Genomic DNA, 72,089 nt, shown 5'->3' with positions numbered 1-72,089 from the left:
ATCACCTTACTTGTGAACATATGTATATATACATATATATATGTATGTATTTATGTATACATATATATATTACACTACTTGCTTCATTAAATTACTTATTAGTTAGTTTAATATGACTAACTATTTAAATTTTTTTATATCGATATAATAATTTATTTGTATTTTCTATATAAAGACTTACATATGTAAATGTATCAACCATAATTTATGTAAGAATTATGAAATATATCTGGATACTTATAAATAATATCGTTATTTAAAATGGTTATTGTCTATACTTATTGTCAAATTCAGGATCAAATTTGAAGAATTCGGATATCAGTATTCTAACATTAATATCCGGATTATATTTAAAATTCTAATCTGTATGTAATACTAATTTTACTTAAAATTAATTATTATATAAAATTAATTACCGAGTTTTTAGTAATGATTTTTACCTTTAAGTATGCTAAAATTGATTACGACTAATTATTCAAAATTATAATTAAAACATGCTTATTATATTCGTAGTAATTTCAATATTGATATAATGTAAGTAGATCGTAACATAATTATTAAGAGAAGACACATTTTTATTAAAAAGACGATATTTTGAAAACTTTTCGTTTATTTAATTTGTAATTAATCTATGATGTATGTACTTGTATAATATAGCAACTTATAATATAATACACTTTATTTATTTTGCTTTTTCTTTTTTTATCAATATGTTTATTAGCATTAAACGTTTTCGAAAAATCTAATCTTTCTTAGTATAACTATTTTATGAAGATTACGAGAAATATTAATATTTGGATTGGTTTTTGTATTTTCTATCGCACTATCATTTACATTTTTTACTTGACTTCGAGTAACACAATTCACAAATATTAATGAATAAAAAACAATTAATAAATATTTAATAAAAATATTAAATAATATTTTTCGTTTTTGTTGCTGTGGAAATAAAAAGTCGATAATATTAAATAAAAAACTTATTTACAGTTAATAATAATTAATAAAATAAATCAACATTAATTTAACGTGCTATTATAATTAAAAATATATTAATTATGGCAAATAATAATATAATAAAATAACTTGTAGTAATTACAATAGTATTTAATAATATTATTCTATAGACTTCTTAATCTTCTTTTTTTTTGTATCATTACCATAAAAATTCATATAAATTTTATATGGTGGGGTTATTAAGTTCTTTTTTCTCCATGAAACGCATTATAGATAAGCTTCAGAGAAATTTCATACATCTGCTGCAACAGATCCAACTAAATAACAAAGTCGAAAATGAAAACGTCTTGATACTAAATATGCATACCAAATCTAAGTAAAAAATAAAAATCTTATCAAATTAAGAACTCTACTGCAAACGCCAAAACTTTATGAAATTGATAAACAATTACCTGCCTTTAAATATAAGGAGCTTCATATAATGCTTATCGCTATGTAATATTACACATGTGCTCGTCAACGAACATTCTCTGCGTTCTATAATTAAAAAAAACCGTAAATATCGCAACAATCATGTACAAATCGTTGCAAAAGGTATAATGAAAAAGTGGTGAAAAGTCTCTTACTATTGCAAGAACATCATTAAAAATATCAAAATATAATTTTACAATCTGTCAAAATTAGCATTTTAAACTCCTTGAAATAGATTTCTGACCTTACTAAAGTCTTATTATATTCATATGCATGTAATAAGGCCCAATGTCAGAGTTTAATAAAATTTTTTTTTTCGCGTTCATTTATACATATTATATAAATGAATATAATATATTCTATATAAATAATATATTTTATTTTTAGGAGTGAATGAAATGAAGATTTAATTCTCACTTAGTTTATTTCAATATCCTCATAAATAAAATTAAAAAAAAATAAAATAAATTAGGTGGGCCTTATTCGGCTCAGGTACCTTACTTACTAACTCGTAAAAATGATTAATTAATTATCGTCGTGCATACTCATTACCACATGAGATCAGACATTACTTTGCAAAACATGATCCTATTTGCAATATCATGAAATGGTATTAAAACATGATCCTATTTGCAATATCATGAAATGGTATAAGACACGATATTAATATCATATATCTTAATAATACATACTTCTTAATAATATAAACTTTTAATAATGTATACTTTTTAATCATACTTTCTTCTCTTTATATAAGAAAAAGTGTTCTATCAAAACAAAGTATTAGTTTATATTCCTACTTTAGAATAAGTAAAGACATATGTTATACAATAAGCCCTGTGTTCTTTGTCACTGCACTTGATGCACTAAAATTTTCTTTCTCACTTTCGTCAGATTTCAAATATATATATCTATTTCATTTTATAACAAGTGTTCAATTATAAAGAACAAATCTAATATAAATTGTCGATCGTGTCGCAACATTTAATGAATTGTTTCTAGTTACAAATTGTAAGAATTTATTAATCGCGCGGATTGATACACGTTGCTTATTATTAATACGTACAAGAAGTGATCAAATTCTGTCACTTTTGCAATCACGTTTCGAGGATTAATAACTTGATGACACACTGAACTATTCTCGATGCTTCCTTTTAGTTAGATTATCGAAATACGAATGATAACGCGGAGTCATCATGTAAAGAATAGTGTTGCAACTGTTGTAATGCGCAAAAACAAACATCAAGGCTACGTGCCAGCAAATGTTAAATAGCATGTTTTCATTTATATTTCGAGACTCGATATAAGAAGCAGTAAGAATCACTCTGCATATTGTTGCATTATTCTTTGAAATGCGATTAATCATTTCATATAAAAAATTAGTGACTGTCAGTTTGTGTAATTAATTAACTCTTATAATTAATAACGTCTATTCATTAAAGCAGATCATTACTCATTATTACTCATTAGAAGTACCAAAACATTAGATTATAAAATACTATAATTTTGTTACTTATAGTTAGTTAGACTAACTAGATCCAGTTTAAAATTCGATTAATTCTATTTATACGACGAAATGTTTTGGAGTAAAAATATTGCTACTTGAATTCTATTTAATTAATAAAAGAATTTGCTTCTATACATATATCTAATTGATATATATTTTTATGTTACAGCTTAACTTATTATATGTGAATTATTTAATTTTTTCACAATTTAAATTGAAATTAATGTATTTAAAAATTATTAGATATATTATATGGAAAATAAAACTTCACAAAAAATATGTTTGGCACGAGACGCTACCGCGTCTCTTGATTTGGAATTCAAAGAATTTTTCAGCAGAAGTGCTATTATAAATGCTGGTCTACGACTATCACATTTTACTTTTAAAAGCAAGTAAGCGAAATTTATTTTCCTCCTTTCATTCAAATGAAATGTCAAATCCTTGACGAAGCGAGGAAATACAATGGCAGAGATTTGAGGGAAAATAGAACGAGAGGTATATCTAGAAAGGAACACATGGAGTCGAGACACGAAGTGCCAGCAAGCGTTACTTGCGAATTTAATTCTAGCTTTACAAATCCTGAGCATGCTGTAGACAATTACGAGATAATTGTTAATACGACTTGCAATTTGCACTACGGCCAGTGCCGCGCCTCGTTTAAACTCTCGTGTGCTTAATTAGTTCCTATTTTGTCTGTGAAACGTTACGAGTTGCATATCTCGACGCATAGAGCTGCACCTCGCGTTCGAGTACGTCTGAGGACGTCCTTTAGTACTGCCTTCACATTTTACAAGGGTCGTTTCTCTCAATTTATATTTCTAGTCATGCCTTTCTGACATCAAAACAACAGAGTGGAGTTTGTGCTCTTTCATAATTTATATTTTATAACAAACTTTAAAACGATCACGAGGGAAAGTACAAAAATTAAATTGACTGTTAAATGTTTTATCATAAACGAAAGAGCGAAAGTATTTAATCGCATTACATATTTTACGTAAAAAGTTATTTTTGATAATTCTTCTCAATTTCGGTAATATAACTAAAACTTAATTTTATAATTGAAACATCTATATAAATAATTAAAAATCAGTATTAACATCATTTTTATATGGCTTAACATCATTTTTATATAATTGAAACATAAATTTAAAAAAAATTATATAACGTGTAAGAGTTAAGAAATTATATTATTTCATGATACATTTACCTTTATTATAATATCATTGTGACCGAAGAGATTTCTATATATAGCTTGCTTCGGTTTCTGTGATGCCTATTTTTAAATAAGATCAACGCTCGAATTGTCGGGAGCTCTAAATGTATGTTTGCGGTAGTTAACCTCATATATACACGTATATCAACTTTTTTGTAACTAAATTGTTTGCAATTATAATACATTATCCCGTAATTAAATAATTCAAATTTAAAGTATAAAAAATAGTACCCCATGTAACATTATAAAAACCGTAAGTACAATTGCACCAATAATTTCAACGCGGAAGTTACAATGTTAATACAAAACTAATTTTAATTAAATAAAAATGAAATTATTGGTGCAATTGTACTTACGGTTTTTATAATGTTACATGGGGTACTATTTTTTATACTTTAAATTTGAATTATTTAATTACGGGATAATGTATTATAATTGCAAACAAATGATCTATTTATACTTATAAATATACTCACTAGACGAAATATTATCAACATTACATATTATTATGTCACATATTATTGTAAAGTAACAAATTGTTGTTAAGTAGAGAATGATGTATGTGATTTTTATAAACCTAAAGTTCTACAGGATGCTTCTTCATATAACACAGTGTTATTGCTTATTTCGTTCCGTCACAGTGACTTTCTCATTATAAAGTTGAAGTACGGTAGACATCGCGAACGACATTAAACTAATCTTTAAAAGATGGAGACGACAGCGCCCTAGGCGGGCGGCAAAGATTTGTGGGGAAAGTTTTGCAAAATTGAGACCACGCGAGGCTTGATGAGCGCCATGATTTATGCTCTTCATTTCTCAGGTGAGACCGCGAGACCTTATATTAAAGAACGACTGCAGAAAAGTTTCACTCCCGCGCTCTGCATCCGCGCGCAGAAATCATATTGTCGTTACGCCTGGCGTTGTTGACGACGGTACGTGATAGCGCGATTTGTGAGTTACCCTCTAACGAGAAGCGATAGATTTTTTTGCGATAAGTGAAACGAAATTTACATAACATTTGCTGAATTTTTTATCAAAGATTTAGTTAGTAATTTATATCTTGAAATAAATAAAATTCACGTTATTTATTAATTTTAATGATGAATATGTATTACATATTGTAATTTTATTTTCATAGAAACGTTATAAAAAATAAAATTTATCTGTAATCGAATGATATAAAAAATAAGAGTTACCAAAAAATATAAAAAATAAGTTATCATTCGTTAGAGAAATCTGCATATGTGATATATTGTGTATTAAAAATTAATCCTAATATCTCTCTAAATGTAGGTCGAACAAAGATATTTTTGTAAGCGACATACAACTACATATTTGTAATTACAATTTATTATAATTTATGATTTGCATATCGTTCTCTTGCTTTAGAAGTAATAACTGAAAAAATGTAATCTTCAGTTATAATTATATTATTGATTATAAATGAATTAAGTAAACATTACTCTATGAATCATTGAAAGTAAACTAATTTAACTTCTCAGTCCGTTCTCCAAATAACGCTTGGTCATTTTTAAGGTTTCCAAAAAGATCATATCTTCTACAAAAGTGACACATTTTGAATTGTCATTTTTGTAAATAAAAAAGAAAATCTTCTACAGAGAACATTTAAATTTAAGACAGTTTCGATGATCAAAATTTGAAGAAGAAATTGTTTTATTTTGAATTTAATTATTTTAGCTGATCAAAATAAATATAATCTGTTGATTATATTTCGAATAATATCACTTTTGATATTAAAGATATCAAAATTGTGACAATTCAAAAAGGATGGTTTTTAAGGTTGTAAAATAAAAATGACATTTGATTTGTTTCTACAAATATTCTTTTTGCCGATATTGTTTAATTAAACAATAATTTTTCTAAAAAATTCAATTTCTTAGTTGCGTTACTCTTGAAGTAAGGGAACAATATTAATTTTTATACAATGTATTAGGTCTTTCTTAAATTATAAATATAAAAGTAAGAAAATGGCCCAATAATTTCAAATCAATAATAATAAAATCGAAGGGTTACGAACCACAAATTTAAACTTTAATATTCAACGAAAAATACAAACATGTTTCGACACCGATCTGATCATTATCAATGTAATAAATATAAATATAAAAACAAATTTTAAACGAATAATATACTTTGACGGTTATAAAAATAGAAATGATTGGAAATGCTGTCTATTCGTCGATGATACATAGTATTCAAGTATCCTGTTTCATGTGCAACGTTAATATTAATATTAGTCATGTGCGGAATTTTCTGTTTAATTCATGTCTGTGTGATGGGAATCAATTCTAAAAGTAAGTCAAAATTGAGCTGTACCTTTCTTTCTTAAATAATCCATATCTGTGATTTCTTGGACGAAGACAGGAACTTCCATTATACATATCTATATCATAAAGATCGAACAGATAACCTTGATTATACGAAAAAAAAAGAAAATCATCGATACTCACCGGTGAAAATAGCGCCGGGCAGCAATGCACAGATGCTCAAGTACACCAACAATACTCCTCGAGCTTGACGCACCTTCTGGCAGCAATCCAGCTTTTTCCCGCTCGGTAGGCCACCACCGATTCTTCTTGGCCCCCTCATCGTACCGCATAGTTTTCGTTCCGACCACGTAAACCACGCGCGTTACACCCGGATTAGAGCGCGAGAAGTTTAATAATGCCTCACGTGCTTCCTTCCTTCCTTCCTTCCTTCCACTTTCGGTTCTCGCACACGTGACGCGAGATTTCGTAACGATCTTAACGCGCGTGCCACGGATGCGAACTACATTCATTAATAGAATGCGATTGCATCGGGCGCGGCGAGTTGCATTGTGCGCGAGGCCGACTTGCGGACGACATACGTTGAAACGGCTCTCTTTTTCACAATAAGAGGTTGTTTTATCGTAGCATTTTTTTATTTCCTGTTATACGGGGAGATTTCATGCCTAAACGAATCCAATGAAATTTTGGCGATTGAAGTTGTACCACCAAATACTAGTTTGCATACGAAAGTTATTTCTTCCTTGTGGCAACATTCTGTATTGTGATATTGAAGACGCGATTAGAATAAGTAATTAAAAGTAATTATAGAAATAATTCTAATTGGTCATATCAAACATTTGCTCTGTTCAACGCTGTATTTATTTTGCAATATGGAAGTCATTTTGTTTACGTATTTTTAAGCAATTATCTCATTAGTACCTTTCTTTCATTTAACTCACGTAAGTCTTTTAAATTGTAATTAAAAATTGTCTTTTAAATTAGTACTTTTAAATTAGTATAAAAGTGTATAATCAAATAAATAATTGAGTCTTTTTATTAATGTTATTGAAATTTTGGGGACTTACGGATAAATTTACCTAGGGATGCACTTTAAAATAAACGTTTTAATTTTCTGCTAACAAAATCTTGCATTTTCAACATAAATATAAATATAAATATATTATAAAGTTTTCAGATATATTATCTTTTCTAGCATAACAACTTAGACAATTGCACGTACCTATCTTTAATTTCATTCGCAGTTAAGATCAACCAGTTTAAAATTTGTAATTAGAGATATTTTTATTAACAACATGAAAGATCAGCCTTCTGAATAAATATTAACTTCTGCATTATAACAACTTAACAAACTGAAATTAATGGATAATATATGAAAAAACTTTGCGTAGCGCGCATTCGAAATATAATGTGAATTAAAGTAGAACTCGAAAACGCAACCGTTATCTCCGAGATTATCTCTTCGCGAAAGATCGAAATTTGTCGGTGTGGCGCGATGGAGAGACGAGATGCGTGGAATGTGGCACAAGTTGCCGTACACTTTTCGCCGCGATAACTAATTAACGAACTTCCGTCTCGCTATAGTACCTGGAACCGCATCATTAATGCTAAATTTAACGCGCTGTCACTCAGCCAGCGCGGTAAGACCTGGCAGCATGATAAATGGCATCCGTTTATGCGATTTCAGCATGCCCCTGGCATTTGATACTAAGATTCGGATACGATGTATTATATGCGCGTTCATGCGAATGCATTACGTTTGTCATAAATTTTGGCAGTTAATTTTCGCGATTATTCGCGTTCCGCGCAATAAAATGGATCAGCACGGAGTTAAATGGCGGAGAAACGATCATCTTAATTTCTGCACTGTGCCATCATTACGAATGGATAGCAGTAATTTATAGCGCTTAGCGAAGTAATTTTGCAATTATTCTGTTTATAATTATGTAGATAACGAAGACAAAGGATCTATGGAATTTCTAAAGAAGCATTAAACTTATTCTTCAAGAAAATTAGGTGTATCTGAATAAAATCAGAAATTTTTAAAAACTACAAATTCCATTCGCGTTTCAACTCATAATAAATGCTCTTTTAAATGACTAAATTAATGAATGATGAAAATTAATCGAAGAGATGAGAGAAAGGAAGAGCAATTTTTGTTTTATTAAGAAGTGTCTTCACGCGATTTATATTCTTTACCATAGGAGGACATTTTCAATTTGTAAGAAGAATTGACTAAGTTTAACTTAGATTAAATGAATAAATCAGCTCAATGCTGACGGCTTTTATTTCTAATAAAGATAATAAATTTTTTTATTACACAATATTTATAACATGGCTTTGTATATTAGCCGAGATGAGTAATATTACTTAATTTTTATAATCCCATAATTTCTTCTCTCCTTTCTCTTCCATCCATCTTCTTTTTGTTTCTCCCTCTTTTCCTTTGATCCATAATAATTTTTTATGTAAATAATTAATTTATATATCAGTGTAATGAAAATAATATTATGTTCAAAACTCATCGTTCAGTGGGAAACGAAACACTTAAATAGAAAATAATGTAATAAACAAACAGTATACGCTTAAATATTCGTTTATTCATTGAACAATATCGATTTTATGAAAAGTAATACACTCAATCTTTTTATAATCGATAATGTCAAGCGTTAAGTAAAATCGAGCAATCCCATAACGATCATAATAATTCCAACGTGATACGTGAACGGTAATGAATTCACATAAGCATTAAAATTTTGTTCAGTTTTAATTAAAATGTTTAGCTATTTCGGTATTCAGTAACGACGCCGCTGAATTTTATCAGCATGTAGGTTAATTGGGGGCAGATGGATCGTGGAAGCAGCGTGTTTCCACCTCTATCTTTCAAAACAACCTCGTTAATTTCCATCTAAAAGTCTCGATTTTCCGGTAATGAACATATTTCTGATTAAAGACATTGGTTTTTGGCACAAAAAGCAACGAAGTTACACGCGATACGAGATTAAACTGATCACAAATTAAATCATAGTCAGATAATGACGACATTCCGCTATTAATTAATTCGTTGGTGGGCTTTGTACCGGCACGTTGTTGTCATTATTATGGTCATCCTCGTCTTTGAGGCATCTTCACGTATCGGAGATTTCAAGGAATTAATATCTTATCACAGAGGAAGGAAATGCTGCCTTTGTGAGGAAAATTAAATTAAATGTGTTAAAATTGAAATGCCGTAATATGGATGGAATTCATTTCGCGTACTATCGTGACTATTCTCGCATCTTCAGAACAAATGGATATTAGATAAGAAATTTGCAAAATGAAATTTTTATTTTAAATTTTTATCGAATTTGCTTTCAAAAATGACTTCTAGACAACGTATTCCATACGCATAGAAAAAGATTCAAGAATGAAAGAGTCCCATACAGCATAAAATAAAAGAATGTTACTGACAATGAGACATTGCAATATTGAATATTGAAATGTTGAATACATTCTCAACGTTGAATCTATATTTCGTGATGTTGATGTAACATTTGCAATGTTGTAATTCAACGTTTCTGAGATGTTGATTCAACATTAGTATGCTGTATGGGAATCCCAATATTAATGGAAAATAATAAGCAGTTTCGTAAAACATTATTTCAAATTTTAGTCTCGAGTTGTAACATCTGAACGTGTTATGTTCCATTTTAACCATTTTAATGGAAAATTCAGAGAGATGCAGTTATAAAAAGAGAGAGATGATTTGAAAATATCACGTAATTTTACGAGGGACATGTTGAACCATAAAATGCGCATAAAATGACGAACCCAATATGGTATGAGAAATGGATGATAGAACAATATTATTGTATAGGAACGTCAAAATAAACACATTATATTGATTTTCGATTGCACTATTCAAATAAAGTTTATTTATAATATGAATCAATTATTTATAAAATAATAAAAACGAAAATTATGAAAATAAATTTTGATAAGAAAGTAATTAAAGAACACAAAAAATTTATTATTGTAACAACCAATTACGAATAAATTTACAAAATATCCGATATTGTTAAATGATTTAATTAATTTATTATTAATTAAGAATAGCTCTAAAAATTAATTTATAAATATATAAAAAGTTTTTTATATTCTGCAGCTATATATATATATATATATATACTATGTATCATATCTTATTTCTATCTACAAATATTGTTATATGCAATATATATGTTTACATTGTACTAAAATCGTGTTTCCAAAACAGCGCCTAAAAAATGAAATTCATAAACCATTGCGAATTTTACATATCTGTATAACTTGAAATAAAAGTTCACATCTCAAATTAGTAAAATGACTGCACAACAATACAAATCATCGAGTTATCCGTAAAAATATTTTTAGTTATAAACATGTACGATTGAATCTGCTCTTGTACCGGTTATCTCGCACTAAAATAAAATTCGTAAATACCATTTGCAAAATCTGTGATTCTGTAGGAATATCAAAATATTTTTTATTGAGATATTTTCTACTTTACAATTATTGTTCAAAAAATAATGTCAAAAATTCAGACATTCTTCAAATTCCTTATAACAGGGATTAAATTAAAAAATTAATTTTTCAGTAAGTAACATTTATTTTAATTTCATTACTTTTCGTTAACACCTACAATCCACTGAAAGCCGTCTTGAGTTCTTAGGTAATATACGTGTATGTTGTGCATGAATAGCGTCGGGTTAGTTTTAAGATGCATCGCGTCGCAAACACAAAGGGTTAGACGTTGACTCTGCGGACAATAACAATGCTGATGCAAGACGGCAGACGCAAATTATCCCTGGGAGGTATTATTAATTAATGCCCTTGTTAAGCTACGGAGCTTGATGGGGAACGAGAGAAGAAGCGAGATGCGAGCTAGAGATAACTGAATGTGTTGCACAGGTGCACTGGGTGAGATATAAAACTGGGAACACGTAAAATGCGTTTGTGTACGACGTACACACGTGCGCGCACACGATAACATGCCGTGAATGTACGACATGCAACGTACGAGCATGCTGGGAATAACGAAATTTTCTGGACAGAACGAATTAAAATTCAAACACTTATATGACATCGTCGAGAGAAGACCTGTGCGAATGAAAAGGAGGGAAAGAAATAAAGTCGAAAAATAATTTTCGTGAAAAAGCCACGCGTGGGTAAACAAAATGGAATTTTCTCAAGGATTAAGAGAATGAATTTTTAGTTAGAAGAAAATTAAAAAATGTTGGATATGATGCGTAGATCATAATATATATATATATATATATATATAAATATGATAGTAGTAAACAAAATAATAAATTTTGCAAAAATAAATCAAAGATATAAAATAATTGTATTCTGTGGAGAGAAATGATTTTGAAAGTAAATGATTGAAAAGTAAAAAATTAGTAATATCTTTCACTCTCTTCTTTTAATTTATATATTCTAAATTTTATGGAATTTTATATTGCACATCACAACATAAGCCTTTTGTTTGTCAAAATATAATTTATATTACATCAATTTCATTCCAACTAGTTTATTTTTTTTTTTAAATAAATCTTTTATTGAGTTTTAAGTTTAAGACTACATAGCTTTCACGACGACGTTAAAAATAACGTTAAAATTATGAGACTTGGTGACACATGCGTTATTTATATCGAATTCCTAAGAATACCAGCGATATCAACAGGGTTTCTCCCCTTTCCTATTGCTCATCACCAGCGTAACGAAGTGTGTAAAGCCTTCCATCCCGCATACGTAATTACCAAAGTTAATTAGGATTTTGGAATTGAGAAAGAGAAAATAAAAAAGAGGCGTGAGTCGTAATCATGACAGAGAGGAAAATGTCGTGGGCCGCTCGTACTGGCAAATGCGGTGATGAAAAAAGGCTCGGCGATTCGCAAACGGTTATAGAATAATTTTAGCATCAGCGATCCGAACGAATCTTTTCTTCGAAAGGATGAAACTTTCGACATCCGTTCGTTTTGACTTTTACGATGGCAGAGAACGACACGATTTTGTGGTTTGAAAGTCGATATTGTCGACAATATTGGTTTACCTATTTCATTTTGCACCATCGAAATGTCCATTGAGCCAGGTTTCGCATTTGCACGCTTTCTTTCATGGGTGTTTTGAATTTTTATTGAAATCGTGACATGCTTTTGAAAATTTAACGTTTTTGTCCACATATATTGACATTTTCGTTCACATGTAAAATTAAGAATAAAATAAATTATAAAATAACGTGTTATATATATATCCGTTTGCTGTAAAAATCAAAGATAAACAAGATAAACAAGTGCGTGAAAGAGAATTCGAAACATAAAATAAAAAACCATTAGCATGTCAGTTTGATACATGTTTGAATTTTAGTTGCTTTTTGTTAGTTTTTAGTTTTAAAACATAAACTATTTAATCTGTTGTATTAACAAAATTATTTATTGTTATTTTTTTAACCTGCTTCTCTCTCTCTCTCTCTCTTTTTCTCTTGATTAAATGCTTAAAGTATGCGATCTTAATCATCACGCTTCGCATTTATAACAATTTGTCTGACAATTTTATAAAAATACTATTTTAGGTGTAAACAATGTGTCTATCTTCACCATCCTCGGACTCTCATTGAGCTATCGCGCTTTCGGCTATCTACCATCTCCTCTTGAGTTTCTCGTGCAATTGGTTTTTCGTGTTCCAAGCACTTCGCTGTCCTCGAAATCCTAATTTCTCGTTTTTCATTTCCTCATCCCGCCACGCTACCCTCATCCAATGGAACGAACGGTTCTCCGATGATGCGATGCCCGCGGAATCTCGCCATTGCGTTCCGCTTGATTTCCAGGTTTGTAAGAGATATACGGAAAATGGGGACAGATTGTGGTATCTGTGTAAACATCGGAGCTATGCATACTAAGACAACTTTTATTTGCTTCTGGTATTCTGGTCCGGCTCCATACTCTCCTCTATGTATTTAAAATGGGTTGTGTAATCTTGTTATTTCAGATTTAATTACTGTCATAGAAATATAGCCATTATCATATCCTATTCTTATTGTTTTATTTTTATCAGTTAATTATGCTATCGTTAGAATGTTTATTTAATAATATCATCAAACAAATAATTTATTATATACAGATGATAAAATTAAAAAGTTATGTATTTTTTTACACTTAATTACGCAATTAGATTCTTGCAATTATTTTGTAATAGCATCGTTTTATTGTTTTATAATTTTAGATCGCTTCATTTATCAAATAGATCGTAGATAACATCACTTTCACGTATATCCACATTCGCGACTTCATCAAAGATTTATTAGTATAACAATAATAAAAGTTAATTTTAGTTAGGCATTTTGTAGTTCACCTTAATTTGCACTTGCACGTGTTTTCACGCATTATTATCGAGATCTCTTTCCGCGACATCACGAGATGATCGAGATGGATCAGAGTCGGCACACGTGATACCCGGACCAGCTTGCGAGACGCACTAAATCGTCAAGCTCCGTCTACAGTGTGCTACGCGGTCCCTCTAACAATAAACTTAGGTAAGCCGACAAATACGACGACGACGACGCATAACGTGCACACACGCGTGTCGACCACACGCGTGACAAAACAGTCGCACGCACTGTGGGTGCGTGAGCCACAGCCACACTAACCGCGCATGGTACGTCCCACAGAGACGATCCACTCGAGACGTTCCGTCGGTGTGAGTAGTTCACGACGATCATCGTCGTGAATTGTCGTCTGTCGAGGCGAACGTGTGTAAGTGCGAGCGAGTGAAATCTGTGAGGATGGAGGACCAATTGCCTTCCTCGTTACGCTGCATGATATTGTAGTGGTGCAAGCACTTGCCCCTCATGAATTTGGAGCTCACACGAAGATACGCCGGGTGTGCGGGGAACTCGATAATCTACGTGTGCGGGGAGCCCGCATTGTAGGCACCGCGGCGCCGAAATGTGATATAGCAAATCGTGTTAATATCGTAAGGGGAAATACGGAGGAAGTATAAAGGATTAAGTGATATAAGCGATAACACGTTGCCTAGATTAACACGGATTGTCGAAGCGTATGTTACTCCGACTGTATTTCCTAAAATGACTATACTCCTTGAGATATTCAGTAATCGGATATGAAACATGTAAATTGATTGAGGTTGAAACACGAAATTTAACGAATAAGCACGTAATGGAGAAAATAAAATTTTTATACAAGACCAACAAGTAAATCTTCTTAGACTTTGTATTTTGATTATTTGTAACGAAACACTGAATTAACTGATGTACTTTAGAAAATATATTTTGTTCTATTAAAATTTTACTCTAACAATAAGAAATTAGTCAAAATGTATACCAAATAAAAATTTTTAATTAAAATATACCAAACAAATCTATAATCATTTCATGCAAACTAATTTGTTTAATCGATATAGACAAGTATTTCTATTATTTATACAGTAGAAAAATGTATTTTACAATAGCAACTAAATTTTTTATTATATAAACAAAATATTTGGTTGCTGTTAAAAAACGCCTCAATAGTTTTGCTGAAAGTACAATGGAGTACAAATTGGAGTACAAATCAGACATACACCATTTGGAACATGATGCTAGTAGTCCAAAATGCGATGTGATAGGTATACGCGATCATAATTAGCTATGTAAATTTAGCATGATAGGAAAACGGTGCATAGATGTATTAAGCACAAATAAGAGAAGGATGTCATTTTCGGTCATAGCGGTGCTTACAATTAGCAATATTTATGTACAATTATCAGTTCTACAAACTATGTGCCAATTTGGTTTGTCAAATTTGAAACACACAATTACAAACTAAAATAATAATCTCACAATGAAATTAATTAATCGTCGATTTAATAACAATGCTAGCATCTTAAAAACCTGTAAATATAACATATTGCAAAAAGTATTACCTTAGTCGAGATTCAAAGCTGGATCTCTCGAATTCCGTGCGGGTGTTTTACCAATTCGACTACTGAAACATATGATAATACTTATTACTGAATACCAGCTTCAGTTTTGACTAAAAATGACATTCTTTTCTTATTTATATTTAAATACTTCTCAATCGATTTCCACTTAATATATATTGGATGTATTAATATTATTCCGTGTATCACGGTTTTTCCAAGACATTCGTAGGCCAATAATGGGATATTGGAGGGAAATTTCCTATTTCGGGTGATTTTTTTTAGCGTAAAGGGAAAAAGGAATTTTTTTCGTAATTGGGTCTCCCAATTTGGGAGTTCCAAATTGCAATATTAGAAAAAAAATCCCTTTTTCTTTTTGCATCAAAAAATTCTTTCGTAATAGGGAATTTCTCTCCCATATCTCATCACTGGTATAGACATCGCAATTACCCGTGAAACATTAATTTATATAATCTTGGCATATATAACTATATTTAACAGATATAATTTGATGTTAAATCTATTTAATTAATCATATCTTTTTAATTTTATCTTTATTTTGGTCTTTACAAAATTAATTAGTCTTCACGAGTCAAATATTTAATTTAACATTTTGATCCGAAGTTATATGCTACGTGTAGAAACTATTCGTAAAAATTCGAATTATAAATTCAACAATTTCATTACCAAGCGTAATATGCGTAGGCATATAATTGAACCAGTTTGTTATCATTGTTGATGAACATAATACTAACGATGCAATAGTAGCACAATTGACATGAATTCTCAGAGAATGCAGGATCAAAAATATCTTGTTAGCGATGATAAACTTATGACAATCACGATAAATTTGGCGTTGTGTCTCTCTTAATCATATAAATCGCTCTCGTAACGGACGGCTCGTCAATTCGAGGTAAGCAGCGTTAAAGGGTTAAGGGCTGAAATCTGCACACAGTGAACTCCGCTTATCAGGTAACAACGTAGTAACGCATATCACGCGCGCGGGGAATTCGCAGCCGGTTCATCGACGCGACTCGCGCAAAAGCGCAGCATCCGAGCGTGCATATCTTCCGCGATCGATCCGTCCCGGCGTTGCACACCGCTAACCACGAATATACACAGAATTTGCGATACATTGCGTTGAACGTGTGCTCCCCTTCTAATCATATGATGGCGCGTAGCGGCACGGATTTCACGTCTTACGCTTTTAGAACGTACAAATGCGAAAAGAGACGCGCAGGAGGAATTTCTGCACGTAGAAAAATTTTATTAAACAAGCTTTGTGCGAAGCTTTCGTACGTGGTACATAAATTTAAATTTTCACCACACGGACTACCCCTCCGAGAGCGAGAAAAGTGTCTTTCTCGACATTTTGTTAACTTCTTTCCGGGTTTGCCTGACACACTTTTTGATAATATATAACATCCCCACTGTTGCTTTTCACTCCACGTCTTATCATGATAATTAAGTTACTTAACTTCTTACTTTTCCATCTATATGCTCCTTTTTTATAAACCAATATTCTTACTCGTTGCATTGCTTGTATATTTTTTCCTTACACAATAAAAAATATTTTGTATTTGTGTTAAAAACGGTTCACTCAAGTCTTTGTTAAAATTTTGTGTTAAATTTTTACTATTATATGTCAAAGTGTTAATTTAACATAATGTAATTTTTTGTGTTATTCGAATATTTTATATTAAATTGATATTCAACATTTCTTAGTTTTAAAATAACACAATTTATGAGTAAATGAACAAGTAACATAAAAATAATAGTTTTTAAAACATAAATTCTAAAATAAATGAATAAAATGTGTTAATTTAATATATTATAAATATTAATTTTAATAAGGAAATATGATTACTTACAAATTATGTTAGTATTACACGTTTGTGTTAATTTTTTATCTAGTACTTGTGTTATTTTCATATATGGTATTCATCTTGTGTTAAATTAATACAAAAATTTGATCGTTTGGGACATATGTGTGAAATAATATGTGTTAAATTTAACATAAATTTTCGAATTGTGAGCTATTATCGCTCTTTGTTTTTTTTTTAAATTAATTCTTATTGTAATGATAATTACATAATCTAACAGATAGCGACGCGGAATATTCCCACGTACCGTCCATCGAGCGACGAAGCGTAACATCGCACTCGCGCAATAAAATTGTAATACGACATACGGGGACAGCGCGACGCATCTATTAACAGCATTTCGCAACAAACAACATTACTTTCGGTACGCAACATTACCCATTACACGCATCATAACAGCATTCTGACTCTATGCCGGTCTATTCCGCGGCGATCCGTGAAGCCTGTTAATCCACGCGGCGATCCGTACAAAAGCCCCGGTGTGTGCGTGATCCGCGAGATCGTGCCGCCCTTTTCCAACTCACGTGAAAGCCGCGATTGCATGGCAGGTGTGGGGAAATCCGCGATTTGCACGTTAACGCGTTTATACACGACCACCGACACGTACCACGATACGGCTCCTGGATGCGACGTTATTGCCAGAGTCGTCTCGTCAGACGATGGAAGGAGGACCGACGTACATGCGGGAGCGTGACAAAAAAAGCGCACCGATGGGTGCCAGAAATATTATGCAGATAAAATATTCATGGTTATCGGAACTCGCGATCGAGACCGGCTTTATTTTCCGTGATGAATAGAAATGGTGCCGCCCTCGCCGACCTGTGGGACACAAATTCTTCCTTTCTCCTCCCAGCAATAGGAAAAAAAGAAAAAGTGCCGCATGGGATTTGATATGCCGTCGTCGTCTGCGCGCGAGAATAATTATTTAAGTATTGTTCATCACGCTTTTTTGCGGTAAACGATTGTTGATAATCGATCTGTTGTCAGTTATTCAAAGTTAATTCGATAATCACGTATTTGTGCTTATAATTAATTTTTCAGGTACTATAAAAGAGAAATAAAACATTTTACATTTAAAAAATAAACCAATTTAAATTTTTTTAAAAATTAATTATCAATTCTTCATATTTCTATGATAAAAAATTTTAGTGATAACATCACCTAGGAATTTCTAGTTAATAAGATTTATCTACGTTTTCGATTCGTGTACTATACAATGATTCCAATAAGGAGCAATTTCAAATTCTCCATTTCCCATCGCAGTTTGTAGAAACGTAACGTTATTATTCGACACGAATACTACGAGGCTCACATTACAACTCCTAAACTAGTTAAGGATATCTGTAAGAGTAGTTACAACTTGCTGTACGGTGTGAAGAAACGATATCTGATTCTTCCTTAATAAAGTTCAACGATCAATTTTGAGTAATTATCGTAGGTACAGCGAAGAAAGACGACAGTATTGTCATCTTGTTTTTCTATTTACTGTAATTGATATTTAAAAAACAATTTCTATAACTTTTATACTAATCGTGTATTTACTTCATAATAAGAAATTTTTAGATTATTTCAACAATTGAGAAAAATAAATTAAACAAGTTTCGAAAGCTGATATATGTACAACGAATCGCGATAAAAAACAGGTGACTAAACAATTATTGCAATATCGTGTCAAAATTAAATTAAAATCAAATGGTAATTTTTTTCACGCAAAATGCAAGAGTCCGCAGATGATTTGTGGAACTTAATAACGGCGTGCCGGATTTAATTGCCATTTTTGTGCGTAGCCAAGCCCACAGTCGAAATGACTGCCGAGATTTGATTAAATTCCTAATTTGCGTGGGTGAAATTAACTCGGTCGCAGAAATATAAGTTTGAGGAATTAATTATCAAGGGCTCGGAACTCGTTAAGGAACTATTGAAATTTTCATTAGAGTACAACTTCTATATTTTATGGCAAAATAATCCCTCCAGTGTTTGAAATTAAATGATACTACAAGTTAAATACGCCAAAATGAAAACAAGAAGGACACATGCAATTCCAGTGCAGAGAGGAGAAAGAAGATATAGCATTTGTAATCTGAAACAACTTACATTAAACATTTTCATTGCTCAACTCTTTATGGACTAGCGATCTCGTTTGGGGTCACTCCTTTTTATTTTATAAATTACTCGCACAGTTTTTCTGAAACTTGGCATATAGGATAATTTAATCATCTTTTATTTGAATCTGAGATCAAAAACAGAAAATTCAAAAAATATATTTAATATAATGGACAAAAAATAATTTGATTATCATAAAACTCGGTTTTAAAGGAATTTCTAATTGCTTAATAAGATCAGGTTTTCAGTTTCACTTTCTTTGAAGCTCATCGTGCTACGTAAACAGTTAATACTAATTTCCAAACTGATTTTCAAAGTCTGATTATGAACCTTGTGACACCAGATCCTCCTTTATGGAGGTTACTATCCTTTTGAAATTTGATATTTTCAAGCTGCATTCAAACTCAGAGACACCAAGAACCTTCTAAAATCGAGTTTTACGATGATCACATTATTTCTTTGAAATTTAAATTTTAGAATTCTTAGACCAGAATCGAATTTAGCAAAATTATTTAGAAAGTAAAATCTTCCATAAGTTACTTTGTTAGAAAGCTCCGGTTCTCAAAAGGTTAAAAACATTATCTTATTTGACGTATTACTAAAAAAAGATAATGTTGTGCAAAGATTTGTATCAATATGATAATTTTAATGATTGCCAAATATTTTAGTTTGTTTCATATTTTTATTTAATGTATAATTTTATAAATATCGAAGACATTAAATGAATATTTCATTTTTCTTCTCCTGTATTAATTTTTATCACAGAGGATTACAACTAAAAATGATAATAAAAAATGGAAGATGTATATAGGAAATTTTCTTTATACTAACATATTTCCTTTATTCATAGATAACTTTGAAAATCTATATATATCTATTAATAAAGGAAATACCGAAATACGTTAGTACAAAGAAAAATATATTTGTTATATATATTTTCCATTTTTTGTAATTATTCTTCAGTTGTAATCCTCTGGAACAAAAATTAAATATTACAAGAAAAAAATAAAATGTCCAGTTAATATAATATTCTCGATATTTAGTTTATCATTAAGGAAAACCCGAAACGAATTAAAATATTTAGTAATCAAATTTTTTAATATTTTTTCTATTTTTTATAATTATTTTTCAGTTATAATCCTTCGTGATAAAATTGTTTAACAAAGCAACGAATGTAGTAATTATAATAAAGAAACATTACAACAATGTCGTTGTATGTTTTATATAATCTAACGACATAATACAATGTTTATTTATTATTTATCATATTCATTACTTTTACTAATTTATACATTTTTATAATGTACAAATTGAACGGAACAAAATGTATCAATTTAGTAAATATTTATAAAGCCACATATTCTATAATATTTATAAAAACTGCACACATGTAAAGGAATATTTTAAAAGTAATGACTGTAAAATCAAACGAGTTTTTCGGGACATCTCCGTTTTGGTCGAAAATGAAATATGATTAAATTGCGCTTACGTTACGCGCTGAGTATGATGTAAGCCGGATGCGCTTTCAAAATAATTGGAAATATAATTGGACAAAAATACCATAGAGGAATAATAACGGCAGGGATTCCGCGCATTTCCCCTTACTCCTTTTATAAATCAGCTCTCTCTCTCGTTATTGCAAAATCCAAAAATATTCCGGGGATTAAAATTCAATCATCCGAATGTTAATAAAGCAGCCATACAATAAATTCTAACTTTTCGTATGATCGATCGCTCTTCAAGCACTGAATTAAATTCAATTAATCTCGTATATAAGTATACCACACGCTTGGCCTAAAATCAACGTTCCGTAATTAACCCGAATGCTCCCTCGAAATAATTGGGTGTATAATTGATCAGAAGTCTGAACACACATATAATGTACATATATTGTTGTATGATCGATAGAAAGCCACATAATATTCGAAATTGTCAATTAATAGACTTTGATAATTTACGTACAAAAACGTTATTAAATGTTATATTTAATTTAAAGAAATATAAATAAAAATATAACGAATATAATATAATTCAAATAAAATAACGATGAAAAACGAAAGATAGAGCTGTAAAAATCAAAACGCAGTTATGATGCGCAAATTTTAAAACGGAAGGTCTGTTTTTTATTCCTGCACTAAAACTTCTTTCTTGCTTTCTCGCAAATATATATCGAACGTATACTTACTTCACCTTAAGTTTCAAAAGTGTATATTAGTTCAGCTGTACAAAATACATCTAAAGTATCTTTAAAAATCAATTTTATATTGTGTATTTCTTGTATTACGCTGATGATGGCTTAAAACTGGAACATTCATAATCACAGTATCACACATTATTTACGAAATTTTATCAAATTAAGATACTTTGTTTTAAATTATTTGCTAATTACCTCTGGCGAAAAAAAAGTCGGAACGTAAGGGGAGAGTAACAGAAGTATAATATAAATGAAACTTCTAGGAGGTGAAAACTAAAACAGCGAAACTAAAAGAGGCGTTTACGCTTCTCTGAACATTTTTTTTACGTTTCAATTCATTGTTTCAATTTTCGCGTTTTAGAAACGCTTTTGTTACTATTATATTTAACTTACGCTCCGATTTTTATTTTTGCCAGGAGCTAATTGCGTTTTGACTCAGCCTTATCCAATTTTTTATTTTTAATTATTATTATTTCATACATATGTGATTGCACATTTAACAAATTGAAAAAGATTTATTATACTTACTGTTTAATGCTATTTGCGAAATTTTCTGTAATTACTATGTATACTGAGACAAAACGCTCTTTCTTAAACGTTAATTTACGCATTCCATACGAAAGCGAGATAAGACGACGAAAAATAGTAAATTACGAATAGCAGTGAATAACCACTGTCTTACATCGTCCCAATGTACTTACTTCTCAGATGATATCGCGTGATGTTTCTAAGTTAATTGCATAATGGCGAGTGGCAGTTGGATTCCGTAAAAAGTGCCAGCAACATGCAAATCGCCAGAATAATAATGGGAACCAACGGATAAAACGGATTGTGTCTTTCAGTGCCTCCTCTCTGTTTCTATATATATGTATGTATATAATCCTATTCTCTTTATAAGCGCACAAGTACAAGGCTCATGGTTGGATCCACATTATCTCGTTATCACGTTATATAATTAGTTTCTCTTTGCGCTGCTGCCAGAAACTTGGCCAGACATGGTATAACACTCTAACAATTGGGACGATCTTCAAAGCCCTAATCATTAAGCGGATCTCTCAAAACTAATTAATATTAATTTGGATTTTAGGAATAACATTATATGGATAAAGCGTTAATAATTGAAATATTCATATTAATGCATGATATATATGTATATGTTATAACTTCAATATATTAATAACGTATATTTTGCGACGATTGCTAACAAATCGCGGAATATATTCAGCCATTAAACTTCTGTCAATTTAGATGTTATCATGCATGAATATCCCACTGAATAGTTTAATGCCTAACAAAGAGATTGCAAGTAATATTTGGCTGTCAATTGAGAATGAGAATAATGAAGATATGGTTAATTACAACAGAGTAACTGTATTTTACAAAGATAGACATTCAACATTTCATGCAGCATTAATTTCAATATAAAATTGCATTAATTTCTCAATATGAATTAAATAGAATTTATAAATTTAATTGTATTACATACTATTGTAATTTTTTTATTATTAATTTACCATATAATAGCTGCTAAATACAAAAGCTCAGATAGTAGAAGAGACATATAAAACCTTTATATATAAATATCTATCTCATCAATTCGTATTTCAACAAATCACACTGCATATACAGGATATCCACAAAGATCGAGATCGAACTAACGATGTATTAATGAAGTCGAGTAGATAAAAAGAGTTCATATATTAGAAAATTCTTTACTGAGGAGAGACAAACATTTAGATCAAAAAGATATCTACTTTACGATTTCTTTTTGCGAAAATTATTAGCTTTACTCAAACAGAGTTTTGATCAATATCTTACACGTATATTAATGTGAGTGCTATATAAAATTATAACTAAAAATATTAACAAATAGCGCCGACAACTGTTGACACCAACAGTAATAACGGTTATAATAAATATTTGAAAAAGTCGTTAGTTTGATCAATGGAAACCTCATTCTTTTAAAACGAAGAATTTTCAAACATTTATTATAACTATGATAATATTGATAATATTTATCAATTGTAATAATACAATAAATGTTTGAAAATTCTTCCTTTTGAAAGAATTTAGGTTTTTATTCGTCAAACTAAAGACTCCAAACTCTTTCGACTATTTCAACTATACGAGAGATAGTAGTAAATATATTCGTTATAAACTTTTAAACACACATTTATAACTTTTTAATAAAGCATTCTCGGACATAAGTTTATATAAACTTTTTGATCTATTCAGCCTCATTTATACACTGTATAAGTTTGATCCTGATTTTTGCGGACATTCTGTATATACAATTATACATATATTACCATTAATCCCCTAGAAACTGTATACCAAAATTATCCCACACGCGATATCCCGGAATCGTATAGCAATTATATAGCACCGGGGGTGGTCGCGTTAAGCAATGGCTCTGACTTACAGGGTATGCAGAAATGCGCGAGTTGTAAGCCTTTGATTATGATGCGCCTGGCGAGAGTTTGAATCACAAGGAAGCGCGTAAGATGATATTCCTGAATGGAACGACCGGAAGTACCGGGTATCCTGCGTGAAGGAGGGAATACTCCAACGTGTGCGCACCGTGACAGAAACAGAGAGAGACAGACAGAGAGAGAGAGAGAGAGAGAGAGAGAGAGAGAGAGAGAGAGAAGGAAGGAAGAGAAAGGGAACCGCACGTAGCGGTTACCGGTTTGGCCGCGCCAGGATAAACCACAACCGGTGTACCGCGTCCGGTCCGCCCTTGTAATGAAATACAGTAATACAATATCCGCGATATACATCCGCGGTGTGTCGTTACACGCGACGAGTACCTGGCAACTGCGGATGCAACGCGTGGCCAAGGATATCTCGTCGCATCTGGATTAAATCAACTTCGCGAAAACCTGCGGACCGTGCGACGCTGTTGCGGGTTTCTTCGCGAATCGCGCCGGGAGAGAATTAATCATCGCCCCCGTCATGCGACGGAAATTGCTCGGTGGCTGGCCGGCAGCTTTTTCACTCGGATAAATCGACCCCTCTTTCTCCTCCTAGTCACCACCATATGTTTTAATAAGTAGCTCGCTTTCTTCGTGCAATTCATTAACTTTATCGCGTTTTTTTTCTTCTCGCTCGACTTTACTATTCTTCTCCGAGTGATTCACCCGTCCGGGTGATTTTCTTGCGAATATGTCGCGCATCACTTTTATAAGCTTGATAAGACGAATCAAATAGGGTGTACGTCTTTTCTTTTTATTGTATTGACGAACAGTCACTTGAATTCATAGAGTGTTTGAGCAATATTCACTTGCACACGCAAACGGCTAGCCATACGGAAGCGCCATAAAGCTAATGATCCTTAAGTGATCCGTACCATGACGACATGATGACTGTTGTGCCAGGGAGGATGGGATTACAAGCAAATGGAACGGGACGGAACATCCCATCATTATCCAATGATCTACGTCTCTTTACTGACTACACAAAACACACCTCTACGAATAGGCATAACAGATTTTACAGAGGCACAAGGCAGCTGTGTCTTTTATATATATGAACCTTATATATATATACATATAGAAATATTATTTTTAAATCTCTCTTTCTATTATTGTACATTGTTTGTTTAAGCAATATTATATTTACAATTAATAGAAAAATACATATTATAATATTTATCTTTTTATAATATTTATATGCTAGGATTATGATTAATCCTATATTTAACACAATATAACGTCAGAAGACAAAATTATAATTATGGCGAAATTATTATACATCAAATGTATTTATAATTGAAGTAATATTTATTTAGAATAAAATATAACAAAATTTATTTACAACATTTTTAATTTGTTGAGTGTTGACTGGTTAAATCAGAGTTAAAAATAAAAACGACGTGGGAAAAATGCGGTCGACAAAGACGAACGAGGAGAGAACAGTTATAGCAATCTAAAAAAAAAGACCACGTGCATCCAAAGCTGCGGAAAAAAGACGCGGCTGCTTTGTGCCTCACAAATCATGTACGCGACGGCGAGAAAAATCTGTTGACATGAGATTTAATGGTTCCACATCGTCAACAGAATCAATAAAAAAGAATTCTATCATCCATCTAAAGTATGTACTGCAATATAATTTAATTTATTTAGAAAGTATTTATGATCCTAAATCTAAAATTATTTTTTTACTATATATAACATCAAATCTGTGAATATGATGTTATCGCTAGAATGTATAAAATGTCGCGTATACCTCTTTTAAAAAATCCTTAACAAATTCGAACTTTAGTTTTCTTTAACAAAAGTTTTCTTTAACAAAAATTTGAAAAGCACCTTTCTCACTTTTTTTCGTTTTAGTGGATTGTGATTTAGTGAAACGTACGCTTGTGAACGCTCGTTAATACTAATTCGATCAATTTTATTGTTATATATCAGTTTCTCTTAATTACTCAGAGATGTGTCGCAAATCGGAAATCGGATTAATCCTTTCGCGTGCATGCACACAAGCGGTAAGATCAAACGTCAAACGCACGAGGATCTCCCAACTACGCGTCGATGCATCTCCATAAAACGAGCATGAGGCTAGCGAGTCCGTCAAAGCTTTGTTAAACTACACCGAACGCCCCGCCGTGTTAACGTATCAGTATGTTTGGCGTCTAAACCACGAGGCACCGCAAGATCGGTACCGGTCATCCATCAAGCTCTATTCCCCCCTGTACAGGATGACCACCTGTATCTCGCTAAACAAGATTTACTCCGCTATAGATCATCCGGTGTGATCGAGTGGCCCGTCCGTGTGCTCGACGAAAGAAACAATTAGTCGTTGGATGATGGGCCAGCGAGCAGCTCAGGGAACGAAATGGATCACATGGAGTATCGCGATGGCCTTACTGGCTTAATACCACTTTTTGAGATTCGATGTCGGTTTATACTCATATAATAATATATATAATATAATATTATATTTATATGTGTTATATTATATATATTATTACATATATTATATATTATTAATGTTATTATATGTTATATATAATATAACATATTAATCTTAGGATCTATGGGCTAAAGTCAAAGGTAAGAGCTGTGAGATCTGATCGATCAAATTGGATTTGAAAGAAGAATAATCAATGATGGTGACATGACAGCATTTATTCTAGAAGTTCTGAGAAAGAAATACCTCCAGACTAAATACATTTTTAGTTGCTCAAAATATTTATCTAAATTTTAACATATATACATTGATAACTATAATAATCAACTTGTCAATTCCATAGATGTATTTTACCTGTAAGCTAAAATTATGCAAAAAATGTATTATATTTTTACTAATATAATTAATTTTGCGTCCTACACTTTCTTTTACACCTTATATACTCTAAAAATATATATATATTCATATCTCTATTTGTCTTACACCGAAGTTTATCTAAAATTGATATTAACAGACTTATGAAACATCAACTCTGCTAGCATATATGATCAATTTATTGCATACCAACATCATAAATTTCTACCAAAACTGCATTAAAGCTTATCCCTAAATCTTGGCGTAACTTCATCAGTTTCGGAAACGAGATGTTTGCTAAAAGGAAATAAGTGAAATAGCGATATTAACACAAGAGCGCTGACCATTTGTATAAATTCAATGTGAAATAACTCTTCATCCTTCCTTCTCCATAATGATATGGCCTCCTGCCATAATATTAAATACTCTAAGATACCGAAGCCGAGCACAGGCATCAAATATAAACGTCAAGACTTAGAGGCAGCAAGGGGTCGATCACCAACCGAGTTGCGGAGTCACCGCGCTCTCATAATTCAAAATTCTAGACGACTCCAGTCATCCGAAGTCATGTACTCGAAACTGGGGATCTCACACTAGACTCCCGCTGATAATTTATGAGGTGCAGCCCCCATCGAAACTAGCCGTTCAATTTTTGAACGGGCGTGTGGTCACGTGTAATATCGGGGAGATTACATCGGATCCGTTCGCGAGAAAGTTACTGACTACGAAAATATATTGATTCTTTAAGCAATACATCTTGCATTGAGACACAAAACACTTGAAGAAAAAAGACGAAAGCTCATTTACTTTTTTTTCTTGTATAAATTTAGTGAAAATTCATTTAGTTTGTTATAAGACAATTTTTCACATGTAATTACAAGTGCGTGCAAGTGGATATAGATTCAACTGTAATGAATGCTTCGGAACGCCTTAACGCAGGCGTACATAATATGGATGGGACAAAGAAGGATTTATGAAAACGACATTTTATTCTCACTCCCACATCTCCGAGGAACCTTTCTAAAACAACGGTTATACTGTATAACGTAGTATAGCCGAAGGCAATGCGTTTTTATTATATCCGACCATATTTTCCTTACCATGCTATAGACTAGAGGTAGATAAAACACTATATATCAGAGTATTTCTTCTACGAATAAAGGCATAATTCTTGGATTTAAATATCTTTTGTAGTTTGATAATGAGAACTACATAAAACTACATACAATATTACTAAACAAATATAAAAAAAATATGTTTAAAATTGTGCTAAAATTTAAAAAATTTGAAAGTTATTAAAAAATAGCAAGTTATGATTAGAGCAACAGAAATAATATAACAACATTTTAGTGATAAAATTTATAATTATTACTTTTTAAATTAAATTTTTTTTGCTTAATATATAAATATATTCACTGTTTACTAACAATTTATTAACAATTGTTATGTTACTGAAAAATTAATGTATTACTTTATTTATCTCAATTATTTATATCAATTTATCAATTAATTTTATAAATAATAATTATAATCAATCGATTGTAAACTAGCAATAGTTTTTTAACCGGCACAGAGTATGTCATTGTTTGATTCTCACAGCTATGATTATTTCACATAATCACTGCTTATTCGTTTTTAGCGTTACCTACGTGCAATACATTCTTAAGCCGTATCGCAATTTTTTTAAGTCGAAAGCATCTAAACGCAGCATAAAGAAGGCAAAAGGAAGATGGATGAAAATGAAGTTCTCTTCTCTGAAGTTACAACCATAAGAAGTAGTGGCTTTAAAATATCGTTATACAACACAGCGTGATGCACACCGTGAGATAATACTTCTTTATTATTCATGTCCACATGTTCTCAAGCTGACACAATGTAAGGATAAATAAGTCTTAGATTTGTCTTTGCTCATAACTCCATCTAAAAATTTAAAAAAAAGTTTATATATATAATAATAATAATGCATAAGTCAATTTTGCAGAAAGTTTTATTAATACAAATTACAAAAAACGTTTCAACATGAATATTTAATTTAATTAAATTCCGCATTAATACCTTTATAATTCGTAACAATATGCACAAATATTTCTAAATAATTAATATAAAATATTATCCACTAAAAATCTCCAACATATTACACAATACGGAAAAGATATAGAACAATATAGGAATATTATTATGAACTTATAATGATTCCTACAAGCGAAATCAATCATATAATGTGTAGATAAAATGATAGAAGAACGAAAACGAATGTCTGTGCATTGAAAGGAATTAGTCGGGTTAACGTGTTCCACTCAAATCTACGAAATCGAAAGATGATTTATGAATTGACTTAATGTCTTTCTTCGAAAATCGTTACAGATAGTTTCTGGAAGCTATCCGAAGTAAAGCCAAGAGAACAATCCATGGAATGTTCACGAATACATATATATAGCAAAGGCTGTAAATCTGTTATAATGTTAGACTGCAGGACACACACACACAGGTTAATTTTCTTAATAATCCAATATTTCACGATGATTATTTTATGAAGGTAATAAGTTAATTTTAAATTCATTTTCTTTCAGTTAATTTACATAACCGGCTTTTTGGAATATTCATTAAATTAGTAATTAATTAATTATTTCAAGTTGCATTTAACATTAATAACAATTTTAATATCAGTAATTTAAATAAAATTAATTCTATAAAGTCGAACAACTATTCATATTCCCAATCGGATGGATTCGAATATATCAATAATAACTTATTAATAACTTTCTGATCTAACTTCAATGTTGGCTTAAAAAACACTCTTACATCTTTATTACTCTATTTTAATAATCTCTGTACTTCTTTGTAACTCATATTTGACAGATTGAGATATTTCGACAATTTATATAAAAAGTAAAAGAAAGAGGAAGATGAAAAAGGAGAGAGAGAGAGAGAGAGAGAGAGAGAGAGAGAGAGAGAGAGAGAGAGAGAGAGAAGTGTAACGAGATTTACGTTCGTGCGAATGAACATATCGCTTTTATTTATAGACCGTGAAGTATTTACATCGTATTTTATTTTATCACACTAATTATATTTATAATCTATCCATAAAGTATTAATATATATATTTTCACAGAAAACGAAAGAGCAAATAAGTTCCCGAACCACTGCCAAAATCACGGATGAAATCGTTGGGAATACTTTTGTCCATCGAAATTGCCGTCATTGTTACAAACATCATCTCGATTCGGTCCTCAGCAACAACTTCCGCTCCCACGAGTGTCACATAAAGGTCGAAAAGAACATATTTGAGCGAACCTCATCAGTAAGAATGCCGGCAATAACGAAGACTTTTTCGTCGAGTAACTGGATCGTCCTCTCCGGATCAATCTAATCGATATCTACGTGACCATGAGTCCCGAGAGTCCTTGCTAAGAATGAAGCAAATATCTTTGAAACTCGAAGCTTAAAAACTATATTATTATAAAAGTAGAATAACATTGTCTTAGTCAGACGAAAAATGAAGTTTGTATTTCCCTGTTATCATTATTTCATGATTTTATGTTAAGATTAAATTAGCATTACCTTTTTAATTTCTAGAATATTTTTAATTCAACAGAACGATTTGAAATCGAAATAATTTAATATTACAAATGATTTTATGAAAATGTTTAGGGAATATAATTTTCTAAAAAACATTGGAATGTATATATGCCGTAAATTATTAATATGTATATAATAAAAAAATTAGCGCTCTTCAATCTCATGCATATAAAATAATATTAGGAAGTGATGGATTTCTAAAAAAATATTATGAATATTAAGCTTTATAGCAGATGTCAATAAATTTATAGTCGCTTTTAATCTCTTTTCTAGTCGCGTATCTTCAGGCGACTAATATACATTTTTCATCGATATAAGGGCGTAAAACGACGCATGGACATTTCTATTGATTGAATATTATACATAAGTACTCGGATTGGTCCCACTACTATTTGCAGAGGTAAAGGACCACTCGGACGCTCCATATCCGAAGGATTCCAGCGAATTGGGAGGCTATTGAGTGCGGCCGAGTGGACGAATGTAATGTACAGCCCACACATGCCTTTCACGAGTGCCTATACCAGAAGGGTCGTTCAGGAATACCCAACCCTTTATCGTTATTGCACGTCCGGGGTGCCGTACGGAGATCGCTTGTAGGTGGCACGTTTGCCGCGTGTTTCCCGGCCGTTCGTCATTTTTAGTGGTCGTCCCTCGGTCGTTGAGGTATTAAATTATATTTCATCGGTGTGATTAACGGTTCTGAAATGTATTATTAAAGGATAGGACCCGGTAGAACATGGAATCCTTGTTGGACAAGACGTCCCGCTCTTACTCCACCAATGCTCGTTCGAGATATTTCTTTCCGTTCGAATCACATAGCTTTCTGCCTTTCGATAGAATAGTGGATGATAAAATGCTGCGCATGCTGAAGGAGAGTGGAAAAAAAATTGTCTAGACCCGTTATTGAATCGTCTTTGAAGGTATATATACATATACGACTATATTAAAACACTTGAATTTCTTCATTAAAATTGATGTACACTATCGGTACACATCAAATTGCCAACAATTCTTTTACGCAATTTTAATAGAATGTAAATATATGAAAAAGTGGTCTTAAGATAAGTAGTTTTTCTAATTGCATTTCAAAATTATGTGTGCTGAAAATATTTTATAACTGTGTTTCGTGATTTATGATAATTGACCGACGACAATAACTGATTTTTAAATCTACAATTTTTATGGAAGCAGAGAGATATCTATATTTTTTATAATGATATAATTATTGTGCTAATGTAGAAAGAAAAAATTACCTAATATTTAGTAATATACTATATTATTACATATTATGTACACATACAATAATACGAAATAAGATAACATACGTAAATTTTGAATATAAAAATAACTATACTTCATTTTTGGCAATATTTCGAGCACAGTAGATTAAATTATATTATTTAAATATACTGCAATATATAAAACTGAATCAATAATTATTAAATAATATATGTGTTAAAATTAAATTCGATATTAGCCTAAAATTTTCTCTATATGCCTAAAATTTTACTCATGGAATAAATAAGAAAACGTAGGAAAAGAGAATAAAAAATTTTACGGATATTTTTTAATTTAGCTCTTATTAAAGCATTTTAATAAGAGAGAGAGAGAGAGAGAGTACGTGAGTTAAAATAATTTCAGGAAATAAAGAATAAACGTATATAAAATTTAATATTCTGTTAAAATTTTGTTACACATTATTTTTATATTGAAAAATTTGCTGTTTCCTTGTCAAATTAAATTTGTTATTGATATATTCTATAATAAGATTGGAAGACCGCTTATGTTAAATACATTACTTTAAACTAAGAAGCGCCAATAACGGTCTGAACGTTAAGATGTTGAACTATTCTAAATTTATTTTTAAATGAATTTAGAATAGTTCAACATCTTAACGTTCAGACCGTTATTGGCGCTTCTTAGTTTAAAGTAATATATTCTAAACACAATTTAATTTCTAAAATAAAGAATGATATTACCATTCTGTATTGTATTAAAATCAACTGACGCACGTATTAAATTAATACGATATATTAGTTTATTAATAAAAGATATATATTTCATTCAAAAAAAAGTATTATATATATATTATATATAAAAATCAATCAAATTAACATATAATGATCGTATCCTTATGTAGCTAATATGTTAATAAATTAAACGTTAGTTAAGAGAAAAAGAGAGATTGAATTTTAAAATATATTGAGAACTATGTATTTTTTCTATATGTATATTATTTTTCTCAAAGTATAACAATATATTATATATTGAAATTGCGCACGAGGAGCGAGAGAGAGTGAGAGAGAGAGAGAGAGAGAGAGAGAGAGAGAGAGAGAGAGAGACAAAGAAACTGCATATACCATTCACAAATAATTATGCATGGAACCAACGCTAAAATGATATAATATAAAGACAAAATTTAGCAATGAGAGTAAAAAGATTAATCCAGAATTGAATGAGACGTAATGAACAAGAATTCCTACAATTAAAAGTTATTGAAAATATAATTATTGTATTATAAATAATTACAAGAAAAATAGAAAAATAAAATATATACATAGCTGAATTCTAAAATCGGAAGTTTTAATTAAGACTTTCAACTTAAACATTAAATATTTTCAAGAACATTCTCGGTGACGTTTTGTATATAATATATTTTTACGTTTTTTCTTTGACTCTATCATTTTACCCTGGTGTCAACCAACGCCAGTGGATGCATCAATGGACAAATAAACGTGGTGTTAATGGTTCGAGGAAGAACGTGATATTTCCGAACATACCGATGGTATTCAACTTTCTATAATTTCACTTGGAAGCTACGAGCTGCTGCCTGCGGCTGACAACTTATATGGAATTGTGCTTACAGGAAATGTGCGGTATACGTATGACTTAAACTCCAGCGATTTAGCTTCTATGCTACCGTTCGATCGAATGAAGCGAAAATTTGCGTTCCGAGCGAAATTTCACATACGAGAATAGGCGTCCGTCGATCGAACGACATCAAAATGATTGTTGGCACAAGGTTGAAGAATTTTTCAATAGAACGATTTCCGTCTCGTTACGAGTTCATCGTTTACTTTTATCCAGATAGCATATCTCCGTAAATCAGATGTATCGTTAACATCGAAAAATCAGAAAGAACGATCAATCTGCAAAGAAATATCGTTATGAAACTTAAAGGTACAAATGTCCATTAATTTGTTACTGTTTATTAATTCAATTTAAAGTATCTGAGTTGAATAAGGCCCAGCACTAAATAAGGCCACTTTTAAATTTATTATTTATAAACGAGCTTTACGCTTAGAATATATGTTTAAAAGATGTGCCATAGTAAGGTAGATAAAAAGGGCTAAAGAAATTAGAATAGAAGATTAAAATGTTTCAATAAACATTAACTTTTTCAATAAACAAAACACGGTGTTTGGATTTAAAACACTAAGGTCCGATTGCACCAACGTTACTTTAATTTTAAGTGTGGCTTTAAACTCTCTCCCTTTCTGCCTCTCTATCGGCTTTAAAAAATGAAAGAGATTTTTAAGCTTCGCTTAAAGTCGAAATAATGTTGGTGCAATTGGGCCTAAAAAACGTTTAAAATTGAAATATTTTTTATTATTAAATGCTTTATTTTGCAAAAAATGCTTTAAACGCGCGTAAACATTTTAAACACTGCACCTTTCATAGTGTATTCTGATCATATAGTATTAAAATCAACGTGCAATCTCTCTGATAATGTAATATTATAATTGTTTAATGCCTGCATGCTTATACAATGCACGAAAGTGGACAGTAAAGGATAAATTTAGGCGAGGTTGCTTTGAGGATCCACGAGATCACAAGACTTATGCTCGCGACGTTAGAGTACAAAATGGATGAGGCAAGTTTTGTGTGCGATCGTGTGCAGACCAATTATACCTCGGCATATATATCCGGTACGCGCGCACAGTAACGCTAATTACACTGTTTCTCTCTACCATCGTATATCCGACCAGTAATTTATAACTCAGAAACAGGTCGTAAAGGGAATCGTTACTAATGACATCGTAAAACCAATACAGACGTCATATATTTAATATACATTATCCCCACTTGAAATGTCGCCGTGCTCCAATTTGAATCAAACCCCTCCGGGTATCAGACCCAGGGAAGAAATAGTGCCGGATGAGAATCGACAAATAAAAAGATGAATTACGCCGCGCTACGTTATTCTAAATCGGATATCGTTAAAACGTTGATTAACGGACGCTTTGTTTCCGGACGCTCGACTTCAGTTTGCAGTCTTTTCCGCTCAATAAAGCATTTTGTTCACGAAGAGGATAAATGCGTAAGTACCATAAATTTGTGTAATTAAAAGTATCAGAATCTAAAATAAATTCAATCTGCAGTTGATAAAATATATATATTTTAATTTCATGCGCTGCTTTAAATACGTTTAATTCATGGAAAGAACGATTTTGCTGAAATACCTAAAAATTTAGCTAGATATCCGAAAAGAATTTTGTTGGACCATCCAAATAATTATGTAGAAAATTCAAACATGATGAGCAAAGCTACAAAAAGTTTTTATATTCTAGTATAAACCAACTTAAGCGTCCTACTATTTTGCTGGACCAACCAAGTTACTTTCAAATCTGTTTCTAGCTAAATACTTTAGCATTTTATTTTTAAATACTTCAGCAAAGCTGTTCTTTCCGTGTATATAGTATATGTATATTATAATCACTAACATAAAATATTAATTTTTCTTTACGTTGCGTTTCATTAAACGAGGAGAAAAATTTACACGTATCAATATTTAGAGAACCATCGATCTCTCTATAAATAATTACCTTTATGTAAATAATAAGCAAAAAATAAAAAAGTAACATACGGTGTAAAAAAAAATTACAGAAAAATCGAGCGGAAACTCGTCCATCGAATACTATTATCTCTGCCGTATATATTTTCATCGATTTCCAGTTTGTTCCGCTGCTGTTTGAACGAGCGAAAAATCCGATTTTATCGAAACTGAAATATATTGTATATTCAGGAACCTGGAATGTCTATTCGGCCGGGGTGTTCATTCGATAACATTTATTCCCCAATGCATCTATCGGATGTACGTCCCACTCTCATCACTGCCAACGAAAATTAGAAGCAGAAAAAGGTTTCCGATGTTGCGGAAGAAGTTTCACCTCAAAGTCTCGCACAAAACCGCCACGCGGAATTATGGAACGGATAGACGGTCGAGACACACAAGGATCGATTAATGGAGGCCGGTTGCCGATGCGGTTTGGCGAAAAGTAACCGAAACTGCGATCAAACCCTCGAAGCGTGGCGCGAGAACGGTTTCCGGCTCAAATGGAATTTCAAGCGTTTAACTGACAGCTGACGAATCTGCGGCATTGATGGCGTTTTAGGTTTTAGCAATCACTGCCACGTACCGGGCGTGATATTTTTACCGAAATAGATAGTATAGCGCGCACGTAAATAGAATACATTTAAATCTCGTCTACCAAAGAATTAGCTAAACTAGAAAATTAATAATAAATAAAACATGATACATTATTAAATTGATTATAATTAGATGTTAATTAATTAATTGATTAATTAATTAATATATAATTTCTATTAAGCCCACTTTGGACGATCTATAATTCGCAATCAAATTCAAGATAAAATTTTACTCATAATTTTATATTTCACATAACCTAAATATAAATTAAAATTAAGTAAAAAGGCTCAATAAATTAAATAATATAACAAAGAAGGGTTACGAGCCTAAAACTGTTTTAGGCTCGTAGCCCTTCTTTCTTATGTTACTAAATATAAATGATATATATTTTATATATGCGCGAATCTTACTTCTTCACAAATGTTTTCTATGTTACATGACACGCAAAATTATAAATAGAATTTTATTACGAATTTGGTCACGAATTATGAATCGTCTACAGTGTGCTTTATTTATCAACAGTTGAAAGAATAGCAAATACAATGGCTGCGTTCAGCAGAGAAAACTAATCAGTTAGTGTTTAGTGATTCTTTAATACGATTGGTCCTTGGCTTTATAGTTTTTCGTTGGATCTAAGTATAAGAACTAATCATATTAAAGAATCACTAAGCGCTAACTGATTAGTTTTCTCTGCTGAACGCAGCCAACGAATATTAAAAATAAATGTTAATATGGCTCAATTAGAATAAATCAATAAATAAAAGAAGGGCAACGAGCCATAAAAAAAAACGAGTCTTCTTTTATTTATTGAATATTAAAAATGTTCATTTTTTTATTTACCTTTATTTTTGCCTGCAAACAATTTTTCTTAGAATTCTTTACATAATCTTTTAGAATTTTTAAATATCGAAATTTTTCAGAATTTTTGTATAATTTTATTATAACTTTTTAGAAAATTTCTCAATTTTTTTAATAATTGGAACGCTTTATAGAAGTGCTGAGAAGAGGACTTTTTTCTGAAAAAAAAAAATTCTTCTATACACATTCATATTCTAAAATACATGTGAATTTTGAAATATTCGATCTAAAAGTCTAGACAATGTGTATGAGCGATATTCAAATCTTATATTCAAGATCGTCCTAAGTATACAGTCTTAAGAAGTCATGAATCAATCAAAAGGTCGTGTTAGCGTCTTAAGACATTACTTAAGACAGTCTTGAAATAAGAACGAACTATAAATACCGTCCTGCAAAATTAGGATATACATAAGTATTTTTTCTGAAACTTTATAAATTTTAAATATAACAAATTCTTATAAATATATTACGATATGAATTTTTTTATCAGGATAACAAAAAAAATGAAATCGTAATTTTTCATCAAGATTAGAAATTATAATTCTGATATTTCAGGAAAGGGAAGAAGAGAGGCTCATAATATATTTTATTAACTTCAATAGTTTTTGTTAGCTTCTGTATAGTTTCAATATTTATCTCTTTTAGACATTTGATACTTTGTACTAGCCAATTAATCATTTATTTTAACTATTAATAGTACTTTTAATACACTCCAAATAAGGTGATATTAATTTACCAGTACTAGTATTAAATTTCTATATAGGGATGTACTTTAATATAAACAATGGTTATATTTAACACTGTACAGTGTCAATTTGACACTATATAAGGTCAAATTGACACGATATATATAGCGTCAAATTTAATTATTATTTTAGTATAAAATAATGATATATTTAGTAGGAGCAATAGCGACTCACCTTAGATTAAATTTGACACTATAGATTTAACAGTATTTATCGATATTTTTTTATGTTGATATTTGGATATGTCAACACTGCAACTAGCGATGCCTATCAATTAGTATATTGATGCGGCGAGGCTATATCGCCCTAATAGAAAATGCTACAAGAAGAGAAGATGATTACAGCTGTTGACCATGGTGGAAGTAATAAAAATACTTCCACCATGGCTGTTGACAGCTGTTCAGTAATAACCAGCTGAACCTGACTTTACTTGAAAATAACCTGAAATCGTTTGGCGGGAAGATAACCACATACTATATGGTACGCTATTTGTGTTATATCTTGAGATATATCTTCGGATTAAATATTAATGATACTTTACTGTGAATTGTCAACATGCTTGAAGACTATCTTTTAAAACACCATACGAAAGACTTGGAAGACATTTTAAATGCTACGGAGGATCATTTATTCTATTCAATATACGTAAAGTAAGTCATTTTACAAGCATTTGCTAGGTTAGCAGAGATATATCTTATTATTGTTGTGTAATTTCTTAAATGTATCAATAAGGGGTAAGTATATTCTGTAGTAGCATTCTTATTGTATTTTAACTTTTTAGTTTTGTGTCATTATTTGAAGCTGATGCTGAGAATGCACAGAAAATCTTACGTAATCCTAGACATTATTTACCACTATGTGATGAGGCAGCAGTAAAAGCTCAGGAACAATTATGTAAACCTGACAATGAGCAAATAGTAAAGACGAGAGTACGAGTCTTTTATTTTATTTTATTAGTTATTACATATAAATTACGCATTACTTGAAATAATTATTTTTATTTTGAGATATATATATATATATATATTAATATGCAGGTTCATACTCGAATTACTGCAGTACCAATAAAAATGGATGTAGGTCAAATCGGTGAACTGGTTTCGACATCTGGAATTGTAGTACGCATGTCTCAGCCCACAATTATGAAAATGAAAAAACGTTTCATCTGTAGAAAATGCAAACATATTAATCTAGTCAAAGTAGGTAAACTTTATATTCAGCAAAAGGATACAATATGAAATAACAGCAAATTATAATTTAAACTTAATATACACATCACAATTTTAATCTTAATTTTTTTCCTTATAGTTAGAATGGGAAAAACAAACGTTTAGGAATATCAAACAATGTCAATCATGTCGTTCTCAAAATTTGACTACTTCAACATCTTTAGAACAAGAAGATTGTTCTGATTATCAAGAAATGAAGATTCGGGTATGGACATAAAAGAATTGTCTGATTATTACAATTGTGTATCATTCTTTACTTGAGCAATATATAATATACAGGACCAATGTAAAACAGATGCAAGGAGTTACTATTCAGTGGGTCTGGAAGTAGTATTATTAGATGATCTTGTTGACAAATGTAGACCTGGAGATAACATAGATCTCAGGTTCATAAATTATATATTTTTGTATTTTATTAATATATATCTATAATTGTTATACCATAAAAAAAATACCAATATTATAGTTATTAAAATTGTAAAATTTGATTTAGCAATTAGTTTCAATTATAAATATAAAAATATTTGTAGTGGAGTAATTATACGAAAATGGGGTAAATTAAAAGTTGGCCAACGAGCAGAAGCTACAACATTTCTGATGGCAAATAGCATTTCTATACGCAGGAAAATCTCAGAAGCAACATTCTCTACAACAGAAATAAAAGATACATTTACAGCGTATTGGGAACATTATAGAGATAAGGCATTATTTGGCAGAGACAATATTCTCGCCTCTATTTGTCCACAAGTACATTTAATATTATTAAATATTACACAATAATATACATTTAATATTTTATCAACATCAAAAACATTTTAATAAATGTAACATTTCTTCTTTAATCATATGCAGTTATATGGGATGTATATCGCGAAATTAGCATTAGCTGTTGTTATGTGTGGTGGTGTGGCAAAAACTAATGAAACGGGAATGCGTATAAGAGGTGAGCCTCATCTTCTTCTAGTTGGAGATCCTGGCACTGGCAAATCGCAATTGCTTCGTGTTGCTTCTCGACTAACTACACGATCTGTCTTTACAACCGGCGTTGGAAGTACTGCCGCTGGACTTACAGCAGCTGCTGTCAGAGTTAGTACCTACATGTTAAATGCTTTATTTTCATTCACCGTTTTTAATTAAGAGATCATTATTAAATGAGTGAGAAAGAAAGATAAGAAAGAAAAATTTATTGCGAGAGAGGTTCATTACAGGATTCGGACGGTTGGCATTTAGAAGCAGGGGCTTTAGTGCTCGCAGACGGAGGTGTGTGTTGTGTGGATGAATTCACGACAATGAGTTCGCATGATAGAACCTCTGTACACGAAGCAATGGAACAGCAAACAATCTCCATCGCTAAAGCCGGCATGGTGAGCACATTAAACAGCCGCTGTTCCGTTATTGCAGCCATCAATCCGGACGGTGGATGTTTCACGGGCGATGAATGGAAGACCTGTTTAGGAAATCCTCTTTTGTCGCGCTTCGATCTGATTCTTCTTTTGAAAGATACTAGAAATCCCGAATGGGATAAGTTGGCGTCGAGTCACATTTTGAAAGCTGCCTGTGAAGACGAAGAAAATAATTCGTAATAATATTCGCATTTGCTTTTTTACACAATTAATATCTTTCATAATAAAAAAAACATAAAATATTATAGATATTCCGAAACATTTATGGGTCCTTTAAATTTAACGGGCTTGTGGTCAGAAGAGACTCTCTGCGAATATTTCACACATGTACATACGTTAAAACCAGTACTAACCGAAGAGGCACAGAAGATACTCAGTGCAACTTATCTTCATCATAGATCAGACCCGCAAAGAAGGCCTGAGAGAACAACAGTGCGACTCTTAGATAGTCTTATCAGGTAAAACAGAAAAACAATCATTTAAATTAGTTATTATTAATGAGACATCTCTTTTTCGAACATTGTTTGTCTTGACTCAATTTTAATTATCGCAATCTATAACAATAACATTATTGGACATAATACTTTCAGATTAGCTGAGGGCCACGCTAAACTTATGTATCGAACTAAAGTAGAAGTCATTGATGCTGTGACTGCAGCAGAATTGGTTGGAACTACATTAGTAAATAGTTCTGATGCCGGTTGTCCATTTCCAACAGATCCAGTAGCAACATATTGTTTAAAAGGTATATTAAGCAATTCACGAAATGAATAAGAGATATTTTAACATTTTCTATATGATACTAACATCACAAATTTTTTCTTACAGCAAAAGACTTACTAAAAAAGTTTAATTTACGGGAACTGGAATCATACATATAAACTTGTCAATATGTGTGTTATAATCAAATTAAAAATTAGTTTATTTTTAATTTAATATTTTCATGATAAATATCTATTAAACTTAATAATCATTATAAGACTTATCACATTTGATGATTTCACATAGAAAATATTCAATATAAGTGATTTTTTGTAAAGATTATTTTTTACAATTTTAGTTATATTTGTTTATTATCATTATAATATATGAAGAAATACAAATAAATCATAGTATTTCAGTTTCAACAAATAACATTTTTTAACGCTTTGAAAAAATTATAAAATTATTTTACAAATTTATACAATTTTCAGTAAAAATCCAACTTTTTTATCGTTAACATATGTATTCTTCGTTTTATAAAAACAAGAGTTGTTTGAAAAACAACAGTCATAATAAAATAATTTAACATATTGCATAAAAACAGGAATGTATAGGGTTTAATAAGGTTACAAGAAAATTAGTAAATATTTGTAAGTGAATATTTATAAGAACAAATTAGCGTTTATGTTAACATTCAACAAATATGAATCAAATTGTTCTAGAATTCAAATCTTGTAGTTATTTGGACTTTGAATAAATTTAATTACTTTCATAACTTATAATATGATCACAATGTCATGAGACTGTGCCACTAAAATATGAAAGCTAGTAAATATAAGCAATTATATAATAATTAAATCATGATGATGATTGGTATGATTATCAAGAGCTCACTCACATCACATAACCTAATTTGAAGATCTCATAAATAAACGCACATGATAAACGACAATACAAATTAATACATCAAACTTATATATAAAACTGTTATATATGTATAGTATAATTTTCTTTCAACAAAAATATTATACTTAGAAACAAAATATATACTATTTTCGAAAAATTTTTTAGAATATCTGTTAATACTTCGAAATAGTTTGTAGTATTAACTGCAATATTAACAACGTTAATCAGCGTACACATCAGAGAATAAATTTGATCGTGAAGTACAATTTTCAAGTATATTGCAGAATTTCATTGTAAGAATAAAATTTGCAATACTTCTACGATCGTTTTATATAATCCATAAGTAGTGGAACTAATGAGATCTATCCACTTACTGAATGATGAAAGCCAGAGCATAGTGTTTTTTGTAGAACAAATAAATGATAGAATTATTTAGTAGCGTGGTTGGCTAGCGTTAGCCATCTGCGAGCGAACTGCACTCGCCGCAACATTACTCGCAGCATTTTGCACATGCTCATTTCGCAAAAATGTTGTAGCAAATTCTTGCTGCGCCTTCGTAACACTCGCATCGGAGGTACGATAAATGCGATGGATCTAAAAATAGTCTCATTTTTATTTCATTAAGATCAATATCAGTTAATTTTCACTCTCATCTATGTGTATATACTGTACCTTAGTAAGCAGTAAAAGATCACCACCTGCCGCAAGAAGAAAACAAATAGCGACGAAGAGCATAATAAGACCGACAAAAACACCTTTGGCCGTTGCATCAAACATACTAATTGCTGTAATTATGCCACTGAAAAATAGAAATATTTGTAATTATATCAATGTATAAATGCTTGCATATAGTACATAAAATTAAGTACAATATAAATATAATAATACAAATGGAATGCCTATAGCTTGGATGCCGGTGACGATTAATTGAAAGAAGAAGACAAAGAAAAAGACCATAAAATTGAAAGAGCTGTCATTTCTGAAATATTAAAACAAGATTAATTTTTAATGTCTGTATTTTATCAGATTCCTAATATCCCAGATAATGTTAAGTGAATTTACTTAAAAGCCCTATATGCTGGTCTAAACCAGCACATGAAGGAGAATGGAGTGAAGAGTATGAGATACAAGATAGCCAAACCGAAGGCTGAGAAACCCTGGCTATACAGCATCAAGACAAATCCTCCAATTACATTCAACAGTAGAACAAAGCCATGAACTACGAACAATATTATTAAATAGTATTATCCATAAATAAATAAATATTAATAAATATAAAATGACGTCCGAGAAGCAAGGTATCGACTATTGTGTCATTCTATCTTCACTGTTTAGTAAACGTAAAAGGATAAAATGACGCGATAGCGCGATCCCAATCTCGCATACAATTAAACTTACACATCCAGAGGTAATATAATTGCCTCACTGTTTTTTGGAAATCGGTATGAATTTCCACATCAATATCTTGGTAGAAGCATGGTTGGAAACAACACTTGTCTGGTAATGGCGGCCAATTATTTCGTCTTGCTAAAATATCAAGAAATAAATATGTAGGGCAGTTTTACATAATATTAAAAATTGTAAAGTATTATATTAGTAATATTAAATATAGACAGTAATATAACTACTAACGATAATACGGGGTATTTCTCAATTCTTCTTCCGCCCTTGCTTTCCATTCCGATTCTGCTCGTTGCTAAAACATTTGAATAATTTCTATTATCTGATCTTTGATCTTCTTTTTCTCTCCATGTTGGAGAAAAAGGAAGAAAATAAAAATCAAAATATGAAAATAACAAAAGAGATGGTACAAAAGTCAGCTGAAAAGAACAGATTTTTTAAAGAGGCATTTTATGTACTCCATAAGTAAATGAAATGTATTGAAATAAGTATTTTAATATAAATTTACATCTGATGGAGGTGACATGCTTCCAAGTGCTGCATTGACTGTTTGTTGGGGGGTACGAGCATATGCAGGAGGAGGTGCTTCTTGATTAGTAGGTTGAAGCGTAGCAGGTTGCTGTGTCGCACCAACTCCTCCATAGATCGGTGGATTTACTGCTCCTCTGACTTGTGTAGTTCCTTGAGTGCCTTGTTCGGCAAAAGGATTATAATCTTCAAGGCCTCTACTAGCTGGTGTAGAAGTTACTGCTCTTCGTATCGCTGGATCCTATTATGTGTTAAAACGTATACATTGACATATCTTCTGTAATCTTTTAATAGAATCTCTTATCTTATCTTCCTTCCTTATTCTTATGAATATATATATATATTTGTCATATCACAAGATACAAAGAAACATATTCGAATAAATTATTATCCTGCTGCAAATGTCCATACGTAAGCAAAGGAACTTGTCCGAATTTACCATGGGGATTACCATATATGGTAACGTATGGTAACCTATGCATACGTATGGATATTTGCAGCAGGGTATTCAAAAAAAGATACATTTTATTTGAATCATATTTCGAAATAAGATTATAAATTCGAATTATAAACGCAAAAGAGAAATAATATTAGAATGGTACGCTTTGTCGTAGTGACACAAAATTATGTACAAAATACAGTAATTATTATTAAATATATAAAGCGTACACAGATAAAACATACAAATATTTACAAAATTAGATTTTATAATTATCGACCTCTTTTTCCTTGTTTTGATGAGAATAAGGAAAAGTTACGCAGGCAAATTATGCCGACATTAGAATGACACATACAATAATCAGCGGAGCATTTAAGTTACGGCGCAAAATCGTTTGATGAATCTTAATTGACTTTTCGCAAGAGCGAATATCAGCGAGACTAGACCGGTTTACGCCTCGGAGAATTTTGACAGATATGCGAGCAATATTGGAGCACAGTTCTGCCGTGTTTCGTTTTCGTCACTGTCACACACATGAGATAAACGCTATACTCACCGAGAAGGGATCGTTAATCGTAGGCTCCCCGAAGGGATTCTCGTCAAAGCCGGACATCTCTCGTCCACGTTCTTGCACCGATGTTACGCGGTCGAAACGCTCGCACGATTTTGATAATACTCAATTAATCTTATCTAAATCTGCCTAAAGCTGACGAGCCATAATTCCACCTTTACGTACGGTGACTGACCAGACTGACGATGACGCCGTGGCAGTAGCCATTTATTTCGATCTACGTCCCTCACTATAGTTCTATAGTCCATGCGAACTCAATACTAGAGATTAGAAACCCTACAACAGAACTGAGCAGAACCAAAGAGAAACCTGAGAGCGACCATCCGAGCCTTTTTCGTGTGACGCGAAAACCTATGTACACTGGCGGCACCAACGTCATTTTCATAAAATGATGTGAACTACGTATCACATCATTTATCACTGTTGATAAAGTCGTGTATTGAAAATTAATGTGGTGCGAATCTGTGGAGCGAGTCCTGTTATACATTTACAATTTGTGGATGCAAGATAATATGTATATATAATATTTTATATGTATATTACGTTTACGTAATTTTTCCTTTACTATAGCCTGAGTATTGATTAATATTGGCTTTGATATATATATATATATATATGTATGTATACACTGTTAAAAAAAATTAAGTCATTTAAAATCATCGGTAAAAAGGAGCAAATTGAAAATTGCGTATCTTTGGGAAAAACGGTCGCAGAACGGTGTTTAAAAAGGCGTTTTAAAGCGTGAAATCTCGTTTTTTAAATGCTTCACATCCCGTAGTGTCTCTACAACGATTTTGCTACAAACAGCACTAATATCAAATGAACCTTGAAGAATAGAAAAAATATATATATAAATTTCAATTTTGATGACGTGAACGAAGAGAACAAATTTTTTTGCAACTTTTTTCAATTGCATCATAAAATATAGATAACATTTTCTTTTTTAAATGATTTTTTAATTACTATTTTTTGAACCAGTTATAATGATTTAATAAAGTATAATAAGTAATGCACTTTTAGGACTTAATAATTTTCTCTAAAGATCTGTATATTTGCCGTTGCGCCGGTATTCTGTCACAGTAATTTGAGCTGCATGCACTTCTGTAACATTTTTTCTTAATATTTAAAAAAAATTAAAAACGTTTGATATTAAAGATTTTTTCTCAAAATTCACTATATGCGTGATTGTTGCAAATGCACTGCACTGTGCATTTGTCATTTGACAATATATAATATCGTGATGATTCGTGACAATTTTACAAAAATGATCAATTAGTGATGATTCGTGATAACTAAAATTTAAACTGTTGTAAAGTTGACACGAATTACCAAGATATCATTCGAATGTCGAGAATTCGCAACAATTACGTGCATAGCACATATAAATTAATTTAGAAAAGTAAAATTTTTTAATCGAAAATTCTTGCATTTATTCGTAATGCCAAGAATACAACATTCAGAAATTCGAATAATTGAAAGTCTTACGATTGTCAGATGAAACCTGTTCTACAATAGAATCGCAAATCGTAAGACGTAAGAAATTAAATAATGTGTGATAGTCGATTATTTTTGTCTCTCTCCGCGGAGATGCGTATATACTGCTCGCTCGCTCGCGATTTTTGTGATGTATGCAAGAAGTGTTCATACAATATTTTGAACATTTCAACAACATTGGCACATTCTGTCGTCCAACATTGGACGATTCTTTTACTATTTCGAAATATTCGGCACATTGGAAGGTTCGCTTCAGCATCCTCATCCTCTTAATATGATACTTGATTTTAATCTTGATTAATCTGAAAATTATAGGATGAAATAAATGATTAGCGCCAATACAAGACGTACTAGTCCGAGGAGTGGACTGTTCTCTATTGAATTGATAATGCCTTAATGATCACTGTAGTAAACGAGAATGGATTAAAATGGATTAAAATTTTTATCTATCCGAGTGCATATTTTAAATAATGAAAACTTTTTTACAATTGGATTTAGTTGAATTTAATTGGATTCAATCCAAATTCAATTAGATTCAATTGGATGAAATTGAATTGAAAAACTGCATTTCCTATCCAGAATTTTGAATTGAACAATATTCCACAATGTATTATACAAAAAAAGCTGATATCATTTTTAAATTGAAAGAGATAGAAATATTTATTAACAATGTGGGTGTGTGTGTGTGTGTGTGTGTGTGTGTGTGTGTGTGTGTTTATGTGTATGTAATAAACATCAAATGTTTTTCTAAGTGTTATTTATTGTATATTTTAATTTCTTAGTAATAAATATAATTCTAATGATTTTAACTAAAATTTCTCTTTTATATACCTAAGAGATTTAAAAAAAATGCTATCTTATAATTCTACAACATGCAATCTTAATTCTACTTTAATGTCATGCACCGAAAGGTCAATGCACCTTATCGTGTATTAAATTACACGCTTACAAGCACTTCGAATATTCGTACAAACGCTGTACATGTAAGAATGACAATATGATTTACTACCACGCCTGACGCAGGCGCAATTCTTGCGATTCAATAACAGATAAAGCGATGTTATGGTAGCGGAACTGCCAGTCGCTATGTGCTTATCCTACCGTGTTAACTGCCTTTTTTTTCTTTTTACATTAGACAATGCGTTAAATTCACATCGCGTGTACTTAAATCCGTGATGGATAAACGAGAGTGATTAATAAAAACGATCATTATTTTCGTGCTTGGCTATGAAATGGATGAAAAGGACGTGAATATTTTCGCAAATGTATATATATTATATATAGCCTTACACTCATATTTAATTTTAAAAAATTTTTCTTCTTAAACCGTTAATAAAAGTTTGTGTTGCATATAATTTTACAAGAGAACATGTTGTAACTTCACATTAGATGAAACGCATCCGAAAGAATGACATATCGATGCACAATATTGTTACTCATGCCAAAATATATAATAAAAATGCTGTAGGCTCAAAAAATCTCCTTTTCTTAAAGTTTATAAATTTATCGTAGATTTCGGAACTTGTCCTAAATTTTTATAAAGTAAATTACTATCGTTCCTATCCAGATTTTTATTCGATTGTAGAATGGATGTAAGTTCGTTGATTCCGGCGGGACTTCAAGGAGGGCAAACAGATGCGTGCCAGGTTCAGGCGGGATACAATAAATTTTCGGAAAATTTGCGGAGATTCACACCACAGGCTATACAGTGTGCTATTTTTTGTGGCGGATCCAGATGCAAGTATGAAAATTCAAAAGCCTGGCCGGCTATCCACATGGCAATACAGAACATTTTTTCGCATTGGTGAGCACTAAAGCTTTCATTAAAGTTTAATAAAACGAAAGTAAGAAGAAGTAATTATTATTAGTAAGAAGAAATAATGAGTAAAAATAACGTTTTGCCAATATTTTTTAATAAATACTACTATTTTTTACTAAATAGGCTACTATTTTTTAATAAATTAATAATAAAATAACTTTGATCAATGTTTTGTACATGTAAATTTAGACCTTTAGAGAATATCAATTATCAACTACCGTAAATCTAATATACGTATAACCAACTATGTGACACGTATAACCAACTATGTGATTATTTGATAAATATGTATTCATTCGCTTCTATACATAGTTATGAACTATTCTAAATATTACTCGGAAATATTTATAACTCGTTCAATAATTTATGTCGACATAAAGACATATGCTGTATATTTGAACCATCTTATTATTGACATTCTGTCGAAGTATCACTCAACTGCAGCAGCACCGAATATTTATTTAAATTTGATTTATTCAAATGTACATATATTTGGCATATTAATATCCCCTTCGTTGCATCGGTATAAATAATTAACATTATAGTTGGAAATTTGTTATTGTATATCGTTGCTAGTTTTTGTATCAGTTTTCAATCTAAATAGTTTAATCATTTAAATGTTTTAGGGTAACTGATGATGTCCTTGCGATGGCACGACCTAATACCGCTCAAATAATAAAAAAAGATATAATTGCCCAATTTCAAGGGTGGAGTATAAAAACCATAATAAATCTACAAACACCAGGCGAACACGCAAGTTGCGGTGGTCCGCTAGAAGAGAGCGGCTTTACGTATGATCCCAACATTTTTATGAAAAACGACAGTAAGTATTAAAAGTATTTATTAAAAGTTCGCAGTGTTTATTTTTTAGTCATCGAAAATAATTTATAAAATACGTTAATTCTGTTTTTCATAATATATTTTTGAAATAAAAACAAATCAGATCTAGTTTAGATAATTTATAACTTAATAATTTTCCTGAATTTTTAAATTAATATTATATTTGTTTTTAATACTTTTTTTATTGACGGATAAATCAAAGCAATGTTAATGTTTCATGAAAATCATTCCCACTATCACATTGCAAATAATGCACTGTTTAAAAAACCATTTACTTAAATCAATATTACTTACTTTATTGCATTTACATGATAATATCTAGAGATAATAATAATAATAATGAAAAACGGCGATAGTTTTACTTTTAAATTAGCAAAAATAATAGTAAAAATAGAATGGAGGGGAGTTTGTCCTTGTGTTAAACGCATGTAGAATAGTGTGGGAGCGTTTCTCCCTCGATCCTAACAACCACCAGTTAGATCGAAGAGCTTCACAATATAACATGCAATGCAGCAAAAGTGTATATCTATAGAGAGGAGGAAAATGTTCCAAAATAATTTTGCTGTCACTTATTTCCTATTACCACAGGAAAGTTTTAGCATCAAGCTGTCTCAATTACCGATCACGTGAAAATCTGTTGCAGTTTATTATTATAATTTCGCCCTAAAGGATTATGGTAGCGCCACGGTGGGGAAACTTTTGGACATGGTCAAGGTTGTGGCCTTTGCCGTGCAAGAAGGAAGAGTGGCCATTCACTGTCATGCCGGTAAATCGATTTTTCATGCAGTGCACTTGACCCAATTGCATCCCCTGCAGCTATCATGGCTTTTTTGAATGTATGATCATATGAGATCGATGTATGTAGATGCATAAATTTTAGTCTACAGAAATACTGCTTTTTTTTTAAATCAAAGGTCCAAAGTTAGTATTCATAGTCAGTTCTTATACCGTCTTAAGTTCTATTTTGAAGTGTCGCGAACCAATCAGAGGGCCGCATTAGCGTCTTAAGTTATTACTTAAGACACTACTTAAGACAATTTTGAAATAAGAACGGACTATGAAGACCCTAAGACTTAAATCTTATTCAATTTTTCTGATTTGACGATGTTGGCATATTTCTTTCATTTTTTTATTTAATGTTATTTATAAAAATATTTGTCTAAAAATTGAATTAATTAAAAAATATATGACTTATACATGTACAGTGTGTATTCAATATTGAATAAAATTAATATACTTCCCATAAAATTTACAATTATTCGGCTTAAAACTTTTTATTATCTTTTTTCGTTATTTATAAATTTCTTATTAGATTTTATTGATCGCTATTATTTTGCTATTTATTTATTTGTTAGTGTTTTACATTAATATTTTATTAAAATTTTTATTAAATAACTTATATGCATTTTTATTAGTGATCTATAAATTTTAAATGTATTGATTTAAGAAACGTTTGAAAAGAATTTATCATGTATGACAATATATTGTTCTGCATTGCATGTATACAAAATCGACCGACGAAATATGCATGCATATATATATGCATATATATATATCTATAAATCTTACACTGCACACGCGAATAGCTTTTATCAAATATTAAAAGCAGGAAATAGTAATCTTAATTGAATAATTCATGATATAATTTAATTGATAAATTAACAATTTAATATACGTGATAAGATTTTTATTAATATTTTTGTGTTAATTGTTTTACGCTTTGCACTATCTGTTTAATACACAAATACTATGCGTTTTAAAAATTGTATAAATATATAAATTATTGAAAAAGTTTAAATCGTTTTATTATAAATAAATAATTTGTTACTTAGCAATCAATATTTAAATTAGTTTATCAAATATGCTCTTTTCTTGATGCTCTTTAGACAATAATAATTATTGAATAATTATTTGACTAAAAATAACTTGATATATAAAAAAGTCAGTGCTAGTTGTGTGTGTGTGTTATAATAATTTCATATATAATTAATTAGGTTAAAGCATATAATTACTGATAAATATATTAAAGAGATGATAAAAATAATAAACTAAGGCTGTTGCGTTCCATTTAATATAATTTAGCTTCACGGACGTTACCGCGTCGCAAGGGAGTTTCATTCCATTAGAGCATAAAATGCGGATAAAACGATAAACGATCTCGGGCTTAGTAATGTATTTTTAAGAAGTTAAGAACGTAAATTGGCATATAACTAAATTTAAAAGTTTTCCTCGAAGATATTTTGTTTTTCATCTCGTATTTTACTTCTTTTAAAAGTAATTTATGTGTATTTTGTATCTTTTCTCTATTGAGAACATCAATTTGAAAATTTTATTTAAATATTAATGAGATTAAATAATTTAAAATATGAATATATTTTTATACTCGTATAGCTGTATTACATTTGTTTACGTATAAACAATGTATATGATGAAGAAAATATTCATTTCGATACATATATGTTTGCGGAAAGCTGCGTGTAATATATCAATTGCCAAATTGTTGTATAATGGAAGTTAAAGATATAGTGACTAAGGTCAGCCGTGACAAATTAATACGTAATCTTCTTATGTCATATGATGCATACAGAAAGAAGATTGCTATCTAAATGGAATTATCGAGTTCTAAATACATTAATGACTTTTAATTTTACTTATGAGTATAAGTTCAATGTTGTTCAATGTTGTTTTCAATGTTGTTCAATGTTGTTTTGTGTTATTAAGTTATAAAGTATTAATTAATTATAAATTTAACTTTATATAAATTAGTGTGTAGTCAGTATAACTAATTGTAAAAATTTTCCTCAAAAGTATTTTGATATTTTCATTTTGTTGTTTCTTTTAAAGGTGATATATATTTTGTATCTTTTCTCTATCGAACATCAATATGATATTTTTATTTAAATATTAATGAGATTAAATTAATTTATAAAATATGAAAGATACAATTTTATCGATAATAATATAATCGAAATGTGAATTTATGCTAGAATTCCATTATTTTTTATTTAAAGTGGCGTTATATGTGATAGGCATCTATTCTGATCGATTGATCAATTTCTTCGTAATGGTTGCTTCAAATCACAAGTTCACAATTACTTTCTTGTTAAAAAATATTAATATTGACTTACAGAAAGTCACGTACGGAATTAAACTACGAAGAACACAAAATTATAATTCTTATCAAAACATTATTTATTCATAATTACGTTCTCTCAAATCCTTTTGACTGCCAAAAAGTGAAGAAATTATTATGACATATTGATTTTAATTTTAATATTCTCACAATCTCTGATATTGATCATCGCTTTTAAGAATTAAAATTGATCAAATGTAGCAGAAGGATTTAGAAGATAACAATGTAACGAGGAAAGCGATTAGTGTAACGCGATTAGGAAAGTTAAATTGTAGAATTTATCCGCGCCGCAGTTATCACGGTCAGTTGAATTGATCAGCGTGTTACAACTGTAGAAATGTCTTGCATGCATGCTACGTGATTTAATTATAGAATGAAAATGTACAAGATTTTAGCATTGTTAATGTCAATCAGATATCATCTAAGAAATATGTATACATACCATGTATATGTATAAGTTCTCGCTTCTTGTTGTAAAATACAATTCGACTACAATTGACATTTTTATTTCCAGAGTTGTGATATTTATTAATCTATAAAACTTTTTAAATCGATGAAATGATGCTTTATCGCTAGCACGTTACCTACGTGACCTATCCTTTCTATTCTTGGAATCTAAAATGCGAAGAATATTTTCACTTATAGTTGGTGGGAATGATGAGCTTCCATTTCGTATCTCAAATCTTACATGCAATCTAAAATTGCGATCGCTTCTTCTCACTTTTTTAATAAATGTTATAAAATACTTTTACGGTTATTTCTTTTTTGTATAATTTTTTATACGCAATTACATTATATATAACATGTCTATCATTATTTTCTTATAGTTAAGAGTAATCTTTTATTTGTGTTTGGATTATTTTATATAATTTGCTTGCTTGTACTTCTATTTGATTAATAAGTCTGCAATTAAACCAGCAGTAGTAGAAATACCAAAAGTATTTTATTTTCAGGTCTCGGCAGAACCGGTGTTCTGATAGCGTGCTACCTTATTTACAGTCTTCGTGTAAGGGCGAACGATGCCATTAGATTTGTCCGTATGAAGCGTCCCTCCTCCATACAAACGCGCGGGCAAATAATTTGTATTCAGGAATTCGAGCACTTTGTGCTTCCGCAAATGATAGTATTCCCTTTGCACAGTACAACGGGGGATCGCAAACCTTATAGCCTTCAATCGTACCTGAAAAAACAATATAACGTGCTACACGGATATGAGCAGCGCACCTTCAAGCATATTCCAAAAGTGCGAAGCATTCTGTTTCTTTTTAAATTCGCACTTATGTGATATTAGATTCTTTATTAAATCATGTAATTCTTTTAAAACTATATATAAAACTTTATAATTAAATATATATATATATATATCACTTAATTAATATTTTATTTAAATTTAATTTAATTTGATTATCGATAGAATTTGAATTGTGTTCACAACTATTTTTGTTTGTAAATATTATTGGTATTATTAATAAATACAACATCAAAATTTAATTTTTAGGGAGAACTAATACTATTACAAATATTTAAAAATATTAGTAAAAAATAAATAAGATATCTTAATTTATTTTAGTTTTTATTTTAATGTATAATCTTTTCGGTCTAGTAGTATCGGTTAACTGTTATCACATAAATGAGTGCATATTAATTTTCCGTTGTTATTATTAAGATTGTCTACACAAAATGTAACTTCCTGATTAATTAACTATATATTTCTTAGATCGTTTTTATTATTTGCGAGCGGATACTACAGCTCTGCGATTGTCAAGAAGATAATTCGGCTTCCGAGATTGCATATACGGTTTCCAACGTGCCTTTTACTCAAAAGTTCATTTGTCACGTCTTGGAGAAATTTCGTGACAGCAAGGGTAACATGCGACACTCCTATTCGTGGGCGGAATCCCTTACGGACTCCTACGAATACTCGAGTGAGAGAAGTATTACATGCAATTTAATAATTAAGCAATTTATGAAATTAACCTTCGCCCATCCCTGAGCTTATTCGATTAAGTAATTGAATTGGTTGTAAAATGTTTTACTTTTGATTAATATCTGTACATTTATAAATATATTTTTTGTTTAAATACTCAAAAGATAAAGTAAATATGTGAAATACTTTTCGAACATATTTCTTAATTTATCTATTAATTATTTATTCTTCATTTATTTAATATATCTTGGAAAGCAAAGATTAGTATCAAAATATTTATTGCGCTATTTATATTATACTTTTATATTATATATTTTAGCTTCCACAAAAGCGTGCAGTAGTAGTCAAGGCTCGTCCCGAGATACCTGTGATGATATAGGAAGATTGAGTGACGTGTTTTGCATGTCACCAGATACTCCTTCCTGTGACTCCACATTTCCAGGTACTATTATTAACAAATTCTAGTGTGACTTTTTCGGTGGTATCATCGACATCTATTTTGATGATATCTCGCTAAAATAATGTGCACATCTTACAATGGGACCTTGTATACTGTGACAGGTCTGGATGACAGTTGCGTGGATGATGTCCTAGGCGATGGCATTCACGATCAGGATCTGCTTGATAATGACTGTTACAAAGAGATTCAGTCGCACATGGACTTGAGAAGCGTCTCCCGTAATGATTATGAAACAGTGACGGCCGAAGAAGCTATCAAAGTGCTCATCAGAGATAGTGTTTCACTTTCTGATCCTATAAAGAAACGTTTGCAGAATTATCAGGTATATTTTATATCCATACAAAAAAAATTTAGACACTCTAATACTATTTCCATCATTAATTACTGCATATATATACAAATCATTCATTCAGTTATTTCAAACGTATACAATTGCTTGAATGCCAATGCTTACAGTTGGCTCTAGAATCATAAATAATAAATAGTAAGTATCAGCTATATGCTTACTGACAGAATGAATCAATTTGGTATACAACGCGGATATATTATGTGTGTGTAATCTGCTGTATGTAATTCTATTTTTAAAACTGTAATCAAATTGCCCACAATTATTATGATTAATCCTAGTTATGTTAAAGACGCAATTTTTGTGTCTTTAAGTCATACACACATTACCATACCACTTACAAGAGTTGTAGCAATCTGAATCGAATATATGTTGAATTAAGAAATAATAATTAAAATTTTAAAAGAAAAATAGAAATAAATTATTAATATGGCTCAATCAGAATAAATAAATAAATAAATAAATTGTAACTGGCTCGTAGCCCTACTTTTATTTATTGAAAAATAGAAATGCTTTTTTTTGCGAAATAGCATAGAGCAATTAGATTGTTCAAAAATGTAACATAATAATATTCAATTATAGAAAATTCTATAAATATATATTAACGTACAGTATAATAATTTATCTGATATTTTACTTAATAATTTATTCATAACGTTATATAATATTTATGTTTGTTACAATAAACAATAACGTTAAGTTAATAGTAAGAAAATGAAAAATATATTTTCAGAGTGACTTGAATCATCGATGTACCGCTTGGCAGCGATTAGAATTGGAGACTAATTTGGAGTTACTATCAACATTGTTGTTCGAATGGTTGGAAAGTCTTAAGCATCCTCTTCTTGATGTTGACAGCCTTAGTTATATTGTCGTGTGGAGTTCAAAGCCGCAGCGATGCCTTGAAAAGTTATCTATCTGTACAAGATACTTATTAGAATATCTTTTACGGTTCGTTACTCGCTTAAGACCTGTGACAGCTGAGAGTCAGAGTTTAATTGTCAAAAGAATAATGGCGGCACTTACGCAGCAAACAATTTGGATCAAAAATTATTTTCATCCCCCACGTATGTGTATATTTTAATCGTTTGCAATTTTTAATTAACAATTACTTTATTAGATAATACTACAACACAATAAACGTCATGCAAAATTATATATAATCAGGATAATAATCTTTAAAATAGTCCCCAAAAATAATATTTGCTTAAAGATGTTTAGAGACACGTAGTGTAATTGTGTCCTATCCATCAGTTCTATACCTTATTTGCGTCATATTACAATCCCCAGAAATATCGATTTGTCCAACACAGTCCGCTTTTATCCTATTTATATTTCAATATCGATAATCTTTACGACACTGCAAGAAATACAGACTCATAGAAACTAATTTTTGTTGTTCTGTCGTTATTGAAGATTAATACTAATATAAAAATAGATAGTCTTTTTGTGACGTCGTTAAAACTTGGATTTCAGATAAACATTTCCAGAAATTACGACGCGGTACTGCTGGTAAGCTCAATGAATTCTTCATTCGCCTGATGAACTTGATAGAAGAAGTTAACACTCAAGGATTAGACAAGCCTCCATGGGCGTCGAAATGGGAATTATTAACTAATCACCTGCGGAATATAGATAATCAGAAAAACAATAAATGATTGTGACAAATTTATAGTTTAATATTCCGACGAATTTTTTTTCTATTTGCCAATGATATAGATAGACTTCTATAATTTATTTTTCACTAGGTAGGAACAAACGAATAATTGATAAATTATGTGAATCATTCACAATATTAACGATTTTCTTATTATAGCAGCTCTTGAAAAATGTCTAGTCGATCTGTAATAGCAGCTGCAGGTAATTATCTAAGCAAGATTTAACTCACTAAGAAGTCAAAAGATGAGTTTTATATAATAATATAAAATAGAATACTTTTGTTACTGTACATTACATTAAGACTTCTCTGTTCATTTACTATCACTATTTCAAATCGTGATGTCAGAAGCAAGAAGAGAGAGAGAATACACAATATAAAGATACTTATACCATATATACCAAAAATTCTCCTTTGGTTTCATTAATTAATAAATAATCATGTGTATAAAAATAAATTATGTATATATATAACAAAAAATGAAATAACGTTCACAGCTATGTCTGACATACTGTCAAATTAATTTAATATATAGAAGTAAATATAATATATAGATATAATTTAACTTCTCTCCGAAACAAGAAGGTAGTTTTCGATATATCTTGTAAGTCTATTCTATATTGATTATAAATGTTGTTTTATTGAAAAAATTTTTTATTCAAATATAATTTACAAGAATTTTTATTGTTTGTTTTTCACTTCTGACGTCATAATCTGAGGTAGTAGTAGTGAGTGAACATAAACATCATTGTTGCTTTGCCTGTGGAAAGTTTGACAATCGCGCACTGCGACATACTGTATGTGATAAAGCACTGTTATTCTTTCAAACAAAAATTAGACGAATCGGCTTTTCTAATATTAGCAATAATTATATATATATCATGGATTTAGTTTGCTTAAAACTTGGGAATTACATATGTATTATAGTACATATACCAGCTTTCGATCAACTCTTAATGTTCTATAATTATAAGTATATAATTTTTATAAGTAATAATTTTTATAATCTATAATTATTTTTATGAAATATTCCATTTGATTTGATTTGTAAATGTATAATAATATTGACGTATTTTATAATAAATACGTTATATTAATAATTTAGATTTATGTAAACGATTTTAATAAATAAAAAAGAATATTTTAGCAATAATAGTAAATAAATATTATTCATATACCATTAATCTTACCGAAATTATGCCAAAAAGAGAGAAACAATGATCCAAAAACAAATAAATAATTTGAAAAACAATTATACAGAAACAGAAAAAAATTATCGTATAATATGTATATGACAAAATATTAAAATAATTGTAAGTTATAAAATTAATAACAAGTATGGAATAAAGCTTTGAATGGTCAAACTAGTTTTAAGTGCTAAGAATATTTGTCAATTTTATATACTTATATATATGTAGTGCTTTAAATTGCGCGCCGAAATGATTCAACTTTTGCCGTTAAAGGTTTTTTTATTCCATACTTGTTGTGTGATCACATTTACGGTCTGAAGAAATTCCTTGTCTAATATCATAAAATTAATACTGTCTAGTCTAATTAAAACATAACAACATCATTATTGCATTTTAATAGAAATAAAACGAAAATTTAAAGTCTTATGAAAGTCTCGCTATATATTATTTGCAATTAAATTATAATTTTTTAAAAATTTATGATTATAATAATAATATATTATTAGATATGAATGAAAATACTTCAACTGTTGATTAAGTTTTTATTTCTCTTTTTCTTGTTGCCAAATTCTTCGCTATTCATTTTTCAACGTAACTGTATGATTGATAATTTAATTATATTACAACAGTTTTTTTTACAACATCCGCTTACTGCATTAAATTAATTATAGTTAAACTAATTATTACATTGATTAATTGTATAAATTTAATATTATGTGTGACATTCATATTCTTCATTTATTGTTACTGCTGCATATGACTATCAGCGATTCAACTCAATACAATTAATGATATTCCATTCAGTTTAAATATCACTGATTACGTATGACATAAATGAAATTCAAAATTAGGCTAACTATACTAACCATGGAACGTGGAAAATTTAGATGATTCTTTCCATTAAACATAATATATATTTAGGAAAAGTATTTTGATATAGTCAAAAGATAGCTACACGAAAATTACAGATCACAATATCAGATATTATATATAATTATATAAGAATGATAAAGACTGTAAAAAATAGAATCATACCAAAAGTGATAACGAATAACACGAAGTGTTATAGGATCCCTTTATTAAATGTATTAACAGGGAATTTGAAAACAGAATTTTTAAAGAGCTTAGATCTCGTGATTTATATATATTGCACTTTTTATTATATATATATATTTATATAAGTATATTCTTTCGAGATAATTCTATAACAGCTAGGATCTTATTACTAGCGCTTATGTCGAACTAGAAAATGCGATTTCGTAAATTCACTATTTACAGTATGATATAAGTGCTTTCTGCAATCTAGACATATATGTATTTCCCTAGATACATTAATTTACGTATATAAATCTCGATACGTCTAACGGGATTATCAAGCATTATACAAACGATGTCAGTCTTATCCAAAGAAAGTACGGTGAAAATTATATAAATTCATCGGTACTTACAATTATACTACTTAATCGGCTATTACTACGCTCCGTCTATTACCATTCCCGATGTAAAGACCGGAGGTATGATAAGAACAGTTGGAGAGAAATCGTGCATGGTTTTCTTTCAGTAACACATTTAATTTCTTAGTAAAATCGATACATTTTTACAAGGCAACTTATCATACAAATACTTAACAAAGTAATCCAGATAATAAACATTGTAGGAGAATGCAATAATTTTCAATTTATGCCGGCGGTATCCTATTCGATCGATTATACGGTCATCCTTCATAGAATTTATTTCTTTGCGTGAGCTCGAATTGCGATAACAACCTCCTTGTTTCTTTTTTTGCAAATTACTTTAAATTTTTATATATATATATATATAAAAGAAGAAAAGAAAAATATATAGAAAATTATCTTCTCCAATTTTGCCAGAGATTATAAATACATTATTTTACGTTAAAAATCATATTTGTTTGTACGTCCTTCTAACACGTTTGATTTGCTTGCGAGGGAATATTTTATTTGATGGGGATTCTTACGATGTGTTACGCACTCGTGAGAATATTGAATGGAACGCGATGAAATTTGTCATGAACATGTCCATCTCGATCACATATATACAATATATCGAAATTGCAATATTCGTACATTAATCAATATATAACAATAATTTATTCCACAAAATATGATGAATTATCACTTCATTTTGTCAACGCGATGTACTGAATTTCTCTAGCACCTTCATAGCGGAAAATGAAGAGTGTAACAACAATTTTTTGTAATTAACAATAGTTTTCTTCAGAATCCGAACATTTTTAACCGGCTATCTTAGTTTTTCATTAAACAAACAAACATCTGCAGCATCGATTTGGCACTGTTCATGTTGGATACTTCGACCTATCTGATATGATTGCACAGAACCGGCGTCGTTGCTTTCGTCAAAGGGAAGCAATAAAATACTAGGTAATGCATCGGTGATTGATTATCGAGTTCGTTATCGACAATTATTTTTCGAGCGTTTTGCAAAGTTCTAGGCGGTACGATTAAAAGCTATAATTTCTACAACATCGTGTAAGCAAAATAATGAAATAATCTTTCGCTCGAATGCGCACTAATCGATCGCAATGCCCGCGTACATAAATCCAAATTGCCCTCATCAACAAACATAACAAAAAAGAAAAGGAAAAACATTAAAAATAAAGCATCTGAGGGGACGTGTAACATTGTCATAATACAAAAGATTCAGTAGGATACGCGTTTCGCGAGCCCGCCCAAAACGTCACGCGACGCGGCGCACGATTGATCAATTAACCGATTATCAATTATAAATTATCCGGTCGTCAGGCCCCGCTCCTCCCCGCGACGTGACGAACGTTCACCCGGTAAAACGAGAAAATGTCTTCCGTCGAATTATCCTCTCGAGAACATCGAGAGAGACTTCAAGAGTCGAAATTAAATGCAGACGGGATTACGGGGTTAACGGGTAATTAACGCGTGCACTCGCATACACAATTACACCCATGCGCACACATGCACACGTATACGCGCTTACAGGCCGCGATATCGGCAGAATCATCCGTCCGTGAATGACGTATGCGCAAATTCCTAATGCCTCGATGAGTTTAATTATTTACAGGAGAGTCTTCTATGTCATACATGTATGGTGTATGTGTGTGTGTGTGTGTGTGTGTGTGTGTGTGTGTGTGTGTGTGTGTGTGTGTTGTGTGTCAAGTTTTCTTAATTCACATTATACATAATACATATAGACTTAGATTATTAATAGTACCATATGTGAAAGCAAGCCCAAACGGCACTGAACCTCGTAAAATTTCATCGGTGAACCAGGTGACTGCCGAACGTTTACGGCATGCTCGCACAAAAATAACAGGCATACACACATACATACCTCGCATTCTCTCTCGCTCTTTACACTTGTCTTTCCTTCTATGCGCGTGTGATTTAATTATTCCTTAACCCTGCAGAGATTTACACTCAGGACAAGTACATGCAAATATCAATTTCGTGTTTTAAATTATTCAGCGACAAATCTGTCAAGCCTCACAACGCAGATATGTATGTCTTGTTAATTAAAGTTCGGCCGTGTCGGTTTGAAATTACTTATAACTTGAAACGCGAAAGCTATGCAATTCTGCAAATTTTACTTTGTCAATGTTCGGAAAATAATAATAGTAATTACAATTGCAAAAATAAAAAATATTTCTTTAATGTTTTTAGAAAATGATAAAACAATGTTTGCAATAATCGAGTAAAATTACTGACGCTCTCTATATATATATTACAAATATGCCATGTATATAAAAAGTCGTGATAATAGAAATTGCGGGACAACTTACAGAAAAGATTTACTCAAACTACATGTGCACGTTTAGTCAATTTGACTGTCGAAAGTTTCAAATTCAAATATAAAATTTATAATATTTGTATCATATTAATAATATTGTATCTTCTTAATTTATTTGATTGTTTTTACTGAAATATTCTAATTCGTACATTTTCCTGTTATTATAATTCAATTTCCCGAAATAAGAAAAAAACACCTGTTTAAACTGACGAACAGAGACGAAATATAATGTATTTATTCATTAATAAAATTTAACATTTGTTTTTGCTTGTATCTCTTATAACAGTTATAACTAGACTACGAAAGTTTGTGAGTTTCTAGTGTAAGATCCAAATTGTGGTCCAAGATGTATTATTTTCTTCGCAACAATAATAATAAAAAGAAAAATATCATCTAGACGACACACACAGAGAAACAATATCCGTCAAATTTTCGTTAAAGCGGTTCTCAAAACTGCGTTTTAACGTTATTTATTCGTCTAAAAAAATGGCTCATTTTGAAACTTCACAAACTCTAGCATTCTACTTACAATATAGTGCATTGAAACATCAATTATTGCCGTATGCAATAACATTAATAAAATTAGAATTGTTAACTGGAATTACAACTGAAACTAAGATAATTGTGATAAATAAAGGTGGATAATTATGATAGGTATCAAACAAACATGGAAGATCCTTCCAAATTAATTTTTAAAAAAATCCTATAAGTTTTGGGACGAGAAACGCTACGAAATTGCTCTCTTCAACTCAAAATTAAATATTTGATGGTACAAAAAACTTTGCATCAAATTCCCTGCAAATAACTTTCCAAATTGCACATGTCTCGTTACAATCTAATAAATAAAGTATATAACTACGCTTTCCGTCTTCAGTCACTGCACAGAGAAATGACACAGGCGCCTTGTGGCAATTAAAACTAGCTTCTAAGCTCGACAAATATTTCTCGTTAAATATATACGGAGACCAAAAAAATACTGATGGCTCAAGAAAAAATCGAATTACTCGTATCGGTAGACTCCGTACAATTTAAAGTGCTCGTCGTACCGATGTGAGCGCGCTTTCTATACTTGTGTGTTTCGGGATTTGGAGACCGCGCACTTGAGAAGAAACTACTGGCCTCGATTGGTGTGCATATAATAGGACTAGGATTGGACGGGGATGAGGGAAAGTTTGATGGAGAGGACTGTCGACATCTAATTCCTTACAATTTCGATACGTATACGTATTAATATATGTATATATATATGCATAGTACCTTTTTAATTTATTTATAGACTTCATGCTTAGAGAAGTAGGGAGATCATTAACGTGATATCTTGTCATCATTTTATGCAATATTTTTTTCGACATTCGATTCAATAGCGTGACATACATTAACTGCCTGTAATTGATTGGAAACGTTGATATACAATAGACTTAGCAACCAAAAACGACTTGTAACGTATAGATATATATGTATAAGTCCCTTAATTATATGTATATATATAATTAAATATAGTGGTCTTACTATATATTCGTCACGTATCACAGAAGGAAGTGCTAATAACTATAATATAATCTTCTTGAACGCGTAATACCTAACAACTCGAAATTTTTATGTTAATTGTCCAAGACAATTGAAATACTAGTTTTCAATGCATTGAACTCGAAAAGCACCATCTCGCCACGGTGCTGAGTCTATCCTATACCTTAGAAACGATCAAGTTAAATATATATATTTATATATCGTACAAAAAAAATCGTTGGATGCTAGCATCAAATCTGGAATTTCGTTTGCCGTGTGGTGTACATGTACGTTAAATATAAAACGTCGCGTTAGCGATCTTCCCACTTATCCCCGTTCGCTCGTGTGTCATCGATCGTGTCGCGGAGCTACGTACATCTATAATATCGTTCTGCATCGCGGATTCCTGACCGGCTCGATCGGAAAGTAATTTGAAAGATCGTTGCACGCGCGCGTGTCGCGTACTGTAGCGCTCATTTACAAACATCGACCACTTCCTGACCGTTTTCTTCTTTTTTTCTTCGATCGTTAATTACCATTTAATGAATACGAAACTACTTACGATCAACTTCGCTAGACTATACAGAGTGCTACCAAGTGTAGCGGACGGGTACGCCGGGACGCATCCGGTCTCGTCACGGATGCGATTCTTAGTTTATGGTGTGTTTGTGTTTGTGTTTTTATGTGTGTGTGTGTGTGTGTGTGTTTTCAGAGTGTATGTCTGATACCGAGGCCTCTTTGAAAGGTAGGAGGACCTGCTTAATCACGAATAACACAATGCTCTTCGTTCGCTGGGCGAATGCTTAAAGACTAAACTCAGTCGCTCCCGTACGTACCCACCACCACCACCACCATCACGGCTTCATCGATTTATTTCCTAGATTCAATCCCGCTGGACTGTCCGATCGATTCGCTTCTCCGACGAAACCGCGCGCTGCTTCTTGGGAATTTTGTTTTTTTTTTTTAAGAGTCGAATAGCAGATTAAATATATCGATGAACATGGCACGCTATTTATTTCACGTTGTATACCATTTTCGTGGAGTAGTCACCTAAATTATTAAATAATCACAATTCGTGATTGAAACAAAAACAATTTGACTTTTTTGAAACACAAAATATAAAATATTGCATCATATAGAACAGAAACTGCTTCGCGCCTTTTTGATTTATATACAATTATGTAAAGTATATATATATATATTTATAATCGTTTGTAATGAAATTACTATCACTTCGGTACAACGCACAAGGTTTAAAAATTTGCTAGAGTTGCCATTGTCATGTTTTGTTTCTACAGCACGAAATGCAAAATCGCGAAGCTGCATCGGTTTCTCCGGTGAAGGGTACTTTCTGTCGCATTTCCGGGGCGCCCGGTAAGGCGCGCCGACCGCATGGCGCGCCATGCACGGTGCCCTATCGTCGCTATATTAATTTCTAATTCAATGTACATGAGAGAGAAAGAGAGAGAGAGAGAGAGAGAGAGAGAGAGAGAGAGAGAGAGAGAGAGAGAGAGGAGAGAGAGGAGAGGAGAGGAAAGGAGAGAGAGAGAAAGATATATGTATATATTTATATATATATATATACGTGTCTATTAGATATAACCGCGGAACGGAAAAAAGATCGAAAGAAAAATAAAATACATCGTTGTTCGCAATTGCTTGAGTAAGGATATGGATCGAAGAATCGCTCCCGAATATCGCCGAGATTACGATGCAACCAGCGTCAGATGTCCACGCTGACATCGTCAACCGGTGGTACCGCTCGCTACGTTGTCGCTTAACCGACAGTGTCCTTTTTCACAAATTCGATTGGCTCCTTTTTCATTACCTTAAAGCCGCCTTTCGGAACGTCGCGGCATCAGATATGATACGTTGAGGGGGAACTCGTACTCGAAGGAGGAGTGTGGAGGAGGTGGGTGGTCCTGGAGGGCCTTCGTCGTCCTCTTGAATTTCTGCTTCTGTTACTCGTAGCCCGTTCTCTCTTCCGCTCTTTTACGTTCATTTTCTACTCTATCCTGGTCAACGTAGAAGGGCTCCTCTCTTCGTGTGGCCGAACAAACGGGTACACCTTGTATACATCTCGTTTTTTATCGGTTCATTGTGACGGGATGATACTACGCCTCAACTTGATCCTCCGGAATCATTATGTCGGGCGCCATCGACAGGTCCTCCGCTATATCCTCGTCCTGGCCGGAGTCGTGGCCGTGGCTCTCAGAGTATTCTCTTTCGTCCGTCTGATCCTCCTCCGTCTCTTGCTCCATGGGGCCGTCCGGTAGCTCGCGCTTTATTAATCTCGGATGCTTCCCTCCTTCCGGACTCTGGCTCTCCTGCTTTATGTGCACGGCCGGTTCATCCAGCGGCGACCTGTTGAATCGACGACACGCACGAACGTGTTGTGTACGCTTATGAGTGGAAAACTTGCGAAAGCGTTCGCCGAGTGTGTGTCGGGATATATATTTCATAGAGCGCGACAGACGCAGCTGTATATTTTTTTTAGCGACACGGCTAACGGGAGAATAACGATTTCGCTTTTCCGGTATTGTTTCATTGCCGCGGTTTCATACGGTTTGTCAAGCTGCAACGAATAGTTTGTGTTTTGCAGAAGAATCGCGCGAATAAGGGTATTTTTACGGCTTTTATGCGCGCGATCGAAATGGATAAACCGTCCGTAAATATGTCCGTGAATAAAACAAATTTCGCGATGTCGAATAAATAAAGATTCTAGGCGCGCGCGTGTTTCGGCAATATTATTATAAGCTGAAACAACATTCCGAAAATATAGGGGCACAAATGCAGATTTGTACCACAAAAGAGTTATTACAAGAATTCGAATGACACTGTGATCAATATTTGATAAAATGTATTGCTCGGGGAATGTTCGAATAACGTACTTAATGGTGTATGTCACTTACATTAAGTCATTATGAGGTAACACATGTTCCTTATCAGGACTTGTCGCTGTTGACGTGCACATCGGATTCAAAAATCCCATGTTAGACTCCCCGAGTGCCTGGAAATACTCAAATTGCATTAGATAATTAGTTATTACTGATTTAGTGCCAGAATGCTAATCTCACTTAGATACTACGCATTAGTTATTTCAAGAAAGAATAATTGTTTCCTGTTTATATAGCTAGCATAAATGTGCCTCCATTTGACATAGCTAGTGATAATTATCAAAGAACATAAATAGATTCTCGTAAGCTGTCAGCGAATCTTTCTAAACAGTCATTTAATTAATATGTATAAGCAATACGTTTGAATTATTCATCTCGTTGTAACATTGATTTATTTTAATGTATATCGAATCGTTTGACTAAGACCATAAATTGCAAACGTTCATGAAAGTTTTCATATTCTAGTAATTAATTATTAATAGTTACCTGCAGATTGGCATTAAGCGCGTCACCGTACATAGTAGGACTATGCGTCAGCGTTGGGCTCTTTGACGGTACACCCCTAGATATTGACAGAAAAAAGTATGTTAATAGTATTCGAAATTCGGCCATGAGCATATATTTCCTGAAACCAATCGCGTGTATGAGTTTTCTTTAATCGTGTCAATGTTGGGACGGATCTGATAAAGAAGGGGCAGTATATAAAAATTGAGTGTATGATGACTATGTGTTTGTATGTTGCGTGAATTGGAGTGGTAGATATGTAGACGTATTAAAGACAAAAAGGAGAAAGATAGAGAAAGCGAGAGAAAGAGAAAGAGGTGTAAAGTGAAAGAGAAGAGAGAAAGAGAGAGACAGAGAAAGAGAGAAGACAAAGAGAGTTATATAAATATAAAAATGTAAAATACATATAAATATCAAAAAGAGATTAAAAAAGAGCGAAAAAGTATCCGAGATACTCTTACCTACTTACAGTGCCTTATATCGTTTTGTCCACTGCACTCGTCTCATTGGTGATTGAGCGAGATTAGATAAAAATTACAAAGAGAGTATTTTAAAAAAAGCGCTCCCGTTTCGAAACTTCATAAATAAAATATCAATTTGTTCTTTTTCTTTTCTCCATTCATTTTTAATATGTGACATTAGGTCGGTTTCGAAACAAACGTACTTATAAACGGCCACCAGATTACCTGAGCTTACCATTTACTTTTGTTACTTCGCAAGTCATTTAGTAAATACTTGTTTGCACAATAATCGCCCTTTTCTTCCCGACGATTTGCGAAGAGACGCTTTTCGTTGTATTTTTTTCTTCGATTACCGTCAAATAATGGTAAATATACTTAGTCGTAGCGTACATCGTCGGAAAACTTGACGAGAGATTTAAAATGCATGCGAAAAAGATGAGACAAAAGATTTCCTGAGACCGTTTATTAAGCAACAAGGAGCGCTGAATAATGAGAAAAATAGAAAAGGGATAGATGAAGATAGAGATAGAAAAGTGGAAAGTTGAAATAGAGAAAGAGAAAGAGAGAAAGAGAGAGAGAAGAGTTAAAAAGAGAGATTGAGTAAAAGTAGATAAAATTTTAAAAAGTATTAAAGATTAATAAGTAAAAATTTTCGAGAATTTTATCATTAAATATTACTAAATTTTATACTGAGTCCACATGGTACCTGTGATACAAGACGAGTCGCAACGATGAAGATCGAAGAATTCCACCGAGGTTATAATTGTAACGCATAGTATACACAATTTACACATGCGCGAGTAGCCCTGACGTACATATTCACTCAAACCATTCGCTCATTGCGGAAGCATGGTGTAAGATGCTAAATTTTGCGATTCTTAACTTTATTTGCCTTGAAATGGCAATTCATCATTTCAACTTAAAATTTTTTTAATTTGTAAGGAAGTATTTCCAAGTTTTCTTCTAACATCAGTCATATAATTTACTGAAATGTTGTTTTGACTAAAAATTAATATTTAATATTTTTAATATTTTTCTTCCTATTTTGATATTTTAATTATTTAAATCTTTCTTTAATATTTACTTTAAATAGTCTTATTACTAACCATTAAATAAAAAGATAAGATTTTTTTATAAGATGAATATAACAAGTTAAATTGCAAAGTTTAGGAATTTTTAGAAAATTTGCATCTGGATATTTTGCATATAGTTGAAAATCGCAACAGATTGCAATGAAAATTACATCGAATAAAAACTGATGAAACAGAACTTCGCCAGAATGCTACGTCACTGTAGAAATCAAATAAAAATGACGAACGTAAAATATGACAAACGTCTATTAACGTCAATTCTACGATCAAAAGAAGAGAAAAGTAATTCTCTACTATTATGAGGAAACAAAAGAATAAACAGAACAAAGGAAGAAACGGAAGCAAAACTTGAACACAAAAGAACGCTTGCCCGCAGAAACACACCACTTTCATACGAGACGCTACGCAAATAGCATTACATTAAGCGTCATACGTTTATAAGCAGTGTTTTCAAAGTGGGTGGGACAGTTTAGAGGGCTTAATCAGGAAACGAATATTAGGAATTCATGGTAATTCATGCGAGCAACTAATAAACACATTGGAAATCCGGCAACTTTGGCCAATCGTCCTGTTGTTGGGGTGTTGCAGGACCGTGTGGGATTCAAGCTATCACGGAGTGCAAGAGCCTCGGGTTACAATACTAGTGACGTATACGGGGATGTCCTATGAACTCTTGGACGTCATTTGCAAAAGTGTGCAAAATTTACACGTCTTTAAAAAAATACAAGATTCTATATTTTTTATGAAGAAAAAAAATATCGATCTTTTGTAATTGTAGATATTCTTTAACCAACTTACTGTGTATAACTAATGTTTTATTAGTTAGACTAAAAACTTTCTTTTTTTAAATTCTAAACGTTAACTGTTTTGGCAATTAAAGTACAAATAAAATCTCTGTTCAAATTCACATTTAAAACATTAAACATAAAACAATTTATTTTATCTATCTATATTTATCTCAAAATAATTGTTTCAATGTTTCGATAGAAAATTAATTTAAAATGATCAAAGTATATTCAAAAATATATTTCATGATATATATGTAAAATTTAAACGTTTAATCGTACAGTAAACTTTTTTCTTGCTTTTACAAACTTCAATATTGTATTTCATTTTATTTATATTTGCCAACATGTGTTTATGATCAAATAAATAAATTTAAAAATAAAAATCATATCTTTTAATTTTTAATAATAATTTTATATGTTTTACAATTGCTATATGGTTTAGAGTATATGTTCTAAAAAACTGAAATAAATTGCACACTTGTAACAAATAGACGAGCAAGGTAATAATGGAATGATACTACTGTCCAGTTTTTAAAGGAATCGGAACTTTAAAGATGCTCGAGGCAGGCATGATGCGGAAATTATTTCCAGAGGGATTGGACAAACTGCATGGAGCTATTTCCTGCTGCCTTGGCGTAATCTGTTACTGATATTTCAAATTGTATCCCGATATAGCTTAGAAGGAAGAAATTTTGCTACAAAGATATTTTATTGATATTTGTGGTTGATTAGTATAGAATTTAACAAGTCCGAAATGATTCTCGCATTTATAATTGCAGCTGTTAGCATCGTAATAAATAATTAAAAAAGATATTTAATTAAAAAAAATTTTAGAATTTATGAAGAAGAAATTTATCTAAAAATCTTAACTGTAATCCAAGTTGTTTGCACAAATACATTGTAAAATTAATCAAAATTAAATATAAAATTTTTACTTTTAAAATATTAAATAAATCAAATAAATATTTTCTAAAATTTATAATTATTTCCATATATGTCTCGTTACATTCACGTTAATCCATGTTACATACATTGTATAACATTGAAGTTTCTTTCATTTATCTTGTACAATTTAATATAGAAAAATGACGAAGTAGATTCGCGCTGCTTCGAAGTAAATTTTTTTATTCCGAAGGGCATGTCATTACGTCAATATAACAGTAACAGCTGCAACCGTGCACATCCGCGGAGCAAGTGTGCACAAAAACTTTCAAAGGCAGCAGGTTGTAAAGCCCATTTAGTGGTTCGATTTGTAGACAACGACCAAGCGAAAACGTCCCGGTCGCCGCGTTCATAAAAAAGTACCGCGGTAAGGTCAGAACGTCGCGCCAGCCAGCCAGCAGAATTCTAAAAAGTGGTAGTGCTTACTGTGCGGAGAGGTGGGGTGGAGTGGGTGATGGGGTTGGGTCATATTTCCTGGGGCGGCCGCGGGACAGATGCCGCCGCTTTACGAACTCGGCGTCGTCCACCATCCAGAATGACCCGAAGTCGTCCTCATAGCGCACAAAACACTTGTGCAATGATAGATTGGTGCGGATCGCGTTCTGTATACACAGACAAGACCACCAAGAAATAGAGAAAAAGAGAGTAAAAAAGATAAGGTTTCTGGTTGATTTTTTTTTGTAGTTGATTGTGCATTTTTCGCTTTTCTTTCTTTCTTTCTTTCTTAATTTTGCGCTCGGCCCGCTCGCCGCTCGCTACCCTTCATACGGGGGATGGCCTCACGTATTGCGCGGGGCCGGTTTATGCTTGCCGTCGCGTTTTACGAGACCCAGACGCACCAGCGGCACCGCGCTGGCACGTCCTCTCGCCGACGGCTCCGTCGCTCTTATCGTGTTGCCGGGACACACGAATGATCTCGGCACGATCTCGGAAACGTCGACTTTTCAGAGAGAGCAAACAACAGCACAGATTCGCAAAAAGAAGGAATGGACAAATCAAAGAAAAATAAAACAGAGACGCAGAATAATAAAATGTAGTAAGGCGGCTTCCTCTCACTACCTGACAAAGTGCAACACTGCGGTTCTCACTCTGTTCCGGGGGCAATTCCGCTTCCGGGCTTCCGGGCTTTTCGAGACTAGACTTGGGCCAAGATACTCGGACCCGCCATTCTCGATCGGGTTAGTCGCTGCAAAGCTCACATGCTCGTTATGAAAGCACACATGACGTACTACGGATTCCCATCTCCGAGAACGTGATTAGCATCTCTAAACTCTCTTTCTATCTGTGTTTTTTTTTTCCTTTCATCTGTTGTGGCTCTTTCATCGGCGACGCACTCTCACGCAACATCCACGCACCCACCAGACTGCCGACTACCATCACACGACGACGGGCAAGTAAGAAGTTCACACACACGCGGGTTCAAACACAGTGATGACGGTAGTTTCTCGAGTATTTCAGTCTGCGTAAATATAAACTTATTTCGTTCGATTATACATAAACTTATTTGCAAAGATGTGAAACTTTCCATTTGTTGCTGCTTCGCTTTCCCAATTGAACATAGAAATATCGTAATGAACTCGAATAAGAGTCTTTCAATTTTGAAAACTTTCGATTTTCATCGTGAATTATATAAACGGCACCTCGAGAAACTGCATATTAGCGGCAAACATACAGACAGACGACACAAGCGACGTATAGTAAAGACTTGTTATGGCGTTTTAGGTGTATAAAGAGGTTTATACACACACAGATCTATACGTATGAATGCGCACGTATCAAGTACAAACAGGTACAGTATACTATGAAGAGAGATGTAAAACAGGGAACACGACGTAGACATTTTGTGTAGGCGATCAAATATATGATTAAAAAAAGAGAAATAGAGAGAAATGCACAGGAGAGCGTGCGTGTATGTGCGTATACATACATACGAAGGCCACAAACGCACTGATACGTGCGTTCGCCTTTAAGTCGCATATATAGAAATATATATAATATATAAAATAGATATATATATTAAAAATACATGTAAAAAGAGCTATATATATATATACGTATAAAAAAGAATATTAATTCAGCGATACGACTATAAATATAGTAAAAGCGAATAAAAATGAATATAAATATGATTTAAGTATATGTAAAAAGACAGAGAAAGAGAGAGAAGTGAAGTATAGATATATAAAAGGAAGGATTTTCGGGGAAAAACGGTGAAATCATAAGGAAGTTTGTGATCCGGAGAAACTATCCCCTTGATACATCGGGGAGAAGGAAAGAATGCAGGCTTCAAGTCTTGTTGGTCTCCGCTCCGAGAGGAGGGGAGCTGGAGGAGCGGTAAGAAATATCGGTGTGAGAGAAAGAGAAAGTGAGAGAGAGATAGATAGAGAATAAAGAGAGTAAAAAGCGCGGTTGTAATTATTTCTTTTTCTGATCGATGGGGCATGGGGAGGGGCAACGTACCCGGTCGTGCTGCAAGCGCGCTGTGGGCGTCTCTTGTAAAACTCCACTTCGTCCACCGTCCATACGGCCCCTTTCACGTTTTCGACTCGCATGAAACATTTGTGGAGAGACAGGTTGTGTCGCACTGCGTTCTATACAAAATAATACACAGACTAAATAAGCAACGCA

The 72,089-nt window shown here is 31.7% G+C and overlaps 4 protein-coding genes across 20 annotated transcripts in view; 1 reads left to right on the top strand and 3 right to left on the bottom strand.

The window, feature by feature from the left end:
* Positions 1-6,857, bottom strand: part of LOC108731081 (hemicentin-1) — a 121,485-nt gene extending 114,628 nt beyond the window's left edge. Inside the window, exon 1 of the mRNA XM_018461168.1 lies at positions 6,617-6,857. Coding sequence (XP_018316670.1) covers positions 6,617-6,755 — 139 coding nt within the window. The 5' untranslated portion in view covers positions 6,756-6,857. The remainder of the gene's footprint in view (positions 1-6,616) is intronic.
* Positions 6,858-37,915: 31,058 nt separating this feature from the next.
* On the top strand, positions 37,916-56,282 carry LOC108731072 (uncharacterized). Its single transcript, XM_018461152.1, has 18 exons — positions 37,916-38,076; positions 38,208-38,355; positions 38,464-38,625; positions 38,735-38,860; positions 38,935-39,041; positions 39,186-39,402; positions 39,508-39,741; positions 39,864-40,234; positions 40,307-40,516; positions 47,685-47,903; positions 48,545-48,741; positions 49,402-49,524; positions 52,845-53,134; positions 53,609-53,816; positions 54,138-54,260; positions 54,380-54,600; positions 55,358-55,691; positions 56,101-56,282. The coding sequence occupies exons 1-18, from the start codon at positions 37,982-37,984 to the stop codon at positions 56,280-56,282; spliced, it is 3,567 nt and encodes a 1,188-aa protein (XP_018316654.1). The 5' UTR covers positions 37,916-37,981.
* Scamp (secretory carrier membrane protein) lies at positions 40,138-44,853 on the bottom strand. 2 transcript variants are annotated; one of them, XR_001937001.1, is made up of 9 exons: positions 44,591-44,853; positions 43,576-43,836; positions 43,299-43,362; positions 43,065-43,193; positions 42,729-42,885; positions 42,557-42,645; positions 42,339-42,466; positions 42,041-42,260; positions 40,138-40,210 (listed from the first exon to the last, which is right to left on the bottom strand). XR_001937001.1 is itself a non-coding variant. In XM_018461151.1 (8 exons), exons 1-8 carry the CDS (start codon positions 44,645-44,647, stop codon positions 42,099-42,101), a joined length of 1,047 nt encoding a protein of 348 aa, XP_018316653.1. In that variant the 5' UTR covers positions 44,648-44,853; the 3' UTR covers positions 41,871-42,098. The 2 variants fall into 2 exon arrangements, 1 of the variants encoding a protein (XP_018316653.1); XM_018461151.1 differs by lacking the exon at positions 40,138-40,210 and having other exon boundaries at positions 41,871-42,260.
* An 8,040-nt stretch (positions 56,283-64,322) lies between the features above and the next one.
* FoxP (forkhead box transcription factor P) overlaps positions 64,323-72,089 on the bottom strand; it is a 309,626-nt gene continuing 301,859 nt past the window's right edge. For 7 of the 16 annotated variants that reach the window (XM_018461134.1, XM_018461140.1, XM_018461135.1 and 4 more), the window contains 4 exons: positions 69,888-70,063; positions 66,162-66,237; positions 65,691-65,797; positions 64,323-65,142 (listed from right to left, as the gene is read on the bottom strand). In XM_018461134.1, the coding sequence (XP_018316636.1) occupies positions 64,893-65,142; positions 65,691-65,797; positions 66,162-66,237; positions 69,888-70,063 (609 nt within the window). In that variant the 3' untranslated portion in view covers positions 64,323-64,892. Of the gene's footprint in view, positions 65,143-65,690; positions 65,798-66,161; positions 66,238-69,887; positions 70,064-71,921; positions 72,053-72,089 lie in introns of those variants that run through there. The other 9 variants (XM_018461137.1, XM_018461139.1, XM_018461149.1 and 6 more) reach the window with 4 other exon arrangements.

Source organism: Mycetomoellerius zeteki, unplaced genomic scaffold (genome assembly GCF_001594055.1).
Source record: "Mycetomoellerius zeteki isolate Tzet28-1 unplaced genomic scaffold, Tzet1.0 scaffold12, whole genome shotgun sequence".
NCBI classification, from domain to species: Eukaryota; Metazoa; Arthropoda; class Insecta; order Hymenoptera; family Formicidae; genus Mycetomoellerius; species Mycetomoellerius zeteki.
This window is presented reverse-complemented; position numbering and strand designations above follow the sequence as displayed.

What these genes read in the sequence shown, in the direction of transcription:
- LOC108731072 (XM_018461152.1), top strand. Translation starts at nt 37,982, where the DNA reads ATGCTTGAAGACTATCTTTTAAAACACCATACGAAAGACTTGGAAGAC. An exon ending in GAAGACGAAGAAAATAATTC is followed by an intron (nt 40,235 to 40,306) that starts GTAATAATATTC and finishes AAAATATTATAG; the next exon opens with ATATTCCGAAACATTTATGG. An exon ending in AAATTATTTTCATCCCCCAC is followed by an intron (nt 55,692 to 56,100) that starts GTATGTGTATAT and finishes CTTGGATTTCAG; the next exon opens with ATAAACATTTCCAGAAATTA.
- Scamp (XM_018461151.1), bottom strand. Translation starts at nt 44,647, where the DNA reads ATGTCCGGCTTTGACGAGAATCCCTTCGGGGAGCCTACGATTAACGAT. An exon ending in CGATTAACGATCCCTTCTCG is followed by an intron (nt 43,837 to 44,590) that starts GTGAGTATAGCG and finishes AACACATAATAG; the next exon opens with GATCCAGCGATACGAAGAGC. An exon ending in GAGAAATACCCCGTATTATC is followed by an intron (nt 43,194 to 43,298) that starts GTTAGTAGTTAT and finishes TTGATATTTTAG; the next exon opens with CAAGACGAAATAATTGGCCG.